We start from the raw sequence: 72,089 nt of genomic DNA on the forward strand, positions 1-72,089 counted from the left end.
AAATAAATTTAATGATAACTTATAATATTATGGTTACTAAAATTTAGATAAAAATGTATTTTACAATAGGTACTACTAAGTTTTTTATATTACAATTTTAGTAACCTAGCACTTTTGGCTAAAACTAATAACTACCTTTACTATCAATAGTTAAAACAATAATATAAATATATATATATACAGATAATATATTATATATAATTAAGTCGGTATGTATATAAGACCCAGATTTAAATTGTAAAGAATTACTACGTACCTTTTACAAAAAATAAAATTACTAAATCGTACTTATTTACAATAAATAATTAGTATACATTATAATAATAATTTATTTATTACACTAAGATAAATACGATTTAAATTTTATTAAACATAATAGTTAAAAATGAAAACGAGATAAAATACGCGGCTTGTTAATTTAAAGTTAAGTTAAGTTTTTGAGGCATTTCGGTTTCATAAAGTTAATTTATTTAAAACTAAATTATTTTTCTTTTGAGTTTTTTTTTTTCTTTAACGTAACTTGTACTTACATGTTTTTAGTGCGATTCAATCTAATTTGAACTTCTTACAAATGAGTAGAAGATACTTTTTTGAACAAAAGACTTACATTTCATTTAAAACTTGCATGTAAATCTTTGACATGCGTTGGCTAATTTTTATTGGATTAGGAAAAAAAATGTCATATTTTATTAAAACTATTAATTACTTTGAAAAAGTTTTAAATATAATAAAATCGAATATGAAATACAAGAAATATGAAAAAAAAAAATAAGAATTATTCCATTGTAATAGAAACTTCATTGTTGTAGTATATATTTTAAAATTGTGATTATTTACACATTATAATTTTCCCATTATCATTTATTGTTTGAAATATGTTTCTTTCAGATATTTTATAAAAACTATTTTCTTTTTTTATGAATTTTTTGTCATTTCTTTAAAATCCCTTACAACTGCTTAATGTTTTTTTGAGAATTATCTAAAAGTAAAATTACCCAGTGATGTACTAGAAAAGTTATAATGAATTTTTTAACATGTTACTTGAACAAGACTGTAACAGTTTATAGTTAAATAATATTATTGGTCTCGGTGATTAAGTCGGAAAATATTTTATTAATTTAAATTTATAAAAACAGTAAAAAAGTGCATTATATAACTTACTCAAAAATCCCAACCTAAGTTTAAAACCACTTGTCTTATAAATAATTATAGGCGTGTATATTTATCTAGCTTGATTTAGTTGAAAGTTCGTTAGGTTTGAAATTAATTAAATTAAAGGAAAAGCTAATACTCGTAAAATGTAAATATGTATATATATATATATTTAATGTCATTTATTTCTTCGAAATATAATAGACCCCACTGAACAGGTTTGTGTTTGAGCCTAAATATATATTTATTTAATATAATATATTCAATTATTATATTTTTAAATGATTATTTAAGATAATAGATTAGTTCACATAAAGTTTTCAATAAAATAAAAAATTAAAACAGCCTTATAAAGATAAACACATAAATACGTACTTCAATTTAATTTAACATTATTATTGAATGTTTAATCATTTGTAACCTTAAATCTCTGTGACATTCAGAATTTTATTCCACGAAGCAGTCCAATACATTTTAACAGACAATCCCTGTGTACGCGTACCCTTTCGGTTTGTACAGATTTCGCTTCCTTTTTCAGCGTCGTTTGTTAGTAACTTTTTGCCACGGGCCACTTTTGCAGCAATACAGATGCAATGATCGGACGGCCAGTGAAGGTAGGGCACCCATCTCTCATTACCGAATGACAAATCGTTCAAGTGAAAACTAACTTACGCACGTTGTTATTAAGTCTTATTTCGTAACCTAACCTAACCTAACCACCTAACTTCCTGTGCATCCCGCCAAACACGGCTGGGATGAAATGGAAAAACTTGCCTACCAGCCAGTGAAAGTCAGTAAAGTCAGTAACGATAAAAACAATAACCGATATTATTCGTTCGCGACGCACGCTGTGCGTACGACACGCGTTCGTATTATAATTAAGACGGTTAGGATTGCCGCAGCGGTCGCGTGCCGTCGTGCCACGCGCGCATCGACCATATGTTTTGCGACCGCGGCAATCGAGGAAGTGTTAACGTGCGTGGATCGTCAGTATGACCGACCGTCGGGGTGCACGGAAAAGGGACACCGTTATCTGGCACATGCCATCTGCGCAGTGACCTCCGACGGATCCGGTCGCCTAGATAGCGCTGATAATTTATGCGCCTCCTTGCAACGTGCCCTAAACTCGCCCCGTCCCGATGTCCGTCCTGAGCACCATAAAATCCCCGTTCACTAATGATTACACAACAGTTCATCCGCATGCCCAAAACTTTTACCACCGTACCACGACTAAATCGGATGCACTACGCGTCGTGTAAACTCGGTGGCGCGTCGCAAACGACACGGGAATAACTATCGGTCGGTTTTCTATGTAACTATCTAAACAATAAAAGAACAAAAAAAAAAAAAAACAACCAAACCGCTGCCAGTATATAATGTTAGAAATATGGATTCCGTTTACAGATATGATATCAATCCAGCGATGACGAGATCACGGGGTGATGGACTATGTTTCCGAATTCCTGTATTTAACCACCTTGTAAATATTCATCTTCGATAAGTACCCATAACAGATCACGAAATGAAAAGTCAAACTTATTGAAGTTTGAAATCGAATAAAAGTGGGTTTGCAACAGTTACACATATTTCCTAAATAACGTTACTAGTAGTTGTATTGTATGTTCTTACTAATGTTTGTACAATCAGATAAGAGTTTAAATTGAATTAATCAAACATAATATAAAGATTACATTTTTTTTCTTGTTCTTAACTACAAACAAATATAAATATCAGTTCTTCGGATAAGTCAATCAAATAAGATAACAATATTACGTATATAAAAGTAATACAAACAATGCATTTTCCTCCCAAAAACCCTTTTATTTAAAAAAAAAAAATTACCAGCGTGTTGACGAGCATTTCAGTTGACGTTATTGGTGAAACTACGGTCCGGATCAACCTAACCTTTGCTTCTCATGCCAGAGTCATGATCTACTGATCTCATAATAGTTGCAATAACATTCATTAGTTTTTGACTATACTAAAATCTTTATGACGGTAGACTCTGACTCCCACGCGTTCAGTAGGTAAAAATCATCCATGAGAAACACGAAAATGGAAGTTCCGACCCGAATAAAATGCATCTAATAAATATACATAACTTCACAAATAAAAATGTTAATAAATAAAAATGTCCTTCTCAGTAATTTTTATTATTGTAGGAACTTACGTATCGGTATATGTTTATTCGTCTTGAAACTTACATATGTAACCGCTTCGTATGGGAAACTTATTAGAAAACTTCGTGTGAGAACTGACCAAACCCAGATAATCGAAAGATTGCTATTCAGATTTTCGATGGCAGGTCGACTAACGTCCGCTGTATCATAATATGATTATAATAGCCAATAATCTTTTGTCGTCAAAATATTAGTCAACTTGGGTAAATTTCAAGAGAAAAGATAAATTATCGTCACTTGAGGCATCACATAGTGATATGAAAACGATTTTTAGCTTCAAAGTTGTGCTGCATATGATTATGCGAAAAATCAAACCTATCATTTTAAAAGATGCTGAGTCCAATATATGCATACATTTTTTATTTTGGCTCCTAATTATGTGATCAGCATAGGGTGTACTATTTTTAAATTTTAAACAATTATATTTTACATTAATTTACACATTTTTAAATGTTGGTCAAACTAAAATTTTGTATACGTTTTTTAATTTTTATGTCCCTTAATAAAAGCCCATAGGAGCAATGGAGAGGAATTACCTTGTATTTTAAAAAATCTTAACATTTTCATATTTTAACAGTGTTTATTCTTTTTTTTACAAAATAATAATAATAAATAAACAAATAAAACAACTTAATCGGGTTGTGATTAATATTCATCATGCAAATCGTCTGAATCACTTTCAATATTACAATACTCGGAATCGGATAATATGAAAAGTGATTGTACTTCAGAGAAAAAGGCAAGTTTATTTAAATTTTTAAATTTTTGAATTGATGAAATTAAAGGATTCAATAATACTAATAAAATATGAAAGAGATCTTTATTTTTAATAATTTTAAACACTTTCCGAGTAGACACTATTTGATAATTCTTGATAGGCGATTCCAGATCTTCTTTTGAAAATTATCTTAAAAATATTTAATTAATTAATTTTCAATTTCTGCTTTAATTAAAAGTACACAAACTTGTATCAAAAGTATCACTTGAATAACAAAATACTTGTATATGAGACAAAATTAAGAATATGGGTCAAATCATTGTAACAATATTGAGCACTTTAAAGTATATATAACCATAGTATAGTAAAATTAGTGTTTGGAAATAACGTCGTTCGTAAACGCATGTTAACGCATTCACGATCATATTTTGTGAACAACACGCTAACTTCACTAGTTCTTTTCAAATAAAACGTGAATGTGATCCACACTTATATATTCAATGAATTTGAACGACTTTTGGAATGTTCAAATTTATTTACCATATTAAAAATTTATCTGTAAATAAAAAATATTAATTATAATATGTTTAAGTACCTATATGTTTTAAACATAATATAAAATATACCTTATACATTTTGTGAAGGTCCATTTACACAAAATGCAAGTAGGTGATTTTAAAATAAAAATATTAAAAGAATGCGTTAATTAAAAAAAAAAAATTATAAACGTGATTGAGTTCTTTTTTTACGCACTGGACATTGACGTAAACGAGTTCAATTTTTAGTGAACATTCCAAACATTGATTAAAATATACTAAATGACCTGTATACATTTACAACGGCAATACCGAGTATTAATACATGTAATAAACCAAAGCGCATGTTGTGAATCTAATAAGGACGTTTTTTAAATTAAGAAATGCAGATAAAGGTAAATTAAATCTAGTTAATTTTAAACATTTGAACATTAAATTTTAAATTCACGTTGGTCTGATAGTTGTAAAATTAAGTAAATTTAATTCACGGCTCATTGAAAATAAAGTATATATTAATTATAACTTTCAATAATTTGATTTTCAACACAAAAAAAAAAAAAAAACAATGATTTATAGACAAAAATATATTTAAACTGAGTAAATGTATGATAAAATTAAAATATAGTGATTTAACTGATTGCGGTGAAACAAAACCTTAAAATAAATATCATAGTCAATAATTATTAAATTAAAATATTAAGCGAAATCGTATTATACTATGCAATCAAAGTCGGATAATTCGTGAATATGTTATCCAAAAGTATTATAAAGATTATAAATATATTACAACTATAGTAAAGAAAAATAATTTAAAATGATCGATGAATTAGAAAACATTTAAAAAATTGATTTTTTGCAAGCTACAAACGGGGATCATCCCGTCAACCGAGAGAGGTAACAAATATAATTGTTACCTTCTCGGAGATGAAATACCTACTGCTTTTCGATGTGATGATTCTTCAGTTATGTACAGGCCGGAATTAGTGATTAAACGCTTTTTCTGTGACAATAACCTCTCGAATATCGGTTTCATGTTGATTCGTTACGATGTCACGAAACCAAATTCGTTACGACACTGATAAGACGAAACCATTTATATGAAAAATCATGAAAAATCGATACAAATCAATATAAGCCACCCAAAAATAAGTTGATAACAATAATAAAAGTAATTTTAAAAACTGTAAAATTATTAACTATAATATATTATATACTTATATTATAAATATAATACATATTTAATTAGTACTATTATTACTATTAAATTAATTATTACCATCAATTATTGAATGAAGAAAAACTACAATAAACATAAAAATCATATTATTATTATTGTTATTATTTGTTATTTTGTATTAATTTTGAGCAACGCCTTGTGATAATTTGAAGCGATTTTGATTAAAACAAATATAATTAACTACCATTAATTATAGTTTAGTGTTGTGCAATAATACCAAGTATCCATCTAAAATGGCATTAGTTATCGTTTGTTAATTATGTACCAGAAACAATCGTACAGCGACACTGTGATCGTCTGGTGCACTCATCACTTCGTCAGCAGATATTGTTTACACAAAAGAAAAACAGTTGAGTATACACATATAATGCACACACACACACACGGATATATACATATATAAATTTGAAAGTAATGTGTAAAGATACGTAAATATGATGTTGGGTGGTAGGAAAAGGTTTTTCACTCGTATATTAGTATATATATATATATTATTTGAGTGTACGCAAAGTGAATATACATATATATATATTAAAAAAAAAAAAATGATTATAATAATAACAGACGCGGACAATGATAACTGCGAGAACAATGCATTTGACCGGAGGGGAAAGAGGAAAAACAGGCGTTGCTCATGTATTCGTATGTTACACAGACGATTGCATTTTCAAAATTGCAAAGGTCTTGGGCGTCTCGCCCCCTACCCCCTTCTCGTCACCCCGTTCGCCAAACGACTGTCGTTTGCATTGTGCGTCCGCACGCAAATTTACAATTCGCAACCATTGTCTCCGGTTCGGTCTTTATTCGTACAGTGAAACAATACCGCAAAGGTTCAACGTTACCACTTTTGCCATTATTTGAATTATTATTATTATTTCTTTTCTGTTTCCTATTCTCTGTTTTTCTTGCTAAAAGAGCAAAAACGTATACATTACTGTAGGCGACAACCATGCACACAAAGACCGCCTCGCTGCAAAAACTGCGATGTTTTATGCACGATTATAATGTGTATAATATACTCTTTACGCAATATTCAGCCATGTACCCTGATTTTCGCAATAAAGGACGTGAGAGGTTGATGAAAAGAAATTCATATCACACCGAGGAAAAATGGAATCAAATACTCACCCATTGATCAGAATTGAGAAATGGGCGAATATATTTTTAATTCCAGTTATAGTATTCAGATATATACCGTTTTCATTTCAAATCGTATAATATCAGCATCGCGCGTTAATTGATCAATATAAACCATTTAATTGAGTCTAGATTACTATACTAATGTATAAGTATACTGAAAATTAAACATTACACGCACCTATAAAATATACTGGAGTATTATCGTCAACGATCCAATGAGTCTCGATCTATTGTAAGATAATTTAATAGCATATTTTATTACAATATTGTTTTGTAGATATTATTCCATAAACCATATACGAATTAAAAATATTGAAACGTTTGTATCAATTCCAACAGAGGGGAAAAAAACATTCCATTTTATAATACCAACAGCGAAGTTGTGTTATTATTTCTTTCGCCCTTAAGGGGCTATACTATTATGTTCATCCGAACTCGTATTTCTTTTTCGAAAATATAATTTACTGTTATTTATGTACACAAGCGTACACACAGATACACACACACGCTCATATGTATATAAATATTTTTTCTTTATCTGAAAACATACTAGTTTTGGTAATGGCATAACGTTTGTACAAAAATTACTTTAATTCTTCGTAGGTTCCCGGAAATCTGTATCAGTTGCCTCGAGGACTGACATATATTATTGGCTTGCACAACGCATGAATTTACCATAGTCCTTGTTAGACCGCGTATAGTATAATTAAGGTGACCATACGTCCCGTTTTGAAAGGGACTGCCCCGTTTTTCGTATCTTCGTCCCACTGGTCACAGGAAAATTTTCGGCAAACTAAAACATCCTGTTTTCAGAAAATAGTAAAGCATAACGATAATCAAATTTAATCTATCTACGAGTTATTGTTTTTATTATATTTAACCATTATATGTGCACGTAACGTGTTTATACCATAACACTGTATGGTTGACGTTGAACGGAATCGAGGCTGTGTGGTGTATCGGAATATAACTATAGGTACTAAAAAAACATAAAAATACGTATTGTGGCAAATTATTTATCAATATGGACGTATAAATCTAAAGTGTTAAAATATACCGCAAGATCAGCAATGACAACAAATTATTTTTCAAAATTCATTATTTTGGTATCACAGTAATTGTCGACCGTTTTCTTTACGTAGACACTTTTTCTTTTATGTATTAAAAAAAAAAATAGTTGTTTTTATTAGAATTTAATTGTCTCTTAAAACTATAATAGTACTTCATTTTGTTGGTAATAATTAAATAAAAAAAATGGTTTTCAATCAAAATGATTTTTTTTCTTTTTGTATCTCGTTTTGACTAGAAAAATATATGGTCACCTTAAGTATAATGGCCGCAGGAGTAGAAATTGTACTCATTTATATAGATCCTTATATCCTTACAATATGTGTGTGTGAGAGAAAGAAGCGTTTGCGTACGCGCGCTTACGTTGTAGTTGTTAGGAAGGCAGCAGTCCTTTTATTCCCGTGTAATTTATCAAATTACATCGGCCGAGCGGTGTGAACATGCGTACGCGAAAGCAGAATCCCGTGGATCGGCAAACGTTTTAATCGGAATGAAAGCTTATTTTGGGATGCCAGTGACAAACTATCAGTTAGATTTTTAAACAACGCTGGTCGTATAATAATTTGTGTTTTTTAAATTACGCGAAAATGCATTGGCAACGTTAACAAAGTGAAAATGAAAATCACTATATGTTATTGAAGTACCTTAAAAAAGTCTATAAGACTAATCATTACATAACTGCCTGAGCACTCAATCATATACTCAAAAATAATACACGTTGTACCTTTAACCATAAATATTATTTATAGACCGTTTTTGTACGATATCTTATCATATCAATATTTTACAAATCCGTCCTGTCGTATGTATTATGTTATATTTTTTAAGACTATATGCTCATCGTCTCTTTAATGGAGCTCTAATAACATAAATAAATAAAGTTATGGTCACGAAAAAGATTTATTTTAACCAAACGTATACTTTTAGTATTGACGTTAATTACGGTCCTATACATAGTAATCGTAGAGGATCTAAACCAATCTTAACGATACGGTGTAGTTTCAATAGACTACGCTTTTTCGTTGAATAAAATAATCCCTTTTAATTAGTTATTAGATTTTTTATATTATATACGATGGTTTATTAGTCAATATAAAGGGATAAGACGCGCTTCCTGTATTCCTATATAGTATATGTTGTATGATTGGCAATTTTAGTGAAATAGTATCTTATAATAAACTAATTGCTTACATATGTTATAACAGTGAAGAAGGTATAAGAGAGTAATTTTTGAGTTTTTAACAAATATGTATGGGGACAAAATTATTGTATCAAAAAAATACTTAAATAAAATAAAACCTGAATGCCACTTTACAGTATAAAAAAATATTGAAATTTTAAGTATTCGATTAAGAAAATCTCCAATAGGTTTACGGATAAAAGAAGGTAGATAATATAAACTTAATACCATTTAAACTAATTCATGAAGAATCAGTATTTAGTTTTACTTTGATTCGCGAGTTCTTATTTTTGGAACTTGATAATATTTAGTATGCCAGAAAATGTTTTTCTTCTCAGTTAGTTTGACGCGTGTTTATTGTTATAAAATATAATTCTATATTGTTATGGATCACATAACATTTTATATGTTATTATTCATCCGGTGCATAAGCCTGGAACCATTCATTAACTAATTGCATGAAATTAAAATTAAAATTCCTTGAAATATTAGAAATATTAATTTACATTTTTTTGTTTTTTACCATAAGTGACAGTGGGTCCCATGAAGAATAATTAATTATTAAAAAAATTGTTTTATCATTTATTGATAGTTTAGTTAAGACGTTAAATGAAAAATGAACTTAAAAATTAATTATTATGTTAATAATTATTAATTTATTTGAGAACTTACATAATATGATGTGACACAAAAAATATTAAAACGGAAAGAGTATTTTATCAAAAATACAACAATTAGGTGGTACTTAACGTTTTTTTAACGACGATATTATAAAATCGAAACACTTAAAAACTGTTAAGGGAGGTTTTCGAACAAGGTTGTTTTATTGTTCTAGTATTTTTACTTTTTAAAATGAGAAAACTTCGGTGGAATTACAAAAAAAAAAAAAAAAATAATAATAATAATAATAATAATAATAATAAATACATAAATAAATGAATAAAAGAGAGAATGAGAAAAAATGAAACCTTCAATCGTCTGAAGTGTTTATAAAAGTTTTCATAACAAAGGGATAGGAGGAGCGTAAAGAGGGTAAAAAAAATGAAGACCTTTTAAAATACATTTTCTTGGAATTATCGTAATTGGTTTTTTAGTTGACGATATTCTAACCGGGTAGGTGTGAAGCACGTCTCCGATAACAAACGTATCCCCTTTGGCACTTTTTGTTCAATCTTTTATCCCCCACCTTATTGTTCTTGGGGACGACACGCTCTCCGTAATTCTAGACGAATTTTTTTTTTTTCTTCCCCGAAAACTTAACACTAGCTCCTGGCAGTGTTTAAAACTGGTATGAGACTTATGTTTTGTGTATTATTATTATTATTATTATTATTATTATTATATTGTTATTATTTTCATTCGTCCCGTCCGCATACGTTTTTATTGTCATTGATTTGTTTGTGTTTATCGGGCGCGCCGCGTGGGGGACTGCACTGTGGCAACGCGTCGTGCGTTTAAAATTGAATCATATTCGATCGGCTCACCCTCTGTCCTCTGGCCCGTTCTCCTCGCTCGTTTAATCCTTGTTTCCAGTTACGGCTAATCCCCGTGCCGGCTCTTTAATACGCGTTCGAATGACGCGCACCCGATGAAATAATAATAATAGTAATAACAACAACAACATAATAAGTAGGTGCATGGAGTTTTAATACGAGTTCAATCGTTAATAATACTACTGCGCTAATCACTTTCGGCCGTCAAATCCACGGGAGACGCGTTTCAAGGGACGAGACGTCGTCTCGATAACTCGCATTATAAACACGTTTAATTTTCCTGATTAAATTACGTTGCGCCCGCACGTTTGCGATAGAATATCGAATTTAATCATCCGGAACAACGAATAATATCATACCGGTGTCAGACTGATTTTGACATTCCTCATGTACAACCGTGTGTGTTGGCATTTGTAAAAATAAACCGTTTACATTTTGACTATTACATTTAATTCTGTAATAAAGCGCATTTAATACACCGGATCGACAGCATCGAAACGGTGTTGGGAAATAGAACAACTGATTGTCATAGATTAAGATCCGCAGCATAGCGTTTTCTCACTCGTAAGGTCACGAAACTGATGTACGGTTTTACGTTTTCGTTTCGTCGTCGTATAACGTTCGAAATAGCTTAAAAAACGGATATTTTACTCCGTTATTATTACATAATATTTTGTATCTAAATATTTTTCGTCGATATAATTATAATATATCTATTTTTCGATAATTTTTTGAACCCCACGTCGTTTCAAAAGCATTTGATGTTGTGTACATACGCGTCGACCGATTTTTTAAATTATGTGATAATCGGTTTTTTTTTTTATTGTTTTATTTACAGACGCGTGCGAAGGGTCACATATTATTTATATATTAATTACAACCGGTTCAATTATCAGTGAACCCCAAAACTAGTGTTTCCAGTTATTGCTTACTTTGTTGCTGGCCTACTCAAACAGATGGACGGTTTTTAAACACACACACAGACGCACACGCACATCTATAGATATGTGTGTATGTGAATACGCTTAGACGCGTATACATTGTAGGATGACCGAAAAGAGGCACTTACTCGTAGAGCGAGGATTATAGTTTGTCAGATGCTAAAACCCGATAACCCATAGAAGGGCGCTCGCATAAAGGGTCTGTGAAGCCATGTGCCCCGTTCGTGCGCTAGCGTGTGCGCGCCCGTGTGTGTGTGCGTATTTGGTTTATAGATTTACAAGCAATTACATAATTCATTGTTTACATTCGGTAGTCACATACACGGGTGGAGGAGGTTACTTCCTGTTTGATTATATCGTCTGGGGCTGATGTTATTTTGTAAAATAGAAAAAAAAAGCGAAAATAATAATAATAAAAATAAAAACCTCACCCTTACTTTACACCGGTCATTAGTCATTTCCTACGTTAATTAATTAACATTTTTTTATTTTTTTTTCTGGCCTGTTGAATTATTAGCAGTCCATTTAAGCCTGCAATGTCGGAAAATTAAGATAAAAAAAAAACAAACGTAAAAAATTCGTAAACACACGAGACCCCTAACCGTGTAATTTATTTGACCACGACATTTGGCCGACAAAATAAATGTATATTTAGATATGTGTGCACATACCGAGATACGTCGGACTGGTTTTCACCATTGCACTCTTCTTGTGGTAATATATAGGTAAAATAGCAATCAGTAATGGAAACCGATAAATGTATGCCTACGTTACTAATTTATTGTTTTTAACTATATTTTTTAACTAGCACGCCAACTAGAAACCTGAAATACAGTAAATTAGAAATAAATAGTTTATATACCATATAACAGTTTATGTCTTGTCAACCGAATAAATAATATAGGGAATAGGTACGAATTTCATTTATTTATATCTATTGAATACGACGAATAAGTAAAGAGTTTTTTTTTTTTTTCAGCAAATTACTAAAGGTGTTCGATTTTAGTTTAAAAGAACTTCGTTAGTTGTCATAATGTTGAGGTTTAATCTTTTAAATTTAAACACGGTAGGATATAAAATAATGAGTAGATGTTAGATTTAAATATACTTTTTATCAATACTTAAATCACTCTGCAAAGATAATTATTAAATTCAAATTATTTATAGGCTGAGCAAAAAAAAAAGTTTACCAATCGCAATTTAAATAATGACCAGAAATTATAATTTAGTTTTCTACAGTTTAATAAAATATTATTTGCAATCAATTTAACGAAATTTAATTTTCTTTTATCCTGTAGCCCGCAGAAAATGTATCACATATCACATTTTAAGAAAAACAACATTTTTATCCGTAAAAGATAAAGGCTAGAAATTAATTAAACTATCTTGATATGTTACAATTACTCATAACTCGAGTCAATAATATAGTCACGTTGTCCGAAAAAGTCGTGTCTAGACAATAAACACGTATTATACAAATAAATGTTGGTTTTTATTTATTATTTTTTTTTTCAACTAAAACCGACGCCGACAAATTATCTTAATTAATAATAAAGACTTTCACGGTCACCGAAAACAATAGTTAATTTTAGTGTGTTTTAATTGCATAAAATTATGAGCCGCTAAAAAATATTTTACGGGTTATTCTATAAAAAAAAATTTTAAAAAAGTTTAATGTCAAATTATTTTTCTTTCATACATATATAATACGAGATACGCTTTTAGTGACCTACAAAGGGTTAAATGCCGAGTTGTTAAAAGTTTATTTTTAATTACAATTATTTTATAAAAGTAATATATACGTATATATTTGTATTAAATACGATGGGGTAAGTTAGTTTTGGATTTAAGTGCGACCTATTTAATTTATTATTACATATGAACGGTCATACGAGACCATATAATACATACCTGTATAATGCTAAAACATAACTTATACTCGTACGATCATATATATATATATATATATATATATTGTAAAGCACGCGTACAATATGTTTAATAAAACTAAACGGTGCGTTTTAAACCCTGCGTCTAAAACCCTAACCTTGTGCCCGATGTTTCAATGTTTATCGTACACGCTATCCCAACATTTTTGTGGAGCAATAGGTTTTTTTTTATTGACTTTTACTCTAGGTTTAAATAAATATTCATATTAATATATACAAATATATGTATTGTTTAACAAATAATTATGTCTGTGGCATCGCAACTGCAAAAAAAAATCGAATAATCTTCGAAAAAGCGTACGTGTGCGCGTAACCGTAGCACTAGCCGTCATGTTCTGCGCCGCCCGAACACCACCTATACGCGCGTACACATTACGTACATGCACGGGGCCATTAACGGAATTACCGGTCAGAAACCCCTAATTTAAATCAATTACCGACAAAATGCGCGTCTTATCGGATCTCTCCGAAACGCTCGCGACATGGCGTGCGCCTCATCAATTATTTACGAACCACTCCGTTGCATATATTACGCGGTAATTAATAAACCCGGAACATTAGAGAGAAGACACCGGTGTGTGCATTATTATTATCTCTAACGGTATAATTATTATTATTTTTTTTTTCTATCTACGCGTACGCGCGTTTACGGTTTTTTACGACGGGGGCGCGAACGGAAAGTCCGATGGATCTGGGGATCCCGACCGACCGGAACCGGCGTGAACTCTTGGAAAGACTGACGAAACGTTCGGCAACGGATGCGTTCGCGATTTATCGTCGCACGTGACCCCTGGACAAACCCAAGACGAATCGTCCGCGACTTATGCAAGAATATTGGACAATTTTCTTTTTTTCGATCGCTGTTGCATCTAAACGTGTATAAGTACGTACATAATTGATTTTTGGAGAAAAAAATTCTATTTCAAATATTTGATTACCTTGTGTTTTTAACAAACTTTTATTCGCTCATCGGTCGACGGTAATAAATTTAATATTCGATTACTTCAATGTGAAATGTAATAATCACCTCTACAGCGGTCTGTTTCTGACGTTTTCATAATATGCGAATATATGTTACTACTTTATATCGTCTTTGATGTAGGTACTTGCCGATCCCGACTACGCAGTCTGGCTAATTCTATATGATTTAATTTACCGTTTTGTTTTCAATTGCGTCCCTGTAACTATTATATCTAGTTAGTTTCTGATTAATTTCACTTAATTTTATGTTTAGTCCCTCTTGCGCTTGTGAGTTGTTTCCATAAACATATAAAACAAAAAGATTTGTGATAGAAGTCGCAGCTGCACTCAATAAAAGGAAAAATTGAAAACAATAAAAATCATGTGTTAAGTTAAAACATTCAATTGTATACATTAAAATGTAAATAATGTTTTAGTTTGATTTCACTTATTTTATTCCTAATCCATTTAATTTTGATTGACCCATTGAGATGTTTAACAAAATGTTCTCTATTTATATTTTTATTATAATGGTTTCAGGCTATAGTATTAACATCATCTTGTAAAATGTAACTGAATGCTTTATAATAATAAAGTTCTACGGTAAAAATTTCTGGTTTTTTTAAAATCTGAACAAATTAGGTTTCGTTTCATTGGATTTATCGAATAGATGAGTTTAAAATAGGTTTGAAAAAACTATATATTTTGGAAGTATTTTCTTCACGTTAAAGTAATAAAATATGTTCATGTTACGCTAAAGTTATCTTTGAGATAAAATGTATTTATTTATTAAAACAACTTAAAACGTTAGAGAAAACAAACCAATAAAGTGCAATTCATCAGAAAATAATTTAAAATGAAATTAATAGAAGAATAACAGAAAAATAACTGGGAATAATATTAGTTGGAAACAAACAGATAACAAGATGAAATGAAATTAACCAGAACTAATTTCTTTCTGAAAAAATATTAGACTTTATCAGAAGCAGCAAGTATAATATACTTCTTATAAGTACTCGTAAACTAACTTATTATAATGTGCATGAATACCGTTTATCGAAACAGGATGTATATTGCGTTATAGCGTATTTTCCGATCGGTCGAATAGTAGTGTACTCGCAATAATTAATTACTGGGCATCGGGTCCCCTGAAACGCCTTCATTTCCTCGTAATGCGTCTCGAAAATTAACAAGCAGTACAGCATTATCTCCCTCATCGAATTTCAAAAATACATTTTCCTCATTATCAACAGTCGATGGGGATGAGAATGTACTTACTCTCCAACGAAAATGTAAACGACGTAACTGAGGTAAAAAAAAAAAAATACCACTTTTCTACGTGTATGATATAACTGATTATTTAAAACTGCTCGCAACTATAACTCCTTTAAAAATGGAAAGATTCGAGGCATCCAACAAAAATAAATTTTTTAAATTAAGTCTACAACGGTTATGGATTATTGCACTATCAAGAAATATTTTACTAAAACTAATATAAAATACCATACTTCTCGAGAAAATAAATTCTATCAATTAATATTCGTAATCTAAACCGAATCTATCAAAAAAAAAAAAAATAAATATTTTTAAAGATTTTTTTTTACTTAGTTTTCAAGTTATATCAGTCACAGCTGAAACATAACTGAAATATAGAAAACGCCTATTCCAATTGTAGCAGTACTTCTTGACAATTAACAAATCATCGAAAATATATTTTCTCTTGATCGCCTTCTACACTGTATTGTCAGTATGGAAAATCGTAAAACCGAATCCACTGTGCCTCAATATAAAAACTATCAGCGATATAACCATACTAAAAATGTTTGCTGACTCTCTACAAGATGTGTAAAATGCTTCGAAAACCAACATTTTTGATGAATAACTATTGAACCTTAATATAAAAGTCAATATCATCGGTGATTTAAATGCTAAGCATATTAGTTGGGACTGTAAAATCTCGAATCCAAAAATAAAGATGTATAAATACTTATCGAAAACGGATGATATTTCTTGTATACTCTTGTTGTAACACATACAAATACACATACGTTCTATCCTTATGACGTAAAGAGAAGTCCAGATATAAGGTACTTGATATAATGCTCCTCGATTCAGTAACACAAGATTTTCAATAAACACCATAGACATTGATTCGAACTAGATTCTTATAATATCTCTGTTAAAATCACAACGTTCTGTTCTTTCATCATAAATATAACTAATAATCAATTTAATTGTCTTCTAAAAATTTGTCTCTTTCTCAAGGAATGGAAAAAAAAGTTATAATTATTAAAAACCAGGAAAAGATAAAAGTAAACCTGCAAGTTATGGATCAATTAGTCTACTATCAAAAATATATAATTTTTTTAAAAAAATTATACATATTAGATTTTTAAATTACATTTACGCAATATATGCTGCTATTCTTCACTATCAATTCGGCTTCAAAACCTAATGACTCAACTCCACAATAACTTTTTCACCTCACTGAACACATCAATACAAAATTTAAAAATCACTCACATACCAGTGCAATATTCTTAAATGACATACAAGCGTTTGAGAAAGTTTGGTATAAAAGTATCGGTTAAAAATTAAAGAAACATTTAAGTTAAATATCCCTCTAACCTCATTTAATAAAATTCAATCATTTTTAAGATATAAGACTTTCACAGTGTGAGTTAATAAAATATTTTCAGAATTCAAACCAATTAATGTAGAAATTTCACAGGGCTCAGCATCACTATTGTTTAATATATTACTATTTGATCTCCCATCTAATGAAAACACTAATCTTGCATTATACGCTGATGACAGTGTTATCTATTGAAAGAAAGAAAGTAATATATATAAAAACTAACATGCAAGAACACCTTGATAAAATGCATAACTGGGCAAAAAACGGCATACTGTTTTTAATCCATCGAAAAGCTGTGCGTGTTGTTTACACTCCACCGTCTTCTAAATCCTACTCCTTTCTATATAGGCGTAGAAAGCATTGATCGGTCGCCAAAAATCAAATACCTCGGTGTTATTCTTGAACGGAAGCTCATCCAGAACTCTCACATAGCAAGCAAACTACAACAAGGTTATCAAAGACTTAAGATGTTATACCTTCTTTTAAATCGAAAATTGACATACCAAGTTATACTGGAAATGTTCCTTATTACTTCACAAACAGCTGCTACGTCCCCTCATACTCTATGCATCACCAGTTCGGGAAGCTGCCTCAAATACCCATATCAACAAAATACATATATTTCAATCAACAATTTTAAGAATTATATCAAAGCAATATATAGGTAATTTACAAAATGGTTCAATAGAAACACGACACTTCACATTGATTTTAAAATTCCCACAGTCAAAACTTATATAAGAATATATATATAACTATGTATAGGATAATTGGAACGTTCAATACGACTTCTATTAAATTTTATACTTAATTAGTTGTTAACTTATACTATGTTAGCATTATATTATTATTATTATTTTTTTTTTTATAAACAGCTACAAATATTATAAATATTAATGACATCGTCGTCAGTAAAACTTTTATATTAAAAAAAAAAAAACATTATTAATTAAAAACACAGATCATAATAATTACGATTTTATTATATTAAATGACTTAATTATTTTATTAACCCACTCTAATCTACATTAAATTCATAATCGTTTCAATCCTAAAATAATCATGAACTGTAACGGGGCTATAATAAAAACAATAACATTAATAATATTTATTATCAATAACAATCTGTTCTTCAATCGACTATTGGAAAAACTACTAAAATTAACCAGTAAATTAAGTTCGTTGAATCAGATAACCGGATTTTGTCGACCGGCTTGTATATGTGTAAATTATTTCCAACTATGTATCGTGTTAAGTACTAAAGTGTAAATTATTATATGCTTATTCTTATTTTTTTTATTAAAATTATTATTTAGAGGGGAAAAAAAGTAGTAGATGTTACAATTAGACACATTATCACATAAGATTTACCTATTAACTCGTAAGAAAATAAAAAATCTTCTATCAAATCTTAAGGCATAAATTTATTATAAAAAAAAATAGCAAAGAATAACATTTTCAATTTTTTAAACCTTCGGTCAATCTTTATCTTTAATCTAAATAAAATTATTGATTATCTTGCCCAGCATTGCATAAGCCACATAGTTCAGCCTTAATCAATAGTACACGCACTAAAATCAACGAATATTTATAGTATGATCTAATTAATTTAATTATTATGTATATCTACCAATCCGGAATTATGTATATTTGTGTACAAATATATATATATATATATTAAATTGTAATATGTAGAGGCGTATAACATATTATGTACTTATGCAATCAATTCGATTTATAACAGATTATTATTTAAAGTACAATGGAGCAATGACTCCCTTTGCGCGTACACCCTCGCCCACTTTCCACTTTTATTCTTTTTTTTTCCTACCCGTGGAATATGCGTACGCACTGTAACCCTTGCCGTTGATAAATCATAAACGAAATCTGACGAAAAAAAATAAATTATCACAGTAAATGAGAACACACGCACGCGCAATAGTCGATTTTTAACAAGTAATTGCAACAATTATAGACGCAATGCATATTAGATAGTCGTTATATAAATCTCCCTAGTCGTTTTTAATAATAATAACAGCGTGTCACGAACGTGTGGACCACACAACGACAAGGCAGGCGCAGAACAACATGTCACTTATCTCACAAGTCTCCGTCGATTGCGGTGGTGGCGTTTGCAGTTTATCCCGTATGAATATATTTACGTACGTATACAATGACTACGAAGGGGAGCGCTCGGTCAATTAGGAAATGTTTAATGATAAAATCGGTCGGCAAATATAGTGGCAGAGTGGTCTGTATAAAACGCGTACACACACAATCATGTATGTACGAAGAACGAGAGGGAGTAAGACCTGTGGTGAGGGTAGGGGAATCGGGTATTTGATGAAGAGAACGAACGCACACACACAAACAGGGTATAAGAGAATGAATACAAAAAGAGACTTGGCCCGAAACCACCTACCCCGCTACTGCTTCGCGCAAACCCTCGGGGTATATAGCGAAATTAAAAATATACACACACACACACACACACACACACACACACACGAACAAGCGATCGACCCTTCCGGCCGTTTGTTCATTACTGGCCGACTTTGTATACGATGATATATATGTATATGTATAGCGAGAGACTACCATCACTCGCACCAAAAATTAGTCGACATTTGAATCCTTTTTAACAAAACGGTCCGAACGTATTATACGGAACGCGCACACACGAATATTAACAATACAAGAGGAAAAAATAGAAAAACAAAAAAATGTTGTACTACATTACAGCTATGTTATACGTTGATTTCTTCGGCCGTCCCCTCGCGGCCTCGTTATTCGTTACTATTTTTGCACGTGTGGTACGCATTATTATGCATGTTAGGTGCGTACGTTTGTATTTTGATTTTTGTCCCTTTGCGCAAGTTCGAAAATCAGCGACAAAAGACCCGACGATTTTCTTGTCCGCCCACCATCACCAGTGCGCCACCAGTTAAACACTCGTAACACGGTACGTTGCGCGCACGACGTGCCGTGTGGCCGTGCACCCCGTGGACGCCGTCGAAATGAGCGAGAGAGGGCAGAGGGTAGAAGCGGTGCTCGCGATGGATTAAATAAAAGAGTATAACAATAACAATAACAGTAATAATAGTAACAGTGTAGTGTGTGTATTCGGTGGGCAAATAAAAAGAAGAAAAAAAAAATACGAAAGAGTTTGTTTGATCGCCGTTGTTTGTTTCTACACCGCACTCACACGCACCGTACAGTGCCGACGTACACGCGCGTACGCGTCGCACTCTCGCACGGCCGTGGGTTCAAAAAACAGGAAATAATTAAATAATATTCACTCCGACGGCGGCGCGGGGCGGTTATTATCTCGGTCGGACCCGGGCGCAGGACGAACTTAACACTAAAAAGTTATAACGATATGAAAAAAAAAAAAAAAAAGGCCGGGAAACAACAACAGCAAACAACAAACGACCGAATAATAGTAACTAACCTACCCGTACCCCGCCTCACATTGTTCGCCTTCACTTGCACGCCTATTCTGTTCGCCTCCGAGGACTATTGCTGTTCGCGTTTGACGCGACGCGCCACAGTAATGACGGCCTACAGCACTAACAATAACGCTAGCAAACAAAGATATTATATTATAAAAAAAATACAAATAATAACGTTTACTATTGTCACGTGACACCCACCGCTGACCGATACGCGGTGCGAAATCGCGTTGCTGTACTCGGACAGAAGTCGAACGGACCCTTAAAAACAACGGGCGGGCTGCAGTTGCGAATACCGGCGAACGTGCGCGTCTCCGCGGTCGCACCGAAAACCGAAACCTTCCGGGGGGGGGGGGGGTTGGTCGTGGATGTGAACAATATTTTCTCCGAACGAGATGCGGTACAATTATCACAGCTTTAAACCGTGGAATAATTCGTTAACGATTGCGGTACAGAGATTTTGTAAAAATATTAATGGTCAAAAACGACTAGCATTTCCATTATCATTTCAATAATTGGTCGTTTCACCCTTTCGCTTCGTAGAAATCGATTTATATTCATTTTGAAACGCAATTAATTATTGTTATTGAATACAAGTAGATATCGGGCAGAAATCATAACAAACATTATTGTTACGAGTAAACGGTTAAATCAGTTGAAGATAGATTCTAGGTAGTATGAACATCTTTTCGATCCATTCAATATAATATATTATAATATAATATAATATAATATAATATAATATACATCAAAATATCTTGTATGATATATTATATCACACAAGATATTCTGAAAAAATTTTCTTTAACAGTATATTTTTCGATATCACTTTTGAGTTTGTTTTGGGCATTTCTTTTGGTGCACATTTAATTTAAAAAAAAAAAAAACGGATCAAAGAACGGTCAACTGTTGCAGTCGACATATTGTTCTGTGCAAGATGTCCGTTTCTTTACAACAAGACTGCGCTGTAATCGTAAGTAACGAAGAAGAAAGGTGTTCGGTACGATTTCGAGATCGTTTCAAGCTGATCTCGCGTCGATCTTTGTTCGAACCGGAACTCAGCGGTTCCGCTGGTTCGAGCACCACTAAGGCTGTACCGCATTTCCCAATAAACACTATAAGCTAGTTTTTAGAGCGGCAATTTCTCAAGTGTTTTAAAATGTTCTATTTTATTAAAGCCGATGGGTACTAGGCACTAACTATTTAATTATGAATATAATTTTAAAATGAACTGTTTAAGCATTTTTTACTACCATGTTTTTTGTCATTATATTTGATATCATATTTTTATAACAGCTGTTTGTTTGTATTTATATTATCATTGAAATTTTAAGTAATAAAGGTGACAACTATTAATATACGCTTTAATATAATTTATTAGACTAGAAAGATATTTATATTAAAAGGCGGCAATTTGTTTAGTGCTTAGAGTGACACAATGGTTAAATCCCGGCTCTGCACAATATGATTGGTTCGTTTCGATGACGCACGGTTCTCGACCGGAGGACTGTTCGCACGCTCGTCGCGCAGATAAACGACGCACTCGTGCATGCTTCACGTTTTCGGAGGGGACGACTGACGTTGCGATCGGTAAAAAGCGGTTAAAAGAATGCGCGCGCCCGATAACGATGAATGGAAACCGAACGGCGACGGTAAACGTTCTCGGACGGTTCGAAGGAAAAAAAAACCGTTGACCGTAACTCAGTTGGCGCGAGGAGCTACACGGTTTCGAACGCCGCGACCGTGTCCGCGAACGGAACGCGTTGTCTTACGGTGAACGGGCAACACTCGTTACGGGCGGCGACGTTGGTTGGCGAACTCGATGCGATCGCGTCAACCGACACTGCAGCGGCCCGTCAGCCAGACTCTCTCTAGTTACGCGCACGTACATTGGATGCGAGTCCTTACAAACATCATGATTAAACCTGGGGATCACACGATGTTAAACTATTGCCAACCGTTAGGGTAGATTTTACACTGCGAATGTACGATGCGCAAATCGCTGATCACCAGGGCTGAGATTTGTATGCAACAGCATGTTTTTTTTTTTTTTTTTGCGACTTCTGGTAATAAATAAATATTTTTTTTTTGTAACTATATTTTTGTGTTTATATTATAAAAGTTTAAATGCATATTTTTGCATATTTTGGTAAATAAAATTCATATACAAAATATATTCTACATATTCTAATATATATCTACAATTTTTTATTGTATATAAATCCTAGCCCTACTGATCACGAAATAACAATGTATTAAGGTTTGGCTATGCTATTCGCTTATATCTCGACAAGTATCAAACACTTAAAACGGAATGTATTTCAGCGAGCCGGGACACTGAACGTCAAAAGTATAGGGCAACCGTAAGATACCGATCTGGTCATAAATCCAGGTCGGAACGGAATCTTTTTCGAAAATACTGCTATACCATACAAGAACGGGGTGTATATAAGGGGATACGGAACAGACCAACGGTCAAATTTGTTATATAGACCGACCGTAGCGAGCACCTTCGGACCAGTTAACTTTTCTGAATAAATTAAATGTTTTTGACTTGGAATATTCTCGAAAAATATAGTTCGCCTTAATTTTAGTGATAATTTGAAATGCCTAAGTACATTTCCTAACCTCAGAACCGTTGAGATGGCGGCTACGCGTGGTGTATCGTGAAAGCGAACAGCAGAAGCCCCGTGTAGAAACGTGACACCCGACCCGACGGACTCGGTGTTTTCAGGACAACAATCCTTCCTTGCTGCGTTTTCGCTCGCGCACGAATTACCGTTTACAATGCGATTAGCGAAAATAATAAGAACCCGCGCGCGCACGCGCACCCACCATCACATTATTTATATGTACTATAACATGTGTTCTCGTTACGAGGATGAAAAAAATTAAATAAATAATAATGAAAACCACTTTGGGGTTTTTTTTTTTTTTTAATTTTTCGAGGGGCGGCTCGTTTTTCTTCTTCTTCGAGTGCAACAATGCTTGTCCGAACGCTTTCGTTGTCCGATCGATTTGACCGCAAAACTAGTATTTTTTAAATGCGTTCCCGCGTCATTCAAACTCGTATTTTTTCGTATTTTTCAATCATAATAATGTGTAATTTTACTCTGCGCAACGGTTTCAACCGTTCGCGATGTCAGTTGGACGCGACACCGAGATTCATACTTTCTTTGGTCGATCCTCGTTTTCATTTCCGTGATACAGGATTAATAAACAGTACACCCCTGCCGCGTTAGAGGTATCCAAAATCGATACCCACAAAAATATAAGAGTCATCTGAACGGTTTAGCGTATAAGTAAAATATTTTATTCATTGAACATCGCGTTATTTTAAACACACATATAAACGTAATTGTACATAATATTATATACAGCGAGACGACACGTTCTCGATGCGAATACGGTCCGCGTTCGAATGCGACTTATGTTTTAAATAATACAAATTACAGCAGTAACGTACTTACTTATATTTAAATAATGGAGAAAAAAAAATTAAAGAAAAGTTTAACAATAAAATAAAAGAAAAACTATAACGGTCAAACTATACAGCCATAATAATATAATAATAGTATTGTACATGGTAACTGGAAAAATAAACGCCACTTACATTACGAGACGCATATGCGTTAAAAAACGATACACGAATTCCGCATTGCGAACGGTGCCGAACACAATTATTAATTTTTTTTTTCGCTTACTCGGTACAGCATAACAATATGTTATCTACACGCGATATCCTTTAGTCTATTAAACGAATCATCTCTACGTCCTATTTATACACATATGTATGTATATATGAACAGCTGAAATTAATTTATATACATTTATTGTACTTACGACGTTATAGTTATAATAGGATAAATAGTGTTATGATTCTGAACAGATTTCGTTGCACGTATATTTGTAACCAACGATGATAAATTATTGTACACACCCATATATTTACAATAATTAATGAAAAATAAAAAAACTATTTTTATAATAATGATAATAATTACAAGACTTCGCGGAGGGTTGTATAATATTGTCCATAGAGACGATCAAAAATGGCCTTCTCCGGAATGGATTACAATTCATAAACATATTGTTTGTCTATTACGAAGTGTTATAAACGTAAACGCGCATAGTAATAATATGCAAAATGTTTTAATGGGAAAATAAAAAAAAGAAAAACCGGTAAATACGGTAAATAAGACACCTCGATAGTTCGAGTGGCCGACAGTGAAGAGGTTCGCTGTTCCTGCATCCGTCCTGTACTCCTCTCGAAATACTCGCGAGCGGCTAAGACGACTTCTCGGTGGAATCGATTCAATGGCATGGCCGGCTGAACGGTGTTAGACGAGTCCGGGCAGTGGAGCCCTGGACACCGCGGGGCTGGTGGACATGGTGTGCGTGATGGTGGACGTGCTGGTCGCGTGATGGTGCTGCGGCGGCGGCTGATGATGGTGGTAGAACAGCGACGGCGGTGGCGGTTGCTGCGACTGTTGCGGCGGGTACGCGGACGCCTGCGTGGACGCGGACGTGTGCGGCGGCGTCAGCGTACCGCAACCCCCTCCGCCGCCGCCGCCACCACTACCACCGCCACCTCCACCCCCACCACCACCAACGCCGGCTCCCACGACCGCGGCCACCGATGTGGCTATGCCACCGTGGTGATGATGGTGGCCGGCCGACTGCTGGCTGGACTCGTGGTACAAGATGGGCACGCGCACCAGCCGCTGGGCCGCGTGAGCCATGTTGGCCGCCTCGATCTCGGCCGCCACCTGGCGCTTCCACTTGTTCCGCCTGTTCTGGAACCAGATCTTCACCTGGGTCTCGGTCAGGTGCAGCGACGCGGCCAGCCCGGCCCGCTCCGAGCTGGACAGGTACCGTTTGATGTCGAATGTGGACTCCAGCTGAAACACTTGGCTCCGGGAGAATACGGTGCGCGTCTTCTTCTTCCGCTTGCCGCCTGCGCCTCCGCCGCCACCACTGTTACCGCCGCCGCACCCGCTGTGATCCTTCTTGCCGTCCTCGTCGTCCTGCCCGTCGTCCACAATGTCGTCGTCGTCGTCCATCGACGCGGTCACGTTCACCGACTGGTCAATGTAACGACCACCACCGCCGCCCACGCAGTTTCCCATGAACCGGCGCTGCTGCTGGTGGCCGGGCGATCCTAGACCACCGCCACCACCACCACCACCGCCCCCACCGCCACCGCCACCGTCCTCTCCGGTCGACCATCCGTCTGGGCTGTGGCCGGCCACCGAAGACGTGCCACCGGTGTTGACGCCCACGCTGTGCGGCGTGCTAGGACGGCTGTTCTCTTCGTTAGCCGAACTCGAACCACCTAGAACAAAACGAAACGCATTTAAGTTACTGCAATCGAAACCATCTGGTCGTGCTCGCGTCCAAAGAAGAAATCAAGATCAAGAAATTATTGTTAAGAAATCAAAGAAGAAATTCATCGTGTACCATTCGCAGGCCGTATACGTAATATGTAGTGAAAAATCGAAACGATCAAAAAAAAAAAAAAAAATCCACCGAACTCGTAATTATTATGCCTTTTTGTGTATAATGTTCTTGTTTTTTTTCGCCGATACCGTCCCGCTCAATACTTTACACCCTTTAGCTGGTAATCTCGACCGTAGTGAACGAGTAACCGCAGTTACCTATTCCCTCGTAGTCCAACCTAGCGGCTGTTGCAAATCATTTATGTTTTTATCCATATTTTTTAACCGATTGGTCTCGACAACAACCTATCGTATTACGTTGAAGCTCCTCTTGTTACGGATAAATAAAATAATAAATAAAATGTTCAATCTTTTCATTTAGCGAGCGCTTAATAGTGCATGATTGAACGTTCGAGTAATGCTAAGTGGTTGAGAAGTAGTGATAATCGAATAATATTATTAAAACGTTCCGCTATCGGAAAATACTGATCTGAATCGCATCGTACATTTAATCAAAAAAATTGATAACAAGTAAATCTTCGAAAAAATGCGTGTTTTATATTTTGTTTGCACGCGCTATGCGTAAATATATTCATAAAATTTATTTTCTCTCCATAACCGTAGAACAACAAACCAATGTTCAAATTATCACGAAATCCTCAAACCACTATCATTCTACTTACATGTAAATCCGTTTTTCGGTATAAAAATATTTTCAACAACTGTATATATGCTTATAAGCTCTCCCAAAACTAAATCCTCTAAAATCAGTTTTAGTGAGCCGAGTACAAGTATTGCTGAGAATCTATTCTAAACTATATTATCGTGTGTCTTGCGTGAACATGAATAATTAATAGATTTCATTCGGCACGGTTAATTTACTGTCATATACAGGTAGTTTGATTCCGGTTGAAAATGAATTATTGTTTGTTAAACTTTCCTTGCGTTATACCGTTTGATTACGAACCGTTTTTCTGTAACATTGTAATCCTCAAACCGCAATGTTTCCAACGGTAATCACGTTATATCCTTATACGTATTATCATATCGATGGCGTAGCGCACAAGTGTGATGAGTGATATTTTCGTAATTTTTCAGGAGAACGATTTTTAAGTTTGAGCTATTATAACAATTAAAAAATGTAACGACTTGTAATGAACTATTTGTTTTATTTTCCTTAACATATAATGAGTAATGAGGATTAAAAAACTTGCAATTACCACATTTGTATTCATAAAATTTTTTTTAAAAAAATATTGTTTACTTAACACATTATGTACACGTTAAAAGTAATACTTAAACTCATCACATTTTTCTTCTAATTTCAATAAAGAACAAAAATTACTTAAATAATGTTATAGTTTGGTATGTGCAGAATTTTATGATTAAATTGAATATGCACTTAACTCATTTTTCAAAAAAGTGTCACTTATCACACTTGTGCGCTACGCCATCGATATAGTTTTGGACTGACTTGCGCAGTAAAATTAACGAAATTTATCAGTTATATACGATTTTACCGTTGTTTAGTAATATCCCGTTTTCCGTATCGATAAGACGTATAATAAATATAGTATTTAGGTAAGTGGAAGAGTTTCTCGTATAAAACACGTTCGTGCGATGGTTAATTATTTATTTTCTAAAATGAAAAATTACGTTATCCTCCGTTCTGCATATGTCTCATGTACCCATTATAGCGTCCGGAATGCAAGGCCGAAATGCTTTTTAAACAGACATTGTTTACGAGGTACCTACTCGTGTATCCGCACGCGTCTGGTATTTTACGATAATTACCCAATGATTTGATTACAAACACCAATACGGCCAACAGCTTAATGGAATGACGCAGATTACGAGATCACATCTCTGACGCGATGCACACAAACGTAATCCAAGCGGTTTAAATACAACGGTGTTCGAAAAGTGTTAATTAAAGCCCGGATGTAAATGGAATATGTTTGTACGAAATTAAAAAACATACTCGTATACTACGCGCTAGAAGTACGCCGGAGGCACATTCAACCCACCCAGCTGCACGGTAGGGGTGACTGCGTTTCATTTACCTCGGAAACCCGTTTGAATTTGTATGGGATCGCAACTCTTACGATTGCGTATACAGATTGTAACCTACCCATCCCCTTCAACATCGCAATCATGTCCACGCATAAATGATTATTTGACAACATTATAAGCCAAATAAACAAAAGATGGTAATCGATAAGTGCGAAGTTCGAAAATATAACCTAACGAAAAGTAATGTCTTACGTTACCGGGGAAATTTGGAATCGAGCGCCCTAGATGAATATTGGACTCAACTCCAATGTAGTTTTGAAAACCTATCTTGCAAAGAGTGTACTCCCGTAGAGAATTTGGAAAATAGTGATTATTTCAAGGTTTAGGACAAGGATGGCCGACCCCAACTGGTCGGGAGAAAGGCAAAGAAGAAGAAGTGTACTCGCAAATTACCTGTTATTAAACCTATACTCTTTTTTATCGACATGGGAAATGTATAGGATCTTAATGACCAACCTGATGTGTTGATTTTATAAAATCCTGGGAATATTTAAATATACCTTATTGATTGACTAGTTCTTTATTGAAGCTACATGCCAGTGTGGAATGGATCCGAACAGGGTTTAACGAATATTCTGAAAACCATCATTCGGGCGTTTAAGATATTCAGTATGGAACAATAAAATAAGTTAAATATTGCATAACTCCACCGTTGACGTACCGATTATACACGCGTGATTACGAATTGTATTTATTATTCATATTTTTTGATTTAAATATGAAGGGATAAAAAATGAAACGTTAAAACAACAACGCAGTTAATCGCATTGAACAACGCTACACATCGTAGGTATACATAAATATATAAACATGTAGATGTATAGATGTTATTTTAGATTAAACGGTTTCAGTGGCGGATCCACGGGGTGGTTTGGGGGTTAACCCCCCTAATCAAGAAAAATATATATTAAAACTCAATAATTTTATGAATTCAGAACAATTTTTTTTTTTTTTTTAAGAATGAGAGAAAGTATATACGATTAATTTGTATTTTTATTCATACAAGAAAATAGTAGTCATAGATTTAAATTAATATATTATATTACTTACTATTATCTTAATTCATTATTAATCACCGACTGCAATGTTATAAAAAATATCCCAAGGGAAAACATTTTTCAACCCCTCCCCCCTTATCGCCAAAAAAGAAAATCCTGGATCTGCTACTGAACGGTTTCCTCGATTTTAACGTTTTTAAATATGTTTTGCTTCGCTACCATACGCCTTCTTTGATTACCGCACCGGGATTACATACATACTTTTGTCTTTATACGGAATTTGACCTACTTGTTTTATAAATACTTGCACATGTGTAACACTATGGTAAAATACAGGACATTGTATGCGGCTACATTGACTTAAGTATTTTTAAGTTGACTCAATCCAAGGTTTTCGAAATGTTTAACAACGCGCTGTACTTAACCCTTCTTTACAAACCATTAAACGGAGAAACCATTAAAGTGATTCGAAAATCCCGGTTAGAAGTCTATGTAGACATGAAGTATAAATTATAAAATATGCACGAATAAACTGCACCATTGAATATTAATAATTTTTCGTCCTATCACAATGTTATGAGTACAAATATGTATTGTATACACATGACGCACATGACGTAAATAATAATAAGTTGGCATTTGCCGTAATATTGATGTCAAGCCGTAAATTATTAGTACCCGTTTATTATACAGTAGTCGTGCTGTACATGATAATAAAAGGAACACCCTGGTAGTAATCTATCTGTACCCTAGTAATAGCCTGATAGTAATTTTTTTAGCCAAAGACCGCAAACACTCTATGCCAGGTTCTCACTATTATAATTTATTGCGTGTTTTTTATAGTGTGCGTATTTTTTCTCGTATAAGGACGAAATTGAACTAATGTTCAATCATGGTAATAAACATGCATAATCATTTATGCTCAAACTCGATAGCAGTTGGACATGTTGAATAATTGTGTGCCAGTTTATAATATCCATTCTCTTAAGATTTTTGTATGACGATGGGTTTCATTTCTCAGTTCAAAAATAAACAATTTGATGTTACGATACTACTTCTATTAATCTATTGCCGAGATCATAATATTATTTATTTTTTTCAATGCCTTTTGTTTCTTTTTTAAGATTTTTTGCAAATTATAAGTATTTCTTTTTTGTTGAATCTATATGATCTCGTTAAAAACACAAAAAAAGCTACACATCTACTCGCAATCAGATCACTTTTGAAACTAGACATTATTTAAATGCATACAAGGATACGACATTTGCAAGCATACATGTGAACATAGATTTGCTTATTACTAGGCGTATACTTGCTTGATACATATTTCAAATCATTTTAAAATACAAGAAATTGCAACAGTGCACTGCGCATGCGAACCCGGCACAATATTATGCGTTTCAAAAAATTTTATCAAATTTTCATTAACCTCGGTATGCTATTAATCGAATTGAGTTGTTAAGCACCACGCTTGAACTCTGTAGATTTTTATTTTTTCAAAAAAAATTACGTTAATCACTAAAGAGTCTGTATTTATGGTGTATACACACGGGTTCATTTTAGGGAAAATTAATGATTAACAATTGGAAACATTGTGTTACGATTAATCTTGTAAATCTTGTACATGATGATTATCACCACTGCACCGGTATGTTCTCGAAAAAGGCACTTTCTTTTTACATTTTGATCTAACGGTGTTAACGTTAAGTTCGTATACACTTGGTAGTTTTTGAACTCCGAATAGGCGAAAAACCTCTTGAGAGTGGCGGGGCATGTAGATTAACGCGTAGATAAATTAAAGACGTACAAGGTTAGGTTAGGTTAGGGTAGATTTTAGATAAAATGAAAAAAAAAATTTATTCTTTTACGACCTCAACACGGTACAGTGTACGTCGTGCTTGCATTGTACTATTATTGTTTCACGCAAACCGTGCGGTGCGTAGAAATGCCCACTGAGGTCTGGCGACGCGAACACGCGAACGAGAGCAAATACGTTATGCGTTGCTTACGATATTTACTATTTACCAATTACCATACGTACGTTATGGGACGCGCACACGACCGATTACGGTCGTTTAAATATCGATTGTCACCGATACAAGTCGATTAGACTAATGAAACGGTTAGAGTAGGTATACGATGATGAGGTATTGTGTCACGTCATGTCGAAACAATAGAGCTCTAATAGTACAATAATAATGTGTACGATGTATTATCTGGTCAGGCACTCTTCCCCCTCTCTCTCTTTTTCACCTTTTCCCACTTCCACCCTTTCCTTCACCTCTTTCTCCGTCTCGTAAGTCCACAACGATATGAAACAATTGTACACGCACACATAACATGTATCGTGTACCTGTGGTATTAATTGTCGGTTACAGGCACTTGTACGTACAGGGACGGAGCTTGTGGCGACGATCTAAAACGTGAAGCCGTACCCGGACGCGGTAGTGGCAGTGGCAGTTTAAAGCGAAGCCTTTGAAAATCTTTACATGCAAATCGAATGCAACGAAGCCTTTCTCGTGGAGCGTTACGCACGTCATGCGTACCGAACGCGCATATATTACAACATACGTAATTCAGCGTAGTAATAGTGTTCGGGGGCAAGAATGCCTCGGTGCTCGTTGATCGTCGAGCCCAACGCTTAGTTCACGAGATGATTACACTTTCGGAGGGCAAGAGGCGGTCAAGGATTTCGTCGTCCGTCAATACGTCGTTCCACCGATCTAGCTAGTTACGTGTCGAGTGCTGCATGCTCAGTGGCGTGCGCAGGAATTTGGTATGGGGAAGATGTCATATTAATAAAAATATATTATTTTCAATCTCTATTCTTTATTACTTTATAAAAAAAAAAAAAAAATGCAATCAAGGCGGAAATTCATCCTTCTGGCTTTTGCATTAAATTCATCAATTATTTGTTCTGAAGATAATGGAATGTCTCGATGTACGTTCATTAACGCCAACCCATTTAACCGTGACTGTCCCGCCGTATTTCTTAAATACGTTTTTGAACGTTTAGGACTAAAAAAAAAAACAATGGAAGGGGGATATATATCCCCTATCATCGCCCCTGCGCACGCCACTGTGCATGCTTATCTCATGCCCTGGCTGGCTAGTTGTTGTACGTCGTATCACAACGATACTTGTACGCACTCCCAACACCAGCCATTCTCACGTTCGCGAGCAAATTATCATTACTTTGTATACTTGGTTTTTTTTCTTCTGTTTACACACGTTCCCCACACTTGAGTGCTGTCCACACATACATAGGCACTTAATACTTTCGTCGTCACGTGCCGGTTCGACCCAAATAACATATCACATTACTCCGGACGTGCTCCATATCCGTGTACGAACGACGCGTCGATTGCGAATTATTCATTGGCAATGCCTACACGTATCGTTGTCGTTACAACATGCGTGTACCGGGGCGGAAATCGGTCAGTCGGGTTATCAGATTTCAATCATGTTTTCACGTCGAAGCCTTCACGTAATACTCCACGAGTTGTGTGACGCGTAAAAAATTACGAAAACTGAAACATTTAGGAACAATCTGAACAACGCACTCGACTGTTCGTATACGGTATATAATATCGTGAACTCGTGATATGGTTCCACGGCAATTTCGAACGACAAATTCCAAATCGTGATGCATTTAGATATGGTATTGTTAGTGTAAGAGCTATAAATAATGTATGTCCGCGTACAATATTTAGTAGTGGTGAAGAATTAATATACGATTAATGCGAACATTTATCGTTTTCGTCAGTCGTCAAAAACACTATTCGGTTACATGATGCGTCGACGAAACCGTTAACCAAGTAAAGTAACTAACCCGAATAACCTAGAGCCCCCTAATACCGTTTGTTCGTGATCGTGATGTCGAAACATCGACGGATCTTAGGCTATTCTATGGTATGCCGTATCATCGGTTATAGGTTATGTGCTTACCGGTCGGACTGATGGAGGCTGACAAAGGCTGCGACCACGCGGAATACCAGTGCTTGTCCAGTGCGTTCGCCGTGGTGCCGGCTATCCCCACGCCCGGGTACAGCATGAAAGGACTGCGACCCGATGCCGCTGCGGCCAGTGCTCCGAAATGGCTCATCAGGCCCAACCTGAAAGTATGTAAAACATGTTAGAGGGGCGGAAACTTGATTTTCGGGATCGGCGTTGGGCATTGAACGCGCTACCCGTTCGGTCATTTTTTTTGAAATATATTTAAAACGAATGCGTTTACGATCTCGATATTACATATTGTATATTTATTTTTTTCTTCGACACAAACCATTCGACCGAACGGCTCCCACACGTAACTCAATACTTATGCCGTGCGTTCGCTGCGACTTACGAGTTTATGACGTTCGCGCCAAGAAGGACACCTACGAACGCGTTTCGAACCGTTACACTTCTCGCATTCGCGAATACATTTACACGCTCAACATAAATACTAACAAATCTGTCCGTTACTCTTTTGATAGTAAGCTTCTTTATGTACACATACATTATGTTCCTGCGTGAGGATAATCTCACTATCCAGATTTTATGAGCTCTGTCGTGTAATACTATCCTTTTTATGCACGCGCCCCATACTAGTTTGGTTAATTCTACGAGTATTTTCATTCCCATTAAAATCGCACACGAATTTAGTGTGCTTATTACAATATAATTGACAACGATTATGAGCAAATGAGAAATACACTGGACCCACATGCGTACGACCACTATAATATAAGGAAACCAGAAAACATTATTCCTTACTAAGTCCGGAACGACACGTTGTGCATTCTTACAGGATCGTCTAACAAAGCTCGTTTAAAATCAAATATTATTCGACTCTTTTTTTTCCGTCAGCTGTGAAGCCGTATCGTTGTTATTGTATTATTGTTTTATAAAATAATACACGTTGTAAATGTACGAGCCAACAAGTAACCGAGATTTATATTTTAATTACATAATTATCAGAGTAAACCGTGTGCACAGTACACGAACATATTAATTTATTTGTTTTTTTTATCCGTCTTTAACCTGTCAATGTTAATACAATAACCGTTAGATTCGATCTCCGCTTTGTTGGTGCAGCGTTATAATAACAAACTACATTTTTTTTTTTTCATTCATATAATACGGTGTCCAAAAGCAATAAAAATCGCACCTGATGAACCGGTCGAATTAAATGAAGACGTTTGGCGGGCTTTCAAACGCATTAGTTCACCGGTTAGATCCCCGACCTGTACGTAATAATGCTCGCACGCGCGATCCTTGAAGAGTTCGCGAAACCTCTCTCCCGAGTCCACATCCATCCCGTCACGTCACTCTATACGGCCGCGAGCGCACAAATATCATATATAAATGATTACCGCATGCTGGCGCGTTGTTATATTAACCGGAAGGAACGCATATTACTCCACCGTCGTCCGTATTAATATGATAATAATAATAATTGCATGTGCGTTAGCTTCAACGCATCCGGTCGTGCTTGCGCGTGCGAGCGTAATTGTGTATAGGAGCGGGTGGGAGAGAGAAAGTCGAAAGTTTATACTAAACAGATTTGACTTGGGTAAAGTTTAGTTTAAAATTAATATTTAATCGTTCGATAATGGCGCTGGCGGGCGTAACAAACTTTCTTCGTCGCCACCGCCGTACCACTGGTGCGAGGGTAGTGTGAGGCGCAAAGGGCTCGTGTACAAACAGTGCACCGTTAAAAGCATTTAAACCGTCTTCTCCGACTCTCCTCCCACCCCTAGAGTATACGGCATGTATATATATATGTGTATGTGTGTGTGTGTGTGTGTTTGTATAATACCGTGCAGAAGTGTACGTTATTCGGAGAATCCCTTCGTCGCGACACTGCAGCAGCAAATTTCCCACCAAATGCTTTCACCACCACCGACAAGAGGTTTGCGACATGAAGATACCGTCCCGGTATTGGTGACGACGACAGCAACCGTGACGGTGTCCGATATACTTTAAAACTGTACGCGTTTTCACGACCAGCTACTTTGATTTGTTATTATAGTATATATAGTATATATACTATAATATATATATAGTATATATTATATACTATACATTATAATGTATATCATTTAAGTTCGATGTGATCGAAAGACAAACGTAATTTTACTGTAACGCCACAAAAAAAAAAAAATGAATAATAATAAAAATAATAAGCGTGATCGTACGTTGATTTAAATTTTTTCCTGTTTTTTTTATAGTATTTGTGAAGGATATACTGAATATCTGATGAACGGAATAATTGCGAGTTAAAAAATAATAAAAAATAAATACGGTGAATGTTTGAAACTTTGACTATCTCCCAAATCTTTATACCATAATTTAGTATGGTCATATTATGACCGAAAAAGTTTTACATACAATTTGGCTCGCATATTATAATATAGCTAATGTTATTATAGTTTATAAATCAATTTATCATAACGTTTCGATAAATTGACTTGCACATTATTATTTAAAATAGCATCGTGGTTTGTCTATTCACAGTATTAAAATTGATTGGATACTGTTTTCTGATTAAAATGTTGAAATAATTTCTAAAACAATAGACAAACTTTGGATACCATGAATATATACACTTTTAAATGTTGATCATAAAAATAATGAGTATAATAATAATTAATAATTTAAATAATATAATAATTAAATGTACACAATTTACATAGGTATTTTGGATCGCACAACAAGGATTACTGTATTATTAATGTATTGTTATTGACACGAGTATGTAATTTTTTTCATCAACGTACTAAAACTCACAGCTGTACACCTAAATACAAGTATATGTAATATTACATTATTTTACGCCTGTGTATATTTTTATGGATGTGCCTTGAAAATTTGAAAGTTGTATTGTAGACGTCGGACAGCAACACACGGACGTGGCTAAATATGAATTCGAACGGTAGACAAACGTAATTATTATTTTAATTTATTTTACCTCAATATACCGTTATCGATTTGTTTAAAACGAATTTGTTGATAACGGCTTAAAAGGAAAAAAAATATCTACCACAAAAAATATTTAAACACACGAAAGAACTTTTTGTAATTGTTGTATACGCGAAATTAATAAATAAACACATGACATACGTACGTATTTACACATATAGGCCTATATTAACACATAAACATTATTATTGCTGAGTTATGTTATCACGATTATTTATCTTATTAGCTGTCGTCATGAGTTCGCTCAAAACCGTAGAACAGAAGAAATTTTTAACTCAGGGGCGAACTATTAAAACACACCGACTATTTTTTGCGCAGTCTGATGAATTTTCGTCGGATTGCTCTTTAGTCGATCAATATATTACAATACGTAACTAAATTTAACAGACTAGCTGAGTAAATACATTTACATTAATTATAATCGTATTGTTATGGGATACAAACGATTTTTTTCAATATGAAAATTAGCTGATAGAAATGTTTTCGGTTCAGTCGATATACCATGTTTACCGTTTTCCTTTTATCTCTCTCTTCATATATTTTTTCTCGGAATGTCTCAAACACTAGACGGATTCCAGTTATACATTATTAAAAGTTTCACTTTATCGCAGTATCCATAAATGTACAATATACGCTTTTTTTCGTAACTACTGTGTTAAAAAATACAGATCACACCGATTTTTTTTTTACGCATTTGTGATCATAAATCTTCAATCTTAGCGGACCGTGTGATACATGTTTATACGCATAATGTTTTCGGAACTATAAATAAATATAAAACAATGGAATGACGTACAATCGTTATAACAAATGCGGAATGATGAATTTTAATATTATGATTGCCTACACAGCAATACGATTATGCTCGTGTCGTGTGTAATTCGATTGGAGGGCGGCGTCAGCGTAGGTAAAACGTCGAGGCGTTCATGGTGGTGGTGATGGTGGTGGTAGTGGTATAGACGATTTTCGGAAAACAGCACAATATATGCGAGCGCGCGCGCGCATATTTGTGTGTGTGTGCGTTTGATGGGAATGATAGAGGGATGAGAACGAATCGAATGGGTCCTGAAAGAAGGGTTGTCCCGGAGGGTAGAAGCGAGGGTTATATCGACAAATTCCTGGTGAACACGCCACTCCTGCCGCTTTATCCCCGTGGCAGTGTATATGCTCCTGTACCACCGCCGGGCCCCCCTCTCGTTCCATCGCCGTTGGACCTATACATACCGCCCAAAGCACGGTGGAATTTATCGCCGTCACAAATGGCCGCCGCCGTTTGCCCAATTATATCGGGCGCGTCCGGCTTTACTGACAAATGCATTAGCCGTAATTGATAGTTATGATTGCGCGTCCCCTCTACCACCCTTCATCAGCATTTACGTCACCCGGTCACTCGTTCTCTTTCTCTCTCACACGTTACCTCTCCGTATCTCTATTTATCTATCCTTCTCTCTCTCTCTCTCTCTCTCCCTCTCTCTCTCTCTCTGTCTCTCTCTGTCTATACACTCTTCATCAATATATTATTATCACTCTCTTCCCCTCGTACGCTTTTTTTTCACGTGCCGATCGAATAAATATGATTAACCAGGGTTTATAAATAAATATTACCGAACCGAAGGGTTCCGTTATCTTTTATTTGCTTAATGTTCTCTCCCCCCCCCACTTACTCACATTAACCCTTCAAATGACACCTAAACTCTTAAACGGGTTTGAAGGCAGTCCACTTCACCAATGAGGGCGATCACGTTTACTGAAAATAAATTCACTTTTGATATTTGCGTGTGACAAATGATAAACAATAAAGTATTATATAAGTTATTATTATATTACATAAACATTGAGTATAAATAATCCCCGGATATCAGTCGTCATTGATCCGGTATAATGTTACGATCTACCGTTAAAGTATTTCTCAGCATTCCCTACAGCATCCTCATTGTTATCACATTCATTGTTTTTTTTCGTTTGATTAATATAGTACCTGAATGATACATTATAATCTAATATATTATGTGATAAAATATAATTTAGGTATTATAGTATTTTGTATAAATGAACGTTTAACGATGGTAATTTAAGGAAAAATACATTCAATGTGGATTTCGCTTGTACGCTACATTGTTTTGCTACACTACTGAATTAATAAAATACTTATTATGATGAAGAATACATGATGTTAGTATAAAAGTTCTGCTGAATTCTAAACTAGACTATATTTTAAATTAACTTTATTGCACTAAATGTGAGTTTAGTGAAAACAAGATAATAATTATATGGTTTGAATTATTCCATATATTTCATAAATGGTTTTTAATTATAGAAAATGTGTTCTTAAATCGTATATTAATTTGGTTTTTATAAAAAAAAAAGCAATTTATATAATTTATCCCGTTAATACAATTAATAGCTTTGAAGCTCAAATCAAGCCATTTTATCTATATTTATATCTATATAAAAATCAATATATTTATATATAAACGATATACCCTTCAAAAAGTAATTGATTTTAATCATTACCTAATTGTAAGCTAATTAATTTGATTTAATCGTTTCAATACAAATATGTATAGAATTTAAATTTGTAAAACTGTACTGAAATTGAACATTTATATGATTAGCAATTTTTTATTGGTAGAATTTCGTAATAATTTACGTGGTAAGTTTTGAAAATTATATAGGAATTCATTAAATAAATCTGATATGTTCAATAAAAGTTCAGTTTTCACAACTGTAAATAAATTAAGATTTTGCTTTATTTTTTTGACATCAATTCTGTAAAAAAATATTTGCATTGAGATATTCATCGATTTACTTTTTATAAAACTGATGCGCAACTACACCTACTGATGAAGGTTTACTTTTTATTGAATATTTAACGATTGCACCAATACTTTACCTAACAATAATAATAGCTCGTCTAGTAGAACGACGAGACAACGAATTGCAACGAATTATTAACCCTTTGTTGGTCACCTTATTGACCTGAACAATTAGTCACAACAATAAACAATGGTCAGCCGGGGTAATATTATACTCCATGTATTAAATTTATTCCTGTAATTATTAAATTCATAGATTTTATTATTTTTTATTAAATATGTGTCTTACATATATGTATAATAAATATTTAGATAATTAAATGCGAATTTTTTAAGTATTTCAAAGGTAATATGAACATTTATTCTATATAAGTATAATATTAAATATTGCTAATTACTTTTCTAGTTTTTTATTTTATTATTTATGTGAAATTAATATAGTGATCTAGTATTTAAATTATTATTTTTGATAACAAATACTACATATTTTTATTATTATTTATTAGTTTATGTTAAATAGGAACCCTAATATGATAATTGAAAATAGATCAAATATATTGTAATTATCTTTTCACTATACTCATATAATAAAATTAAAAGAAATATATTTATTCTCAAAAGAAACTCTTTTTAAAAACTTAATTAATTCTGTAAAAATTGGAATTTTTTTTATAAATTAAATTTCAAATGATCTAAAACAAAAATAGCCAGCTGGGGTAAAATATTTCCAGACTCCACTTTGAATTACTGTTTATTATTTGATACTGCAATGATAATGATAAAAATCATGTTATCATATTAATACACTAATCAAAAATTATATCATGGCGGTGGAGATGCATATATTCTTACCTCCATAAGAATAAACGTTTTCAACATGTCTGGGATATTAAAATATCCCGTGGTGACTAACGAAGGGTTAAAGCAATGCGTAATAATAATATTTAATATACTTATGGTACAACATTAACTAAAATAATTAATGTTTTACATAGCTAAAAACCAGAATATATCATAATATTAATTAAAAATGTAAACTGTTTAATCTAAATAACTTTGTTGAGCTTTAGTCACATGATGTTGAAATATAGTTGAAAATACATAAAAAAAAGATTATTGTGAATAATTTTATTGGAATAAAAATGTGATGTGTAAACTAAATACTCAATTAAACCGCACATATAAAACAGTACTCACTTTTACAATTTTCATGATAATGGCATATTAGAATTTTACATTATTACACTATTTATTCGTTTTGTTTTAGTATAATAATAATATCATTATAATATATTTATATTATACAACATAATTATTATTATAAAGATATTACGATTTTTTTTCTTATTTAGAATTAACTACAATTACAAGATTATTAGCCTGTTGTAGGTTTAAGTTGCGCACTCAAGGGGAGGAATATGATGTAAGAGAACTCATACAATACTAGTGTTCATTACAGGAAGTGAATAATGGTATATGGGTAGTTTTCAAGTTTCTATTTATATTAATATGATTGAAAATTTAAAAATGTTCAGAATGCTCCGTTGGTTTTCTACTGTTCATGATTGATTTATAAATAATATAATAAATATTTGTCGTTATTTGAATCCATAAACGTAGTTTGGATAATTATTGTATTAAATTTTATTGTACTAATTTTTCCTAATGATTTCACATCGAAATGAAATAGTTAATTGTTTGCGTAACATCAAGTCGATTAACTAAGACAACATATTATTGATTTTAATATTATAAATACTTTGAACAAAAAAAAAAAAAGGTGACCCATAAGGAATTCATCATGTTTATATAAATATTATATATTAAAACTACTAAACATAAAAGTTTACGAGTCTAAATGTAGAGTTCGTCAGAGCGTTGGGTGTTCTTATTTCTCCGTTTTGAGCAAATACAAATACACTTAAGCCTCTTTCACACAGTCCGTTTCTTCAGTGGCGACGGAAACGGATCGGATGAAAATAGAAAACGGACAATATTTTCACACAGTTCGTTTAATTAACGGCAACATGGACTTTTATTACTTTTATTATTTACAACTCGATATTATCCAACTCCAATCGGTATGTTGTATGCAAATATAGTGATTTTTTTGATTTTCAAACAATTATTTAATATTGTTATCACGGTGTTAAAAAACCAGTATAAAAAGTTATTAATTTTATATTAACATTACCGAAGACACAAACAAGTCATGAGAACCAACAGAAGAAAACATTGGGTTCATCCAATTTTGTAGAATCACGAACATTTGGGTGTTTACAGAACTCTTGTATGATGAATTATGACTGAACCCAAAGAATTATTTTAATTTTTCCAGGGATCCCTCGTTAAGTTACTGTCTTTGTAACTGTTTAAGGTTTTATCCCGAATTACTGGCCGTTCTTCTATCAAAGTGATTAGAAGTTCTATATTTAAAGAAATCAGACTTTTTTTTTTTAGTTTTGTAGAAAAAATTATAATAAAAAATAAGACACGAGTTACGACGATGATGAATACAGATTGACAACTAAACTTAAATAATAATTTTATTTATTCAAACAAAACTTAAAACCGAATACCGGATAAAAGTTATCGGATACGAATCGGAAATCGTGAAAGGTTATCACTATTAATATAGTCTTGATAAACGGTCCGTTTTAAAAATATTCCGAAGACGGAAAAATATCGAAACAATCTGTCAAGTGTTCCGATAACGAACCGGCGCGCTGTTTGTTGGTTGAAACAGAGAGCGTGAATAACTTGTATGAAAAACCATGTTTCTTATCTACTCCGTTTTCAACTTTTATCCGATCCGTTTTCGTTGCCGTCAAAGAAACGGACTGTGTGAAAGAGACCTTAAAGCAGTGTGGCCGGTGCACCGGTTGATTATAATTAATAAAATCGGCGTGACGGAACAACGTTTTTAAATAAACATGTATATACACATACAAATAAACACAAAGGAGGAAACTGGATATCAATCGGGCAGACAGGCAGCGGAATAGCTCGTTAGTTTTTTATTTTTATTTTTTGTGCAGAAAAGAGAAAAGGGGTCCGTTTTTATCGTCTTTTGTGATAGAACTGGCGTTCTATTGAGTGTTCGAGCAGCGTTTTTCGTGTAATTAAGAGGGTCGTTTTAAAATAATAATAATAATAATAATAATAATAATAAAAAGCAAAAAAAAAAAGAGTTAAGAGAGCAATTTATACCAGTTCATATTATATGTATATATAAAATAAAAAACAATTCTTGACTAAAACAATCGGGGACGTTTGACAAACAAAAGAATTAGGAAAACGTTTTAGTCGATTTTTAAGCTTTTTGTTTTGCCCGGTACGATTATTATTAGGATATTATACGGGGTGGCGTGTCATGGTGTGTGGTAGTGGTAATATCATCTGCCAACCGATTATTCAATCAACACATCATCGTCAAATATATCACACAAGTATTCCTACGTGAATTAAATAATTAAACTTAATCGAGGAGCTGCGATTAGTAGAGTGATTATTATTATTTTTTTCATAAATCAAATGTAATTAAAAATATCTGTTAAATATCGTTAATTGATTCACATTCGAGATTTATAATATATTTTCACAAGTGAATTTACAATTTCCTTCAAAAAATTGTAAGCATCTCATATGTATATGTTACCGGCAATGTCGGAAATCAGTCATTATCAGTAATGACTAATAAATATTAACAGTGGATAATTAAGTAAGGCAATACTGACAATGTCTAGGCAATATATAAAATGCCTAAATTTGATAGTCAATGTGGGTAATATTTAATTTATTTATTAAAATATAATTAAAATCAACAGAATCATGTATAATTATTATGGTTATTATTTATTTTCATAAGATAAACTACTATAGCACTTCGAATTACATAATATTTTAGCTGCACGACAAGCACATAAATTATTTTGACATTTTGTTTTACAATGACACCTTTGATATTCCTGACTCCCAGCAATACTGTTATGCCCGGCAGCCTCTCGGAAAGTAATTTCTTTTTCTTTCGCTGAATTTGTTGTCTCTTTCAAATCAAGAAAATTTTCGTTACATGGAATAGTTAGACATGGAAAACATGGAAATTATCCGTTGTCTATAGTACCTACTATAATGCCAACAAGAACCATGAATGAGACAGAGAGCTTAACTACAGTAAAACCAGGCCAATATTTTCATTTTGGTTTGGGTAATACAATTCAAAATTATTTTAAAATAAATTGCATGAGTAATATTGATATTATTAAAATTGTTATTGAAATTGATATTTTACCAATTGCAAAAAGTAATTCAAGCCAAGTATGGCCAATTTTAGGATAAATCCTCCCTAATCGCAACTCAGTGTTTTCAATAGCTACTGCAGCACAACTGAAAAACATTGACTAAACTTATCAGTCAATTACGGAAATATACACCGATTGCCCACAATGACTGGCGTGCATCAGCATTACTGACATTGCATAATCATTACCGTCATTGCCGGGATTACCGATAATGACGATAACATATACACATAAAAAAATAAATGAAAATCAATTTTACTTGTAAAATAATAAAACGTTAACTCGTACATGTGATTGTCATCAGGGACTGGAACCTTGATGTTTTTACCGATTCTGGTTCCGGTTTCGGTTCTTTGAAAATTAAGAAATTCGGTTCCGGTTCTTAAACAGTACAGAATGTCGGTTCCAATTCTTAGATATTTATAGATATTTAAGTTACATAAAAAAAATTTCAAGTAGAGAAAATTAAAAATTAATTTAAAACAATAATTTTGTCAGTTTAAAGTTGTAATTGACTTTACATACAATGGTTGTTTTTTTGAAATTTAATTGTAACCTTTTATGTGTTATATTACTCATTAATGAATTATTTAAGTCTTCAATTCGTATTTTTTTTTTTTTTTTTTTTTTTTTTTTTATTGTAACCCATCAACAAAACTTAAAGTGTCCAAAAATTAATTATTTAAATAATAAAAAAACAAAATTTTAACAAAATTGTTTTCACTTACTTTTATTGGGCATGAACATATTTTACAGGTTGATTGGTCTTTTATTTTATTGCCTATAGCTAAAATATTTATAAACTATTGAAGTTGATAGACGACCCAGTTTTTAAAAATAATAGATGTATTTATTATTAAAAATATTATAGACTTTCTTCAATTCTTCTTGCAGTCACTACACCAGTCACTAAATGTACACATAACAGACTTGATAGTCATAGTGCATAGATATGATCGGGATGTGTAGTAGTGGAATGTGAAGGGGTAACTTATCAAGTGGTGTCGTTTGTTGTTGTGCTAAAAATAAAATATTTTTTCCAATAAAATAGGAAATTGATAATCCATAGTCTATATTATACCATATGATATTATCTAATTCTTGTATGAATCTTGTATTATTGGGGTTATTATTATTATTATTAAGGCCTCAGCAGTCGACACACTGCGTATTTTCTCCATTCGTCAGAACCCGTTGTGTTTTTACGTTCATTTCGTATACGTACACTCTGATGTATAAAATACAAAAATTACAAGAAATATATTCATCAAATCTTTATATTTTTCCTAATAATGATAAAAACAAAAAGTTCATGTTTATTGTTAAAATATTAGATAAATGATTTTAGTTATATCTGCTGTAATTTTATAAAATCGAAAAACTCTGAAGAACCGAAAAGTACTAAAAATATTTTTAATTTTTCTAAATGGGTTCCGGTTCCGATTCCGGTTTTACGAAATAAAGAATATAGGTTCTAAAAAAGGTTCCGGTTCCTAAGTTTTCTTCAAGAACCGGTACCAGAACCGGTTCTTTCGGTTCCGGTTCCAATCCCTAATTGTCATACTACTTAGACCACTGAACTAATTCAAAAATTCACAAAAGACAATTATTTATACTTGTATTTTATAATTTTATTTATAATAATAAATAATATTGTATGGATTTAATTGACATCAAAATATATTGGAATCGTTTTTAAAATCGGTTGAAAACTAAAATGTTCTTAGTAAAATACAAAAATAAATAAGTTCAAACGTTTAAAATGTTGGGTTAGTAGTAATATTTTATCAATTCACCATTAAAATAAAAGAATAATAACTTCAGTAATACACCGAAAAATACTTTAAGTATCTTACCCTTTTAAATATTTTATCGTTTTTTTTTCTAGAAATATTTTAGTTTTATCAACAGTATATTTTATTTTGTGTAATTCATATATACCCAGGTATATATTTAAGGTTTACGTTAAATAATGTGTATTTAATGTTCTTTAATTACCTTTTTATAAACTTCCCTAAAAATGAAATGTGATAAATGATGTAAAAAACTACTTAAAAAGTTTATCACATCAGATGTAGCTGGTTCCACAGGGAATTATCAAAACTATTTACAGTCAAATACTAAGAATAATAATATTAATGATATAACATATAAATGTATTATCTGGAGGTAAAATTATATTATAATTTTGAATTTGAATGATTAGCAGCAATTGTAATCACTTAATCTTTAAATTTAAAATTGTATATTTTTAATTTATATTATAATTAACTGCCTAAAATTGCTTTTTATTTGATTTCAATTACATGTATCTACGAAGAATATCGAAATATTAAAAATATTAAAATTCATTAAAAATAATTCAAATATAAATAACACTGATTAATAAACCGTTTACATCCATTTTCCATATTAATTGTACTAAAAATATTTCATTTCTAAACTTCACTTAACTGCTCTGTTTAAACAATTATTTAGGTTTGCATGTATGACAACATATGAATGGTATTTGAATTGTCACCTCATGCCAAAATATCTCAAAGACATTGGAGTTAGATTAACCGACCACCACTATAAGTCTTTGAGTTGCCGATCTAGGAAACTTATTTCACACTTATTCCGCACTTCCGGTTAGTTAATTTCATGCTATTATGCCCGACATTATTTAAATATGGTCCCCAATTACTGAGTCATTACATTTTCACTCTATAACGTGACAACACTTACTAACCAAAACCATCATCCGTTAACATGATACATCTTCTGTATAAGTCCAGACCATTTTGTTTCGAATTAATTAAAACATATTGTTGATTTTGTGAAATGCGATCAACTACATAATACTGTAGTAATACTCTACATACAATACTTTTCAATCGCAGTGATTTCTGTAAACTTGAGCCTATAATTCCCAACTGTAACTCTAAGTCTGGACCAATATAATAATATATAAAAAATCACGAAGAAATACGCCGTGTAATCGTTGGTTTAGGTTCGTATTCTTTGCATTGACCTATATGCATGATTTTATTTTGAAACCAGAAAACATTGTTCGACCGTTTCAATACTTATATCTACGTTCATGATATTTGACAAATAATTGGTATGAAAGCAGTAAGATTTTTAGACATAAGATTTGGGCTAGCAACCAAGCTCACTAACAAAGTATTGTACCCAGAGGCTTATAGATATGTCGAATAGAAAAACTCAATGCATATCCAATGTTAATAATTGACTTTTGAAAACAATACTTAAATAAATAGCAATTAAAGCAAATCGTACAAGGCGCAATACATATGGTAATTATTATCATATAAAACCCCAAAAATTCATTGTGTATTTTCTGAGGTACAAATTACGAAACAGTACCGAGAACAATTTCTATTACTACGAGCATATTACAAGAGTCAACGGACTAATACCCTTCTACATAGCCAAATAATATATTTTATTTATTTATTTAAATATACTTTATGCCAAACGGCAATTAATATAGTTACATGTACAGTGGCAATCCCCTAATTAAGTAACAATAACAATTAAAATAACTATAGTATATAGAGAAGCATACAAGTGACATTGTAGAAACAAGAAGCCAGATAATTCAGCTAAAATGACTAAGGCAAATTTAGGTTACCAACTCGGAGCATCTTGCGTAATGGATGGTTTTAACCATAGACCGTTGAGTTGTAAAGGATATAAAATTATTAAACTAACCTAACCTTAATTATAAAGGTATCAAAGGCATTTTTTTCGGCTTTTCGAACAATTAGGGTTTTGAGAATTATTGCTTTAGTTGATTACAATCAATTTTAGTTTTCTATATAAGATCGTTCAAGAAAAAGCTGTATTCCTTGTATATTTGTATATTATATCATATAAAAAAAATATTCATTTTAATTTATTAAATAAGAAAAAAGTAGTATATAAATGCATTTTTTCATAATTATCATTTTCTTAATGTCTTTATTACTGATAAAATGTATTTAATTTTATGTAAATTATCTATTTAAATGTAACTCTTTGCTCCATCACTAGCTACGCTTTCAGGAGAAGAAAAAAAAAATTAATTTGAAAGATTTTACCGAACGATGTTATGCTTGGATTTTATATAGGCGTTTATGCGCACTGTTCGCGCGAGTACATAAAGTCATAAAACGTATACGTAAATTTGGCCGTGCCGAACGGCAATTAAGAAGGATTCGCTCACCTGGATAACATGGCGTGGTCGGCGGCCGCGGCGAGATGCGCGGTGACGTCGAAAGTCGCTGCGGCCGCGGCGGCTGCGGCCGCGGTGGCCGGCGACACGGCTGCAGCAACGTTCTTGTGATGATGTTTGCCGGCACCTGTGCCAGGCTTGTCCTTGCTGAGTATGCTCGAAATGGAGAACGACGTGTACGGCGGCGCGGCCGACTTGACGGCCGGCGATTCGCGGCCGCCTCCATTGGCCGTGGCCGTGGCGCCCGTGGCCGCGGTACCGCCGTTACCGGTGGCCAGGTGGCCGCGATCGTTGCAGCACTCGTCGTCGTCGTCGTTGCCGGTCACGTCGATGCGCGGCGACTCGGACATGGTGTGCGACAGCGGTGGTAATCGAACGCGTCGGCAAACGTCCGTGGTTCGCGAACGCGGTCCGTCGCAGACGCAAGGGACCCACGGGAAGAACTGTGGGATAACGGGTGCGGAGCCCAAAAAAAAAAATCCGCCGGAAAATGGTTTCGCAGACGTCAAACCGTGGATCCGGTGAGAAAGGGATCGGTTCCGTTGGTGTCGCGATCCGACCCGGTTGCGTGTGGACGATGTGTCGCTGGTGTTCACACCGCGGTCCCTGCGCGCGTTCAAATCGCTTCGCGTGCGTGCGTGCGTCCGACCGCCAGAACGGTGATAGTGATAATATTCGTGCGGACGTGGTGCGTACGTGAACGTGTGCGTGCGATGCGTACGACGACGGTGCGCGCGCGATTGTGCCGTCGTCGCTGAGCGTTCGGGGCGGTTGTACTAACCGACGACTAGACGACCATATACGGTTTGCGGTGTCGGAGCACTTAAACGTACCGCCGCCGTAATATTATTATTACTACTATTACTACCACCACTACCACTACTACCACCACTACTAATACTACTCCTTCCCTCTTTTTCGGTTTTTTCTTCCACCCTCTCCCTCACCGCGCTCGTTTGCCGCCCTGTAGCGCGCGCGGACATTTTAACCCTGCCGCCGCTGCCCCGCGCCCACCGACGCTCCGCCCAACCCCGGCGCGTCAGACACACCTACTCCATTGGTCCAAAAACGGATTTCATCCCCTACCGAACCGCCCCACTCATCACTACTGCCGCCGCCGCCGCCACGCGTGTACACCTATGCGCACGACGCGCCTCGTCCACCTTCGTCTACCCACCACCCCAGACGCCACTGCTGCAGTGTTACATCGACGGCGATCATCGGATTCCACTTGAACGCCGCCGCCTCCTTCCCGGTTTCGGTTTTACGCCGGTTTTACGCCGCGCGCGTGACTGCCGAGCAATCCGAAATTATTACCGTACATTGCGCATCACTATTACTATATTATTACTATACAGTGCTTCGCGTACGACTGACTGTTTGGTTTTCCTGGTACTCACCCCCCGTGCGTACCGGTTTATTGTCTGCTTGTTTTCCCTTTGCTTTTTGACCGCACCCTTTCTCGTAATACGACGATTTACTCGTACAATCAAATATAATACATAATGTTTCGAAACGTTAATCGTTATTCGAGTACAACTGCGTACGGTTCGACCTGTTTAACTTTTCTGACGATCGAGAACCACATCCTTCGGATATGTTGTGAATCGTACAGATATGCCTCGTATATCATAAAATATAATACGGGAAAACGTTACGGAGTAAAAGTATACGCGTTTTTATGTTCAATGCATTTAAAATTACTAATACATTAAAGTTCGCACACACGAATATTTGAATGTATAAATTAGTAGTAGCGTATTATCGGGTATTGATTGTACGCGGTTAAATGTTTTTTTTTTTTTTTTTGACGATGAACCAACATTATAGTATGTTCGTGTACATAATTGTTCTACTCTAATACTGCATTATATATTCAAAAATACACACATTTTTTATTGAAAAATAAATTTTATTTTATGACATTAAACTAAATATTAGCTAACAAGCTAAACAAAAGTTGTTGAACATGTTGGTTTAATATTTTATACATATTCTGTAAACTTTAAAGATATTTTAGATTTAATTAAATCTATGTACGAGTTGCACATGAGTAAGAAAATAATTTAATAAATTAATATTAAACGCACACGTAGCAATGTAATAGCATAATATATAAATATGTTAAACGTCATAATTTTGTAATTTCCTATTTCGTACGTTTTGTGAAAATTGAAAGCCGACTAGTAAGAAGATTAAATCACTTACTGAAATCTCTATAGGTATATGTGAATTTTTTATTTTAGAATTTAAAAATGATCAAAGATAAAATGTTTTGATTTTATATTAAAAAAAAAAAAAAAAAACCACAAAAGTATCAAAATGAAGTATTTTATATATATTTCTTTTTACTTTTAAAAGTTTTTTTTTTTATAGTGGACCATACTTTAAGTTTTATTTTATAACTTTTTATTTTATTTTTAATACCATGAAATACAGCAAAAAACATTTAGTATTTATCTGTATGTATTACCTAAATGTTAATCGTACGTTTTTATTTTATATTGAGGTACATATGTTAATGATCGGTATGATTAAAATGTATTCTTATTGAGAGTTTAAATTTCTAAATAAAATATTATAGTATTTTGTTGATGTGTAACTTTGCATTATACATATGAAATTGGCTCTGAAATTTTTTCTGGTTAATTTTTTTTACGCGTCATCATCCTGATTTTTAAAGAACTCATCATATTGGAATTTACTTCTAAATTTATTCAATTTCGATTTGCGTTACACATCAACAAAATACTATAATATTTTATTTAGAAATTTAAACTCTCAATAAGAATACATTTTAATCATACCGATCATTAACATATGTACCTCAATATAAATGTAATGTCTTATAGATAAATATTCAATGTAATATATTCACGTTTTCATATATCAAATAATTTTTTTTTTTTTTAATAAAAATATGCACAAATTAATTCAATAACCACGAGTTCATGACCCACACTGCAGTATTATGTTTATATTTGTGTGTTAAAATTGATAAGATTGATTCATTTTGTCCACAAAAACAATTGATAATGGTTATCTATACAATCTTTATTTCATATATATTAAAAAAGATTAACGTTGTGAGATAAAACTGTTCATTTGTATACTATTGAAAATAAGCATGCTTATATACTATTCCATTCTATATAACTAACATAGTTGCACATTATAAATTGTATAGATAATTGTCTATAATTGGGTGATGACGGTTAGAAATATTTAAAAAAAAAAAAAAAACACTCTCCACATGGACTTTTCCAATTGAGTGGACATTTACCCTCGTCGAGGGAAAGAGATTTTAAAAAAAAAAAATCAAAACAAAACAAAACAAAAACCGCCCTCGTAAAAGCGCGATGTTACCGGGCTTAATGTTCGGGCGGTGCGGTTATCCCCGGTGGAATTCGTGCATCAGAATTAATATTAGCCGATAGGGCAGAACAAATGTCGTGCCGACGATGCAGAGATGACGATAGGGGTTGGAAGGGAAACATCCCCAGGAAATTCTAACAGCTTGTGTACAGTATTAATAAACCAATCTCGGGGCGGCGGTTTAGATTGAAGGCGGTGGCTAGGAGGGGTGGTTCGGATTCAGGGTGGCACTCAATCAAAGCTATTAAAAGCTTTTTCTCGTTGACTGCGCCCGATGACGGTGCGGATGATGATGTCGGCGGCGACAACGGTGACGGTAACCCGGCTGGTAATGGTGGTAGTGGTGGTGGCGGCGGCGGTGGACACGGCAGTACAGCAGCGGTTAATAATGGTTACCAAGCGCGCCGCAGTCAAAGGGACGACGTAATAACGATGTATAACGGCTCAGCGGCGGCCGGTGCACAGGTCTCATCTCGTGCATGATCATCGCCGATGTCCACGGATACGAGATTGTGATAGTTTAACGATTTGTTACAATACAAATGTAAACACGCATACACTTATATGTATGCACAGCAGGGGCGGTTCCAGAGTTTTGGTTAGGAGGAGGGGGGTGTCACGTTATAACTTTACAAAATCTTATAACAAAGAGAAAACAACAATTTTTACAACACAAATTCAAGCAATTTTTAAAATTGGCAAAAATATCAATAATTTGATCTATTTGATCTAGAATATCTACTTTATGATCTACATTAATTAGATATAATGCTGATAGTCTATCCTCAGTCATCCTTGAACGAAACCAGGTTTTTAGTCTCTGAAGTGTGGAGAAACTTCTATCAACCGCCATACCACTATGGTTCTATCTACATAATATAACATTTTATTTGTGCGTGTTGTATGATTGTCCATATTATAATATTCATTTTTTATTAACAATATAGGTACATTTTTTTATAAATACGGTATGGGCTTGGGAGGGCCGCAGCACTTAAGGCCCCCTGGAGCTGTCCCTGATGCACAATAACCTACGTTGGTAACTTGTGATAAGAGTTGAAGTTACTTTAACCATCGAATCAGAAGCCCATCGCCCTATTACTATGGTGAGCAGTCTATTGTACTAGTAACTACCTATTATTTTAGTGCAAAAGTTGTTATCAATATAATTGATATAGTTGATATAATATTGAACATGTCGTAACGTCCTTGCATTTCCAAAATGGCTACCAATATTTAGCTTCGCTCGGATGCACGTGTATAGGAATAGGTCACTTGTCAATCAAGTTGTATTGCATATATATATCTATACGACGTACCGATGATTGCCTCGTCTGGATATAAGTATATATTAACAGTTCGTATTATAGTCGAAACTAATGGATGGGTGATCGACAAAAACAACATCACAATCGGGTTCAACTGGGTTTTTTGTTTACCATGAACGGTAATTAAACCGTATTTCATGAACATGACGTTTTTCTTTTTTTTTTTCAGTAGTTTTTTTCCGTATCGCGTTCCTCATTCTTCTTTATAATTTCACACGAATTACAGTACATTCCGACCCTGTAGTCCGTGCATGGCTTACAAATATGCATTAAACTCTATAATATACAATTTGGATTCGTTCACGACATTGAGTGCAGGAGATACAACGAAATAATAATAGTAAAAAAAAAAAAAAATAAATGGTTTTATCACGTACACAATCGTGTTTTACTTTCACCGAAAGTCTTTTATATGAGACGAAAACGAAGGTATAGCTGTCTGATGGGTGACGGGCGTCGGATTGTGGGGATTTGATGGTTTATAAATATCTATAATAAATATCTATATAGGAATACACATAAGATATGATTACAATAGGATAATATAGTACGGACATATTTAGATTTAGTTACACAGTCATACCGAAGTAAGAATTACATCGAATTTATACACTAAATGATAAGTATTCATCGAAATGGAATAAAGTTAAAAACCGATAAAGAATAACGTAAAAAAAATACTTTGTCCATTATCCAAGCCTATAGATAAATTTTATCATTGTTTCTTTAATATATATAAGTATATCACGCTTGAAAACTAAAATAAAAAATAAAAACACCTTCGTTAACGTCCAGAGACATAATTAATTTTGTATTGCGTATCAAACTAAAAATATTTAAGAAGTTACGGGACTGAATTTATATTTTTATTTATTATACTAAATTTTTTCTAAATAACTAGCGCTAACCTCGTGTATAAATGTTTAATCATGGTAGTGTATAAACGCAAACATATATATGGTTTATCAAAATATATTAAAATGCTTACAGATACGTAAACAATCTTATGTTATTTGAAAGTTTTGTTCAATATTTCCTAACATTTTGAAATTCTTCTGAGAAGTTTGGAAATGATGTGTTTAAAATACTTGCTATTTCCTATTTCTTTTCTAAATAGTTACCGTATAAAATGTTTATGAAGCTCTTTTTCCCGAAAGTTTAATTGCGGAAAAAGAAAAGAACATTATTGCAAAACAAATAAATTCTATGTTTCGTTTAAAATCTAAAAGTTCTCTAAGCAATTTTCCATAGAAATTAATAAATAATCGTATTAATACTCGATCGTGTTTATTACAGACGAAATTTTCGACTAAGTACGGTTTTTCGGTTCACCGATTCGCAGTCGATTAATTACATTCAACCTGTACTAATTTCGTAACAAACCGTAGATGTGCTCTTTTAATTTTTCATTCGAAAGACTAAACCAGGAATGGGCAACTCAAAGTAACAAGAGGGTCAATTTTTAGAACTTTAAAATCTGGTGAGCCATTGTAAAAAAATGAAAAACGGAAAAAGGTCATTGAAATTGACCATTAGAATTTATTTGAAACAATTTAATTTCACAACTGAACTATTACAATAAAATAAGTGCCTAATACCTATAGTTAATAGCTAATAGCTATGTTAGCTATACCTACCGATATAAATGTAGCTGGAGTTAAATGAAAATATAATATCCACATTTTACGATCGACGTGATAAAATTAAATACTGATAAACGCTAAAATGTGATGAAGTGATTTGAAAATGTAGCACGGGCCAGAAAAAAAAAGTACCTATTCGGACAGCCAATTGCCCATCGCTGGACTAAACCATAATTATTATCCGTCTCGTTAAACAATACAAACGACTTATTTCTATCGAGACGAAAATAAAAACGAATCGTTCTCGTTCGGGGACAATACGCGCGATCGCGGTACGTTTAAAACATCGTTATCGACGTCGCCGTTGCACCCGGGAACTTCGTAGAAGACATCGAAGTGCCGGACAAGGATTGTTGCACTCGCGGCGCGGCAGATACGTATCGGCTCCGGCGAGGGATCGCGAGGGCATTGTACGCATTACGGCGGTAAAAGGGTGCCGACCGACGAGGTTGAGTTACACGCAGGGCGTTCTCCGAATCATCGGTGTCGGATGGACGTACGGAGATGACGCGCCGGCATTGTCGTTGTCACACTTCTTCGCCTCTCCTCGGAGGCTCGTTGTGGTACGTGCTCCCCCTCCCCCCCGGACAGGGCTTACGATTTCCGCGGGGGGGGAGGGGTCCACTTGAACGGCGTTAAGTACAGCGTTTCGGCGGCACGTATTACAACAAATGCGAGCGCACAACAATGATACGAGAGTACGCGACCGGCGGATTATCGCGCGTATTATGCGCGGGCGTTTGCGGAAAAGAAACAGAATAGCGAGAACTGCCCGTCCGGAGAATAATGCCGATCGTCCGTATAATACCGCGTCGGGTACAGAATACCAGTGCGGAGAGACGACAAATACCGAAAACGAGGACCGGTGTCGGTACGCGTATAGTGTATGCACTCGCATCGGTATAAAAACTGCGAACAAAAGACTTGTATCCACTCCTCGACGGCGGCGCTGCAGCACGTTCTGCGTGCCAAATCATCTACGAAAACGGCTATATCTTATTATTATTATTGTTATTGTTATTATTATTATTATTATTATTATTATTATTATGTTTATAGGTTCTCTTGTATTCTAGCCCTTCTCTCTCTGTCTCCCTGTCTCTCACCCTCGACCTCACCGTGTTTTATACATGTATATGGATTATCACCGGACCCTTAACAATATTATACATCGGCCGGTGGTGAATGGCGAGGCCGCTGCCGACCGACCGACCGTGAAACTATAATTGCTCCGGCGTCAATTGTTGTTGTGAACGAGAGTAAACGATTTCGCGGTAAAGACGCGTATTTGATCAATTGATTAGCGGAGATAAAACGTGTGCGGATTCGTAGACAACGCACGCGCACCGCACATTATAATATTGTAATGTTCGTGCGCATTGGTATTCGCATTATGTGCCTACGCCTCACACAATACAGAAACGTACCGGGCCATTTTTTATCCTGAGGCAGAACTGAAGCGATGTGACCCCTAGGCTGTAGGGTTGTCACGCTCACAGCTTTTAATACCTACGTACAATACGATTCGGAATGATCTGAAAAATTGTAATCGGGTTTCTAGAAAAACAAGAAATAACATTTCTTAAAATAAGTTAATTATTTAATATTTTTGCGCCTCCCAGCTCCGGGCAAGGGCCTCGGTCGCCCGCCCTGGTTACGGCTCTCACAAAACGTGTACGGTAACGTATACGACGACCGTGTGTACCGTTTCTTCGCGCATCGCGTGTCCCGCACTCTCGCGAACACGATAAACGGAAACGTTGCTCGACTGCGCAAAAGGGTATCGATAATAATACGCTTAATAACATTATCGTCAACATTCGATACGCGCACGGTTCGATGTTATACGTGTGCCCATTGTACTGCTGCGACGCATCCGCGAGTACGGTATGTAAATTTCATGGGTTTCAATTGATTCGTCCGCGCCGTAATTATTCGTGCGACGGTCTCACGAAATCACTAGAGGTGTTCGATCCACTATAGGCGAACGCGTGTTTGTGTACGCGTACGTAATACTGTGTGTAGGGGGAGTTGAATGACCATCTGTATCGTATTACGATTGATTCGAATCGTATTTAATCGAAAATTATAAAAGCCCCGTTTAAAACACATAGTCGGCGGTTTAGCGTCTGTAAACAAAATACATGCGTACTGCAGTACAAATCATTATCTTAGGATAAACCAAAAAAGCGCAAAAATCACGTTTGGTCCCCATCGAACGCTTGTAGTGATAAATAAATTTCGATCAGATCGTATATTAATATGTTCAACGCACGTATTATATAGAATAAATATAAAACGTACCGGTTTCATCCGGGTAAATAATGAACAGAAATATCATGGTCGAGGGTTGTTCGTATAATACATATTGACTATCAAAAATAAATTTCGATCCAACCCAGTATAAGTAGTTAAACATTTCAAAACGATTGTATTATATTGCAGTAAATAATTTTGTTTGATATTTATGCATCGAATATATACTTAAATTACATTTTTCTCTTTTTTTTTCCCGAAAATGTAAAATTAATAAATAAGTATTCCTATGGATCTTAGTAGTCGAAGTAGAAATTACTACAATTTCAAAAACAATAAAAAATAAAACATTTATTATAAGAAAAAAAGTAAAGTAAAATAATTTAAAATATAAACTTAAAAATAACGATTATTAGATTTTCATTCAACACAGTTCAACTTTATTATAGTTTATGTATTATTTTGAATACTTTTATAATGCTTATAACAGTATACTGTTTGAAATCGGGAGCTAAAATGTTTAAATAATTCAGTTTAAATTTAAGTCATAGTTATGTAAATTACTAAGTGACTATTGATCGAGCCTTATAGTCCATGAGTTATAAGGTATTGAAAACTTTAATATTTAAAATATAAAATATACAATACGTTTTGTTTGATATAAAAATGCAATACATATATTTACGGTTGTTAATAAAATTATTTTTACGTATTATGGTAAGGCTTATAGAAAAATTTTAGTATTCAAACGTTTTAAAGACGTATAATATGATAAGTATACAAAGTAAATATGTATTTTTAAAATACGAACATTTTTTTTAACAATTCGGGTTACTAAAAGCTGCAAAGTAAGATATCCACAAGTGTATTAAACATTTTATTGAGAAAATTAAGGCAGCGAACTAAATGGATCTCTCGGCAAAGGAGCAGGTATATAATATTATACTTATCGTTATTTTTGCACATTGTCTGAAAATCCCTTTAAATGAAGACTTTGCTCGTACGCAGTGAATCGATGGCACTTTCCGGGTAGAGATGGTGGTAATGTAATAAGCGAACGAGGAGAAAGACAAAGATACGTATACATATACAAAAGGTCACCGCGCGTTGTACATTTTGGAACTAGCATCCAAATTGAATATTTGAACCACTCGGTCCTTTGCGTTAGTCTTGGCTAGTCGAAACTCTTTTGTGAACGGGTCTGCCATTACCATTATACGACCTCTAAAAGCCCGTCTCGGAATCCACTTACAGCGCACGCACGTCGATGTCCGAATAATTGGATGATGGCGGGTCAGCCTCTGAGCGTAAAAAGGTCTTCCGCTTTAGCACTCAAATCCGGTTCTGAGCGCGCACCGACGACGGAGTGTAACGTGGCAGCGGAGGTATCCCGGGGAAGGGACGCAAAGAAAAGTATTAGATGGCGGAAAATCGATGTGTTTAATATAAGGGACGAGTCCCCAAAGGACCGAAAAAGTTCGATCCAAAACGCGAAAAGCCGCAGCTAACTTCTCACTTAAGCACTTAAAATTTCTCGGCACATTATCTCAACGAAAAAAAAAAATAGAACGCCAGTGCATGTACAATAATCGAGTCCGTTATAATAAAAACAATATATATATACACGTGTATACAGTTCGACGGCGAAACGGTAGAAAAGTGCTTCAAGTCATTGCGAAGTATACTTTTGGAAGAGAAGAAAAAGAAAAAAAAACGGTACGTATACCTTTTTCTCTCGCAGCGAATATCGATTTTAGGTCGTTCTCCGCGCCAAGTAATTTACAAAATACTCGACTATATACCACAGCCATAATAGAGGTTTTAATAAAAACTGCGTGTGGTCTTTCTTTTATTTATTTCTTTTTTTTTTTTTTTTTTAATAGAATTAATTTTACGGTAAATGGAACGCGGCCGACGAGAAACAAACGGCAAGTGCATCGGTGCAACAGTGATTCGGCGCCGAAAAAATACAAATAAAAACAACCCCGTCTAGGAACGAGAACAACAATGCGGGAACTTGCGCAATACCGACGTTCACGGTGGTGTCCGAACAACAATAACGTTGGCGGAAATAGGCGCAAACAGCGCAAATCTTACACGAACGTACAATAATTGTATCCGTAAGTGCACACGTATAGGTAACCGTGTGCGCGTTCGCGTTTCATTGCGGTGTCGAGACGCGTTAACGCTCCACGTTCTGGCGAGATAAACCGATTTCGACTACCTACCCAAATCCGAACGGCCTCGTATAATATATTATAGTTAGCCATTGTTCGGACCGTACGTATCGTATAATGTTCACCGTTCATAATCTTGTTCATCCCGCGCGCACAAGCTGATCGACGGCGATCCATAAAAATATTCCACGGTTCAGTCTTACGTTCAAATCCGTGCAACACAGTTTACAGTAGCGCAACTAGAGGAAGGGGAGGGGGGTGAAAAAAGGTCTTTATCACCCCCCTTTCTTTTTTTTTTTATACCCAACTATAATTATTTTAGTGAAATACCCTGCATCCTATAACTTATTATTTGATCGTGAGTCATATAATATAATTCATTCCATAATCGGATATTCGGAAGTTCCAATATTTGTCAGACGATTAACGGATATATATTACGGATACTGTTATGTATTGTGTACTTTCCAATAATTGCTACTGTGATTGTAAATCTTAAGTACAGTATGTTTAGATGTGAGGGTGAATTAACGGCTCTGTGATGCATTCGCAGATTTAGCGCCCCATGTTTTAAAGGTCTAGTTGCACCTATGCACAGTTTACAGTGCTGCTACACGCACGTATATTCGATCAACGACACGCACCTTATGTAATAATCATAGATGATGTAGTAGCGTAACATGCAGATATCGATTTTCGATCGGAATCAAACATAATACAGGTGTATTAACCACGTTTGCACATTTATTATTCACTGTCGATAAACTTAATATTATTTATTGAACGTAAACTATAAAAACAAAAATAATACTGTATAGATTAAAATGTAAAAAATGGTAATACGCACCATATTAAATGCAATATGTTTTCAGTAAAATGTTCATTATAATCGCGTTATTGGTGCGCTGTGAAGTAACATGATTATAGTGTCTTCTCGAATTTAAATACATGTATTCTATATCTGGATCTGCTGTACTCGACGTACACGTAATCCAATCATAAGAGATCATATAATAATTATTGTGACTAAACTTTTTTTCAATGCGGCGAATTTTCCGTTAATCATCAAACTGTGTCCATAGCACTCAACCGATTGAGTGCTTATGGATTCAGTAGCATTAGTGATGCAAACCAACCAAAACTGAACGTATAGTATCGATATTTTTCAAACGCCGCGGTATGTGGAACAATAGGGAAGTAAATTAATTTTATGAATAACCAAGCAATACCATCATTACAGACTGTTAGGACATTTGTTGGATCAGTTGAAAGGCGTGCATACTTCTATATTCGAAGCCATAGGCGATTTAAAATATTTTGTGATATAAAACATTTATCACAACGATTTTTTTTTTGTAGAAAAATTTTAAAATTATATTCCAATACATAATTCGAAGTTTTGATTTCATTTTGATAAATTCGAGTTAGGTATCTTGAATAATACATATCTCAAAGCGAATTTCTTTCCCCTTCGACTTCGATTTATCGTTACTCAACTGCAGTATGTAAATAATTCAACGTGCGAGTACCGATGTTTAATATTCCCTATATTTGTGTCTGCAGCAAAGTCTTATCTACGTACAAACAAGTATCGTACGTATTTAGATGAAAAAAAAATTGTCTCTTAGCATTACAGCGCGCATGCATTAAATAATCATTTCACCGAAGTCAAGAAACAATAATGAATCGCACCGAACCGATAAAGGCCACGACGGTTGCTATAACCTTTAGGAATCCGACCGCGATACCGAATAACGCGTTACGTAATACGTAGTACATCACGCGCGTAACGCGACAGAATTATTTCAATTGTTCTCGTACGGCGTACGTATATCTACGGTTGTTGCATCGCAGGCAACGTTATAACATCGTATCGAGACGGTATTTGTACGAAATCGGTCGAAATATCATAACACCGTTTCATCCAGTTCCGGAGGCGTGTGTGTGTTGGGATATCCATTGCTACCCCGGAAGAACGGGTTGATTTTCGCGCATAATTTAATACGTTCACGTGCATTACACGTCGTACAACGCATAAGTGGGCTCGCCCCGTGGGGAGAGATCGGAACGTGTGAAAAACACGATCGATGTGACAACAAAACGTATTGTCTGCGCGGCCAGTACGTTGTATAAATCTGGTATACGCATAATTGTTGGTTACGACACCTTACGCGGCGGCGGCGAAGAACGCCCATCTCGAGGGATAATATCGAATCGAACGACAAAGTGTCGCGTCGCGCCGTTGGGCAGCTGTTTCGGTTAAATTACAGGTTTTATTTTTTTTTTATTCGTTTTCATTTTTTTTAATAATTTACTCGAACCGCTGTTTTGTTTGAGACCCTCGAAGGACCGCGCCATGAAATGTACACGACCCTCGTCAACTCACGTACGTTTTATGTATAATATTATTTTTGTATAGCCATACGGTATTAACCGTTTTAAACGCGTCCGATGTACGGTAGAGTATTGTAACCCGAAACTCGATGTGCATTCGGTAGTTTTCGATCCGACCACTTGCGACACTCGATCAATGGAAAACCAATTACCATCGAAACACGCGTATTACATAATGTTACGTATACGGTATGAAAAAACGCGGATGGTAATTTCGTTGTACACCTACCTAACGTGGTAAGCTACAATAAACCGATATGGTATCATCAAGATAGTATCTGCGGTATCGGATAGTAAATGTTTTCCTTTTTTTTACAATGACATCCACGTGGGGGTATAGGTACGCGTATGCTACATTTACACTTACATATTACACAGAGATGTGAACCTATAATATTGGTGCGAACGTTAATCACGCCATTGTTACCATTTAGACGGAGATAATATATCCGTCTCGTAAGAGCCGTATTTGACTTGCATAACATTACATCTTAATACGATAATTCGCAAATATGGTACAAGCGTAGGCATATGAATTTTCAGGTTCCTCCATTTAGTGTTAAAAAATATGTAATTTTTTTTTCGTTTACGTCGTAGTATTGTTGTACGGCGCATATTATTATTTTGTACGTGTTCTGCCTGCATTTTATCGTTTTTCAACCAAACTTGTATTATCTATACTGTTGTAACTGGTGTAACTGTAACAGGTAAGGGTTACTGTGTAACTGGTTGTGTTGGTTACTGTCTATCTAAAATTACTTTGAACCTAGTTTGTCGCTGTACGTGCCACTGAACAATAAATGAAAATCGTTAAATACAAGTTGGCAAAATGAATTACGTTTGATATACATACACACAAATACAAGTATATATGTACAGAAAGGTGAAGCAAACCGATTTTATTTTTTATTATTATTAATATCCATTTACAACGAAAACGAGTAATCAATTTGAAACCGTACAGTTCCATTTGCGAGGAAATCTTTTTTTTTTATTCTATTAAATGGGGTTTTTGTGTTTAACTTTTGACCACGAGGTTTTTTCGGTCGGATAACCACCAGTACAATCGTATAGGTTTTTTTTTTATTTCCTATAATGGCGATGCCCTTCATTATAATAATATACTTCTGTTAGATCTTTCCTTTTTTATGCTTATAATGCTTTGTATGAATGTATATTTTATTAAAAGTTTTACGCGCATTTTGACGGCGGGCAAACACGTTGCGTATCCGTAGTCAATGCCCTTTGATCTCTAGTAAAGCTCTTTTAGAGTTGTATTCCCTAGGCCGAATAGAAATAAAATAAAAATCAACGTTGGCTTACTAACCGAACTCTTTTGTACTGATATCTATGTCATGCTTAAACTATTACATTAACTACTCACCGCACTTTACCCTTGTTTCATTTTTCAGAAATGTATTTTCAATATTTGGTTTTTCAAGAACATAATAATAATATATTATATCTGCACTGAGTTATGTATACGAGAAAAAAAACTTTTTATTATTCGATTGGTCTTCAGTGAAGCCCTAGTTATTCGATGTAATACTCTAAAGGAATAGAAAATGATTACCCGTACATAGATATTTCCATTATATCCGGTAACACGAATACAATGTTTACACATTAACCTTTAGCTTCTAGAAGTTCAACTATTCAACAATTGAATTGAATTATTAAAATATAAATTATTACATAAAAATAAATAAATATTCTTATTTATATATAAGCCATGTGCCCTGCAATCATATAAATTGAAATGTAAATAAATAAATTAACATTACCTATATGCTGTTGGATTTCCAACGATTTTATCGATTAATAATGCCAGCAACTTTTTGTTTGAATACAAAAACGAAAATTTATTAAGTTTGATATAGTCTATTTGTTACTCATTAGCTAATGAACGTGTGTACAATGGGTACAATAACAATTAATCATTTTACCGTTTACGAAAAATCGTACGTCATAGGTACAGAGTACATAATTGTTTTACCGTTCCTTTAAAACATAAGCGTAAGTAAAAAATATCTCATAGTAATTAGTAGAGCAAGGACTTTCATGCATTGGCATATTTTTTCTGGTTAACTTTATCGTATGCTTGGTAAGTACAAAATATACATTTCATAACGTTTATGATAAATTATTCAAAGTTTTTTGTGCATATATTTGCATACTTGGACATATTTTGGTTTAAGGGGCATATTTTTTTGATTACAAGAGCATATTTTAAGTTTTTAGTGCATATTTTAATAGTTCATCGAAAATCAAACGCTTTGATGAATATTTTTCATGAATCAAGGTCAACAATTTGTTATAAACTTATAAAGACGACAGAGATAAATTTTATCTTGAAATAATAATAATGATCAGTATCTATTATGTGTATTTTTGTATTTTTATAATACAAATCGAATAGTATCTATAGTCAGTGAGTAGATTAGATTAGTTCTAGAATATTCACCGCGTGTGTTAGTTTCGTGTGTTTAATAATTCAGTGCAATTATAATTTAGATAAGGAGTGTATTGGAAAATAATTCAACAATTATTTTAAAATACCTTTTTTGTTTTATTAGGTGCAGAATAATAATTAAGAAGATTGGGATCCAACATTCAAAAAAAATTCCAAATCAATTTAATAAAATAAATCTACTTAAAACTTATAGTGAATAATAATAAAATTAATTTTTTTAAGAGCATATTCAACCGCATATTTTTAAATGTATATTTGATGATTTTTTAGTGCATTAAAGTTCTTGCTCTAATAATTAGTATAATTATGTGCGTTATATATATGTATGTATATTTACTTTCAAACGAAAATGGATATTTTTTTTTTGTTTTCAAACTTCATGGTGACTCTACAACGGAACATAATTGTTTCTGTTGAGTACATTTAATTATTAAATATTATATAATTTCATTTCAAGAAACCGAAAAAGATTTTACTTCTCTAAAACATGAACATCAACAGATCACGTGCATAGGTATACTCATACACTCGTTGGTTAACTACACAATGACTGACAAATTAATTCAATTACAATCGGCGCCATCTGATTTACCTTAGACATTTTACATTAATAACTAGTGTTGAAAGTTCGTTCGTTATATTTATCAATAAGTGAATTACCGACATACTCACTCGACACTGAAAAACCAAGTGGGATGGTTAAATTCAAATTTCGAATTTCAAAACACATTTATGTTCTGTACTGAGAATAACGGTTGTTTTAAATAATTATTTCACAATTACCGTACAACGGTCTCGTATAGGTGCGGAATAGGAAAGAACGATGTTCCGAGTTCAACGCGTAAGCGTGCAGAGTAAATAAACCCTAAAGCAGGGATAAATCCCCGTATGCCGGTATCTCTATACACCTACTATTTCGGTCCGTCGACCGGTGTCAGTCCATCGTAACATTATAGGTTCTGTAACATCGGCCCCGGGCGGATTTGCCATTTGATCAATACGGAGTTTTCCCGGAGAATTAAAGTCTTCGGCTGTATGTATAATACACGGTTTCGGCTGACGTGGGAGAGCGGCGAACGTACGGCCGGGTGATTGCTAGCGGAAAAACTACAATTGATCTTTTATCGGCCCTGCAGACATTTCTATACACTATAGACGAATAAGCTCGAACGAATACGTGTATACACACGCACGGCGATACGTAAATGTACGTACTCTGCACTGCTCGTACGGCGATTATATTCCGACCCTCGGCCAATTCAATGCCACATAGTACCTGGCATATAACAGAATAGAACTACTCGCACACGTACATGTACGCCAGCATATGAGAAAGCTAATCATCCGTCTATTCACCCGATTGCGTATGAATCGTTCCGCAGCGGAGGGTCAATTGTACGCGTACGTACGCGGCGCGTACATGTATATAACGTACCGATATTTTATTTTTACTATTTTATTTATTTATTTATTTTTTTTTATTCACCACCCCAAGTGCAATTTTTAATACGACGACCAACGAACTTTACGCTGTACACCGTGATCGATAGATGATTGCTTACCTCTTTCTCGTCCGTAGCACAGTGTGACGGTGGCGGCGGCGGTAGTTATTCATAATATAATTTGTTACGAAAACAAATTACTTCTCTTTTCCGAATGGAAGCTCGTTCGTTTGAGATAAAGTTCGTCGGACTGAAAGCCGTCCGGCCAGGGGTTTAATGGCGGGAAAGTGGATGGGTTGTGGATTAATTAACGTAAAACTAGAAAGCTTCGTTCTCGGTTTCTTAGTTCTCTTTTTGAATGGGCTAATTAAAATAAATTGAACCGAGAGCAGAGGAGAAACGCACGTGGCCATATCGTGCCGAACAATCCGCGGTGGGAAACGCAGTATGTTCAAGAAGCTCGTACAAGTTTTCGGAACCTTTTGCGTGAGCTAAAGAAGGGTTCCACAAGGAAAGAGTAAAGACTGTGATAGAGTAAGAGACGTCTTTAAACATGGCTTTTCATCTTTATCCACTTTGGAGTCTTTTTAGCTCCGCTCAATGGTAATGTTTCCCTAGTTAAATTTATTCAAACGGAGATACGCATCATGTTCAAAAAGCTTGGTCTTTTATACGCACTAAATTTGAAATTACCATAGCATCTACACCATGTAATTAACTTATGTTTATCGTTACCAAAGTTTTGGAACATCGGTTTTGTTTTATGTTAACACACTGAAACGTTTCCCATATTGAACGTTACTTACGTATGACGTACACCACCGCTACAAAGAAAATAATTTTCAACGTACTGTTAATGTTAAAGTTATGACTTAATGGTGAGTTATTTATGGAACATGCATAAGTTGTATACTATACTACGTGTTAGCAATTATAATGTAATATTTTTACTTTTTTTTTCCTTTCACGGTATTTTCTCGTCCAAAAATATTGGATTTATTACACATAAAGTTGGTTACATAATTCTTATGTTACTAACCTCATTGGGTTCTATACTTTTGTCAATACTAATTATTTACCTTGTTAGTATTAAAACTGTATGGTAACAATTTTCTTGGAAAATAAGTATTTTAATTTTAAAATTCGATTTGCTCAAAATTGATAATAAAATCGTAATTCGCTCTATCGCATTTTTGGTCGATTTTTATGATTTTTTTACCGAATTTGAATCGATTGTTTTTTATCAACCTAAATGATCGATTGACTAGAAAATACAATTCATGACACTGATAAGACGATATAAGAACGCAGTAAATGTTTTCTGCTTGTGATTTTTTGTTTCCTCAATAGTTTTTGAATAAAAAACGATTTGCTTTAAAACGTTAGCAGTGCTGACTGAAACCTGTAACTATTGTCGAAAGGTACAAAAGTTATTCTTAACCCTTCGTTGATGACACAGTCAAGGCCAGATAAAGGGAGGGGTCTAGCCGGGGCGGTAGCCCTGGGGCCCTCTCGAGTACCCAAGTGAAAGGGGCCCAAACAATTTTAAGCCGATACACATTTTTTATCATACTAAAATTAGCAGTTTCATAGACATAAATTGTATATACCTATTAGTTTTATAATGTGATTGACAATTTGTGAAATAGTTAAAAAAATGTATCGTTCTCCGAGCGTAGCGAGCAGCTTTGTAAAGCATGTTTTGTCAAAAGTGACCATATAAAATTTCAGCCTCGGGGTCCAATAGGTGCTTAATCTGGCCTTGAGCACAGTAAGTCCAACGCGTGACTGCTACGAAAAGTAACGATTTAATGAACAACAGTAATGTTAAGCAGCTCAACAATGTTTGATGACTAAAATCGTGTCGAAACTGTTTAGATGGATTAGCATAGGATACAACGAATGTGTCTCGGTACTTCGCGTATGTTATCGAGCTACAGATTTATCCGTGATGGATCCGTATGAATAATATGTACTCGATATTGTCGAACCGTGCGCATAACAACATATTTTGACGTGTTTCACAAAACAATACAATAAATAATATCGTATTGAAAAAAAAAAAAAATAAGCCGCCGTGCACAGTAATAATATATATAAATATGAACACGACCGATCCACTGATCCGGCAAGTAGGTACAAAACAGGCACTCGTAGGATCGAGTATATTATTATTATTATTGTTGTTGTCGTCGTGCGAGACCGCCGCATTATTATGGAAATGCACTTACACAAAAGTAATCGGTTTACCTTATTGAACACGAATGCTAATATTGGATGTGCCGTGCGACAAATGTCCGCAAACACCTTAAGCCGGTCAAAAGCCGCTCCTGGCACGGTAATGCGATTGTTTTGGAAACATACGACTGTCGCGGCGGAGCGGGTGCGGTCGGGCCGAAGAAAAGTCCCTGGCACAGCGTGTGAGCGCGTACGCTCGCACATCTCATTGTGCGCACGATATTATGTATACGGTTTTTATTCAATTCGACCGAAATGCATGTGGAAATTGGTGGGCGCATTATCCCCTCGAGGTTTGCTGGAAATTTACATCGGCGGAGCACATCAAAAGCGCCAAAACACACGAATTTACCGTGCGACCGACAACATACCCGTGAGTAGAGGGCACATAATAAACCGCTATACGCATGTGTAGCCGTCTGGGATACGAATATTATAATATCGTGCGCAGATGATACACACTAAACGGCCACCGAATGACTTTCTTCCGCGAACAACGCCGATCCGACACGTTATGACCCGGTAACGTGGAAAAAAAATACCAATAATTATTACAGTTGTAAAAAATATCAAAAACTGACACACGACATTGACCTATATCCAAAAGCTCACCTGCTCAAAGAGCTGACAATTTAAACAATCAGAATGAATAATTGATTAAAAGTTAAATTATAAGGCCAACCACAGAGATGGGTTAGAAGCGTTTTGTATTATGTATATAATTTAGTAAAATATATTAAATTACAAATTTAGCCAAAAAATGTATCCAAATTCTATTTGAACCCATTATATTCTTGTGTCCTGTATTCCTATATGACTATTACATATGTTATGTACCGCGATATAGCAAGACTAGTCAATATTTTTTCCTAGAACGTACTATTGAAATACGTTTATTACGAATCATTTTAATATTTATAAATATACTTGTTAATAAATGCTTTGTGCTGATTTTTTTCCTATGCATCAGTCCAATGTGATACGGAAATTTTATACTTTATGTCTATATTAACAATTTATCTAGATAAATTTCAACACACGGTTTGAGGCAATCGAAGGGATAGAGTTTTATTTTGACTTTTTCAAACGTTAAATTCATAGTTTTATTATTTTCAAACGCCTTCCTACCATTATACTCAAACACGAATTTCTTACTCTGAAAAAAAAAAAAAAAAAAAAAAAGAAGCAGCTATTATTTCCACTGTGTCCGCGGAAGTATTATAACATGAATAGCGCGCTAAAAAAAAAAAAAAAGTTCGTTAGATAACGCTCTACTAGATACCTATCCATTTCGTGTGTCATAATACGTCATTGTGTGTATCGCGCGTATCATAACAGTATCGTAATATTTTGAGCATTGTGTGTTTTATTATTTTCGTTGTTAATTATCCGTTTGCGCGGCGCTCCTGTGTTCGCGATCACACGCACCGATGCAATCCGTGCACGTTCCTGCGCATTATCGCTATCATTATATTATTGTTGTGTACCACCGTCGCTGTTATACCGTATATTATATTCCGTGTATAATAGTGATAATATGCTCGCGAGAACCATTGAAACATCAAAAAATAAAACGACGATAATCCGTCATAAATCCCGCCGAATGCAACCGATTCACCGCGGGACGCCACGCTGCATTGTTCCTGATGGGAAAGATCTGGGGGCGGGGGACACTTTGTACGGTGTACAATATTATTATGTACACGACGTATGTATACCTGCGAATAATCGGCGACCGGTCCCGCGTGTATCCTGGCTGGGGCCGCGCGTCAGGAAAACTCGTCTCTCTAATCGGATCACGGGTGGAAGAACACACAGCCGCGAACCTGCTGCAGAGGGTAGAGGGTAGGTCCAAAAAGAACGTGTGTACAAATATATCGCACGCTCGCGCACGTACACGTTATTCGCACACGCACAAGCAAATTATAATCGGTGTACAACGGGTGGGCAGCGGTAAAAAAAAGTACAAGGCCGCCACCCCGTCGCTCCGTTTTCCCCGGCTCGGTGCCTTTCTCTCGCGGGGGAAAAAAAAAAGAAACCATGCTCCGCTGGACTTTAATGTATCGTAATAATAATAATAATTGTTGTTGTTATGGATATATTATAGCGGATACAAAGTGTGCGTGTGTAGTTGCGAGAGCTTGCTCCCGGGGTGGCCCTTTGTAATGATCGACGATGACGACGAGCAAAACAATGAGGACCGAGGGGCAAAAAAAAAAACGCTGAAGTGACCCTTGGATTGTTGTGTGTGCATGCATTGTGTGCTCGATGTGCGCTCGGGCCCGAGAGGGTTTCCTCTTCTGGACGCGTGTTTCGTTTAATGGGACCGAAATTAAGTAGCGTTTTTTTATTTCTTTTTTTTTTTTGATTTCATTCAATCATTGTTGCTACGTAATTTTTCTTCTCTCTTCATCGATATACTAACATATTATACTATTGTCGATAGCGTACATACATACATGCACAACATTACTGATAACCGACATAGATTCCAAATATAGTATGCATCCGACATCACAATTATTACGAGTTCTATATCTATATTATCATGTAGACATTTAATTTGAATTTATTCGTATAGCATGAACGTAATAGATTCTGAAACGTTTAGCTGTTATGAAATATATCTAAAAGGCCTAGTATATTAATTATTATAAATATTATGTATAATTTATCGAGAGTAATCGTAGAGTTACAAAACATGGTATTGTTCCACAACTAATGGTTATCTATATACCTTTTTATAAACAAATGCATCTAACACGTTCATACAATTTCACCGTTTTATGCAATTAGCTCTACTCCAAATAATTAACTCAAAATATATTAAAAAAATATAACATAAATGTTCTGAGGTATTTAATTTGGATATTGTTTTACAAATAACATTATATGTATAATAGTTCTACATATAATTTATATGTTTATCATATATTTAATTTTACACTATTTTTTCGCTTTATAAATTTTAATACTTTCTATAGATGTAATATGTCTCTGAAGTTTAGACGAGACCAATCATGTTGTCCTATACACTAGATTTTAAATTAAAAATTGACTGTGTACAGAAATGATCTAACAAACTATAAAAGGCTGATCAAAAATTTAGGATGGCTTTATACATGTAATCTCAGAAATAATTATAATAATAATTACTTGTATAATAATAATTTAAAGTAAAAATAATATAAAACATGTTTTAAACAATACCTAAAAATAATTGTAATAACATTGTTGAAGTGTTTTTAAAAAAACTCTGGACAGTGCTTAGACAATTAGGGAGGGGGCAGAAAATTTGTTTATATAACATAAGCGGCCAAATAGATCAGAGCAGGCCGACAGTATAACAGTTATTTCATTAGGTAGTTAAAAAAAAAATAATATATACAACATAATTTTCAAAATATATAATATTTCTATGTAACGGTATCATGTAATTTTTTCATGTTCTGTCAGTTTTTCACTTACATTTAAATTTGTGTTAATATTTGGTTCTCGTTTTGGCTAGAATATTTGATCATTAAAACACTCCTAAAATCTAATCTACTCGTTAAACTATCATTTGTTATCATATATTATGTGTTATAATGGAACTTTTTAGTCCATTCCACATAACACACGAGAAAATGTTTGTAACATGAAACTTCGATCATTCTACATTATTTGCATTCACGTTCAAGGCAATATTTTTCGTTATCGTTCACGCAATTCGGCCATCTCAATAATTATACATGCCGCGGTGTGTCTACGATATGACGATAATATAGCGATGAGCATAACTTTGCGAAATCTCGACAGTCATCGTTCTTCTGTCAACAATCCCTTACTTCTCATTCACTCGAATTTAGGAATATATTAATATGTAATACACAAATTGTGATCATTGACAAATAATCTGATTTATTCCTCCGTTTCATTCTCGGAACGAACCGTAACCATTTGTAGACACCTATGAAGTCGGTCGGGAAAATTTTTACTGTTCGAGTGGAAACTCTTTAACTAAAGGTACTCAAAACCAACAAAGAAAAGAGAAAAAGAGAGAGAAAGAGAAGGACAGCTTTATAGTATAATGCACGAGCGTGAGAATCATTTAGTTACGTACGGGGTAGGTAATAATGTGTAGAAAGCCTTTCGATCCGTAACAATATGATAACCTTTTGACTAATACAATAACGGGTGAAAAAAATATCGTATATTTATAACGTGATGTATAGAAAACTCAAGGGCTTAATCCAATTTGCCAACGAAACCGACACCCCCTCACTGACGGGGATAAACGGACTGCGAGAGTGTGTACACACTTACATTATGTGTACTTCGGGCACTGAGGTCTGCAGATAAGTGGAAAATATGTTTTTTTACCATTATTATTGAATGTTACAAAACGAGTGGCACGCGTCGAGTTCGGTAATTGTGTTTAAGAGTCTCTTCAGTTGGCCAGCGAGCGCGCGTTTCACCCTATCGTGCCACGTTGTGCGCGTATAATAATACATAAATACCGCAAATAATACGCCGAACGGATGGCGAAAAGGCCCCCGCGGTTTACACACGCGCGTCGGGTCCGAACAACGTAAACGCGATCGTTGTTTTCTTTTCTTTTTTTTAATGTCAACGGATCAGCAGAGGACGATTTACTCGACCGTGTTGTTTCACCTGCACACGTACGCGTACCTCAAAAGTACGTAGTGCATGTTTATGTGCGCACGGGGACGGTTTTTTTTTTTTTTTAATAACTATTATTATATGAGCCGAACAAACAAGTTAACGTCGCCGACGACGTGTACTTGACTGTTATTTGTTCGGCGAAAGAATAACGATTATTTGGAGTTGATGAATAAACGCTACACGCTGTACCGTACAGATGTTTAAAAATTCCGCAATAAAATATACTGCTTTACGTTATAACCGATTTTTATTTTGGCCACGCAGTTGTACAGTAATGATTGAGTCGTATACGTTTTGAGTATCTCGTACATATATTTTACGATTTCTATATATTTTTATGATTACATGTTATTACTTTTAAAGTTCCAATTAAAAAAAAATAAAATTATAATAACGTATATTACTTCTATTGTTCGTATTATCTTTTTTTTTTATATTTTTTTTAAAAATATATATTTATTGTTCTTTTCGTGTCGATTGTTTCGTATTTTAAAATATCAATATCCAACCGTGATGGAATATATTTTGTTATGTTACCTGTTAATTAACTTGGTATAACGTATATAGTATGATAATAATAATTTGTTCATTTTTTTTAAGTTTTTTACATTTACAATGAACGAACGTAAAACATTATCAAACC

At 34.3% G+C, this 72,089-nt stretch overlaps 1 protein-coding gene across 1 annotated transcript; it reads right to left on the reverse strand.

Annotated features, from left to right (window-relative positions):
- Positions 1 to 24,149: 24,149 nt before the first annotated feature.
- On the reverse strand, positions 24,150 to 48,296 carry LOC112687494 (homeobox protein Hmx-like). Its single transcript, XM_025560225.1, has 3 exons — positions 47,447 to 48,296; positions 33,102 to 33,268; positions 24,150 to 25,979 (listed from the first exon to the last, which is right to left on the reverse strand). The coding sequence occupies exons 1-3, from the start codon at positions 47,803 to 47,805 to the stop codon at positions 24,985 to 24,987; spliced, it is 1,521 nt and encodes a 506-aa protein (XP_025416010.1). The 5' UTR covers positions 47,806 to 48,296; the 3' UTR covers positions 24,150 to 24,984.
- Between the last annotated feature and the right edge of the window lie 23,793 nt (positions 48,297 to 72,089).

Source organism: Sipha flava, unplaced genomic scaffold (assembly GCF_003268045.1).
Source record: "Sipha flava isolate LNK unplaced genomic scaffold, YSA_version1 34_pilon_pilon, whole genome shotgun sequence".
Lineage (NCBI taxonomy): Eukaryota > Metazoa > Arthropoda > Insecta > Hemiptera > Aphididae > Sipha > Sipha flava.

Bases quoted from the DNA above. Each gene is read 5' to 3' on its own strand.
- LOC112687494 (XM_025560225.1), bottom strand. From the start codon at position 47,805: ATGTCCGAGTCGCCGCGCATCGACGTGACCGGCAACGACGACGACGAC. The intron at 33,269-47,446 runs GTGAGCGAATCC...ACATACTTTCAG, and splicing joins GACCACGCCATGTTATCCAG to GTTGGGCCTGATGAGCCATT. The intron at 25,980-33,101 runs GTAAGCACATAA...GTTTTGTTCTAG, and splicing joins AGCCTCCATCAGTCCGACCG to GTGGTTCGAGTTCGGCTAAC.